The sequence below is a fragment of the Varanus komodoensis genome, unplaced genomic scaffold (genome assembly GCF_004798865.1).
Source record: "Varanus komodoensis strain SLA01 unplaced genomic scaffold, ASM479886v1 scaffold32, whole genome shotgun sequence".
NCBI classification, from domain to species: Eukaryota; Metazoa; Chordata; class Lepidosauria; order Squamata; family Varanidae; genus Varanus; species Varanus komodoensis.
In genome coordinates this window covers 480761-550852 of record NW_025335798.1, presented here as the reverse complement: position 1 = coordinate 550852, position 70092 = coordinate 480761, and the positions used below count along the sequence as shown (strand labels likewise).

The window sequence follows — 70092 nt, the reverse complement described above, 5'->3', positions numbered from 1 at the left end:
GGGTGGTCAGTAATAGACTTCAACCACTGTGTTCTTTCTATTCCCTGCTCCCTTTATATGAATCCAGATACTCTCAATGGGACTACTAAGCTCATCCTCCTGTATTTCTGTGCAGACATAGGTGTCCTTAACTACAGTGTGACTCTGTCTCCTTTTCTGTTCCTTCTGTTCTTCTTGAAAAGGTTATATCCTTCAATTGTTGAATTCCAGTCACAGGAGTCATCCTGTCGTGTTCCAGTTATACCTCTTAGGTTGTATTCAGCATCCAAGTACATGCTGTTTGTTTCCTGTACTTTGGGCATTAGTATATAGATGCTGAAGACAATGTGCTTTATAGTATCACCTTTGTCGCCAAGCATTCAGCAGGAGTGTTTTTCTTTCCCTGTCTCTTCCTCTTTCAAGAAGAGAGAGGATTGAAAAGAAACTATCTGGAATCCAATATTCTTAACTTTCGTGCCTAAAGCTTCAAAGGCTGACATGATTTCCTCAAAGCTCCGCTTGGCAGTGTCATTTGCTCCCAATTGTATAAGAAGGAAAGGATATGGTTCTGTGGGCTGAGTGAACCTTGGCAATCTTTCAGTTTTATCTTTCATCTGTGCTCCAAGGAGACAGCATACCTGGCAAGTCCATGGGCCTTCCTGGCATACACGTGTTCCCATCCTGAACAGGGAGTCTCCCACAACTAACACTCCCATTTTCTTGTTCTTGCAGTGCTTGGTAGCATTGCCACTACTTGGTTGACCTTCAGCCTCTTGCTCAGTGTTGCATGGGGTAACTTGTGCTGCTTCCATTGCAGGCCGCCCTCCAGACTCATCCCTGAGTGACTGGGAAGGGTTCCATAGTTCCACTGCTGCAGAGAGTCTTCCAGTTCTTCTGCACCTCACTGCCACCCTTTTGCAGGGACTTTCTTCCTCTTTGTCCCTTAGCTCAGGATTCTCTTCCTCTGCTCAGCTTGCTGTTGTACTTCTAGTCTCGGTACTACTCTTAGGTCTTGCAGTTCCACCACTCTGTCCAAAGCCTCTTCATCTTCCTTTATTACCCTGAGGATGGCCACTCAGTGCTCTAGCGCTCCCACCTTTTCTTCTGACAGGACTACTAGCTTGCACTTACTGTTGCATGTACAGGCCATGTTGCCCTCAGGCAAGAAAACAAACATTGCACAGATGTTGCCGGTTACCACCACCGGGGAGTCTTCTTGGTCCATTCTTTTTGTTGCTTGTTTGATTCTACCTTGTTCGGCCTGTCATGACAACTGGTGCTTTCTCCTGACTCCACCAAAGGCGAGCAGTATAGTCCTACTAGTAAATGGGAGTGTATTACAAGGAAGAAAATGAAGGGGGGATGACATATGGCCAGACTGGTGCTAGGCAGGGCCCCACATCTTTACTTGCTCCTGGATGCAGCTCTGTTCAAGTTTGCCTTGGCACAGGCAGCTACTTCCAAACCTCGTGTCTTATACAGGCCAGACTTAATCCTGCTGGAGCACTAATGCTGCTTGGAAGATGAACAGGTGCAGGCTGAGAAAGGGATTAGCTGAGATGACATCCCAGTGGGTGCTCGGCAGCTTCCCTCCACATAATCTGACAAGGGGCTAAACCAGTTACTGCTTGCAAGGGCATTGATATTCATCCAGAGAGAGAGAGAGAGAGAGAGAGAGAGAGGGAGAATACCTGTGGCATCAGAAGTTTCTCCTGCTGGGTTACATTTTTCGGGGTGGACCAGGGGGAAATCCTACTTCTAAGAGGGAATCAATAATTCTACCACTAATCCAACTGTGTGTGACAATTTTGAGCATAAGAACTATAGACATAATTGCAATGGAAGATGTGATTAAACAGTCTTCCCCAACCCCAGTGCCCTCCAGGTACGTTGGACTGCAGCTCTCATCATTCCTAGCCATGGTGCCCATTGACTTTATGGATTAAGGATGATGAGGGTTTAGTCTAACACATTTGGAAGTTTGAATTAAATAACCTGTTCATAGAGCAAGATGGACTTCTCAGTCTTGGCTTCCGCAGCCAATTCTGCTGGAGGTAAATTCTTGGGTGCAATGCTTAGTATCCTGGTGCTGTCGGAAACTATGAATTTAATTGGCTGGATGTTGGGTAGCAGTTTAGCTGCAGTACAATGTGCGCTTTACCTGACAATGTGGACCATCTGTTACCATCAGGCACTATGGCTGGGCGCAGATAACGTAATAATGTACACTCAAGGGCTGAGTGTGGGTGACTGTTGAACTCCAGGTTGCTGTTGAAATGTGGATTATTGTGTTGTCTGAAACCAGCTGTGTTAACAGGCTGCGGTTTGTTCACTGTGCACAACCTCTGAAGAGCACCTAGTTGAGTTCATAGAATCATAGAATAGTAGAGTTGCAAGGGGCCAAGAAGGCCACCGGGTCCAACCCCCTGCTGGTGCAGGACACCAGTTTACACCATCCCGCTCAGATGGCTGTCCACTGTCTTTTTGCATGTCTCTAGTGTGGGAGAGGCCACCACCTCCCTAGGCAGCTGGTTCCACTGTTGTATTGCTCTGACAGTGAGGAACCTTTTCCTGATGTCCAGCCTGAATCTGGGTTGTCGCAACTTGAATTTATTATTCCGTGTCCTGCACCCGGGTATCAGCAAGAAGAGATCTTGACTTTCCTTTTTGTGACAGCCTTTGAGGTACTTATAAAAGGATGCCATGTCCCCCCTCAGTCTTCTCTTCTCAAGGCTGAACATGCCCAGTTCTCTCAGTCTCTCCTCATCGGGCAGTGTTTCCAAACTCCGGGTCATTTTTGTTGCCCTTCTCTGGACCCTTTCTAATTTTTCTGCCTCTTTCTTAAATCTTGGTGCCCAGAACTGGACACAGTATTCCAAATGAGGTCTGACTAATGAAGAGCGTAGAGGAACTACTACATCTTGTGATTTGGAAGTAATACCTCTCTTAATGCATCCCAAAATAGCATTTCCTCTTTTGAAGGCTGCATCACACTATTGGCTCATAGTTTTAGCCTGTTGTCCACAATTACTTCAAAATCTTTTTCTTTTTCAGTTCTGTTGAGCTATGTATTCCCCATCTTGTATTCATGCATTTAGTTTCTTTTTCCTAGGTGGAGAACTTGGCATTTGTCCTTATTGAATCTCATTCTGTTGCTTTCAGCCCAGTGTTCAAGTTTTTCAAGATCACCCTGGATCTTCATTTTGTCTTCCAGGGTGTTTGCTATTCCACTCAGTTTTGAATCCTCTGCAAATTTAATTATCTTTCCTTGTACTTCCCCATCTAAATCATTCATAAAGATGTTGAAGGGCACTGGGGCCAGGACTGAAGCCTGTGGCACCCCACTAGTTACCTCCATCCAAGTTGAGGAGGTGCCATCGATGAGCACTCTTTGCATCCGATTTAGCAGCCAACTTCGGATGCACCTAATAGGTTTTCCATCTAGTCCAGTTTTTGCTAATTTGCTTATCAGAATGTCGTGTGGCACTATGTCAATAGCTTTGCTAAAGTCTGGGTAGATTATGTCTGCAGTGTTCCCTTTGTCCATTTGAGAGGTTACCCAGTCAAGAGAGGGAGAGAGACTGGATTTATTTTTGATAAAATCATGTTGGCTTCTATTAATCAGTGCATTTTCTTCAAGATGCTTGCAGACTGATTTTTTAATAATTTGCTCTAAAGTTTTTTCAAGATTGTGACTGTTCACCATGATTTATTACCTTGGCTACATTAATACAACGCACCCATCCATGTTTCATCAATAACCTATGACTTAATGGCAACCCACACCCAACCCATACTTAAATGTGGGTAATTGTGTTGTCTGGCCCCAGTCAGAGAGATGGTGGGGGCGGGGGGGGGGGGGTGACTGAGTGTTCACACCTCCATACACAGCTTTTTCTCTGTGAGTAACACCATTTGCCAATTCAGTTGTTTTTCAGAATTGTTTTCATATTGCAGCATTCTTGTTTGACTTGTCATAGCATCTGGTGTGCTTTTCTCTGCATGGTTTGTTAACCATGCACAAGCCATTGTAAGAACCCATGCCAGTTTAACATGATGTGAGAACCAGGAAGAACGGCATGTGCACGGCTTGTTGGGAAGGACTATACAGCTACCTGGCAAGAGCCAGGAAAAACTTAGACATTCCTCACAAACTTGCTATGCTCTCTGTTATATCTTAAAATTAGACTAGTTTACTCCTCCGCTTTGTTGCCTCTTTAGACTACAACTTTTTTTTTCTCTCCCACACCCCTCCAGCTTTGGGAAGAGCTGCACAAATTCAGAGCAATCACTGCTTCTAAGGGAATTTCCATAAATTTCCCTAAAAAGCTTTTTTTTGAAGAAGCAGTAAAGTGTAAATCTCCCTGAAGGTGAAAAAAAGTTAAATGGATGCAAATCTTCCTGAATGTGGGGGAAAGTAGCACTGAATATGCACAAGTCTCTCAAAAGCTGAAAATGGAATTCTACAGATAAACTCTACTCCACTGCTGAGTGCATAGGCTGCTAAGGTTGCGCCACAAAGGCCCAGGTGAGATGTGCCAGGACCAGGTGGAAGAACTAAGGGATAACAAGTACCTGGTCTTCTTTTGGGAGTAATGTCGGCAAATGAACAACTAGTTCACAATGGCTCAGTTCAGGATGGCTTGTGATGTGAGAACCATCTCAAACACAGTAGGCATTCCTGGTTGTGGAAATTTGCAGCTGTCTTCCTGCTTTGTTCAGTTGCTGGTTTTATTGATTGTTGGACTTGGCGTTGCAATGGTGTACAATCATTTCAGGTCTAACCTGATGGGACGTCCTTGTGTCTCACCCGAGTTGGGGTGGATGGTTTGTGATATGGTTTGTCAGAGCAGGGGCACTGTTTCTTGCCATTACTTATTTAATTTTTATTTATCTAAAAAAAATGTAGGCCACCCTCAAGGGTAAAATCTTTTCAAGGTGGCATACAGGATAAAAAAGATACAAAAATACACAATGTGACCTTCCATTCATATCTGTACTACTGTGCTCTCCCATCAGCCATCAACTGGTTTGCAAACTTCCTACCTGTACTTTTAAAAGACTATGACTTTGTGCAAAGCAGCCAACATCCTTGGGGAATGCTGAGAGATGGTCTTTCTCCCCCTTAAAAGATGCATAGGATCATACACATAGGCTACAAATTTCTATCTACTTACCTGAGAATAAACCTCATTGAATTCAATGAACTTGCTTCTGAGTAAACCTGCCTAGTATTGCACCCTTAAAAAAAAATAGGCTTGTTATGTTGCACATTTTCCCCTGAAATAAAGTCCACTTCATCAAAGGGCAAATAAGCATTATTTGGCATTGAGGTGAATAATACTAATTCGGAGGGGAAGCCGGATCAAAGCGTTCTGGATCTGCAAGGCTGAGGAGCCTGTGTCCTGGTGATCTGCATTGCTGGCGCTTGCCTGTGCTGGTTGAGGACAGTGGGAGCCGTAGTCCAACCCAGCTTGAAGGCTGTGACATGCTTAGGGAAAGAGAGAGGTTCCCAGATCAGGAAGTGTTCTTGGCACCTCTTTTTCTACAAATGGAGCACTAACATCAAGACACTGCTACACTACAGACAATCACTGTCCCTTGCATGTTAAAGGCAGGGCTATGTGACCAAGTCTGGGGAGTTTTCCTCAGAGGCCTGGCCCTGCTGTGACCTTGTTCAGAACCACGTCTCCACATAGAAGGATGACTTCCTCTTTCCAGTGCCCGAGTCCCGCTTTCCTTTTGCTGACTTCTCCGTGAGATGCAAGGTCTTCCCGCGTGTGTCCGGCTTCTTCCTAACCTGCCGTTTTTTCTTGCCCTCAGAGGTGCTTTCCATCTCCTCCTCCTCCTCCTCCTTGCGAGGTGAGGGGGGTGGCTCAACTCTGATCTGGGGGATGTGGAAAGTATGAGTGTGGCTGTCATGATCCTTCTGGTCTGTTTTCATATCCTCCAGTTGCTGTGCGTCGAAGATGGCCTTTGCGCCAGAGAGTCGATGCTCTGGGTTGTACTGGAATTCCGGCCGAGCTGCACGCAGCTTTGCCAGCTGGACTCTGTATTCACGCTCCAAATCACGCTCTGAGATGGGCACTTCATGGACCTGCCAGATATGAAGAAAGGAGAAGGAGCATTTTCTAGCATCTGAGGCCAAAAGCTTGTGACTCAAGGGAATTAGGAGTATGGAGCCTAGGGCCAGAAGAAGGAGACCACCAGTAGAGCAGTGGGGATGCTGGGATCCTAATGCCCAGAGTCTATAAGTAGACAAGAGGTGAGGTAGGAGGGGAACAGAGGGTAGCACCTGCCAGTGGACTGGAACAGAGGCAAGCAGAAGCTATGGTAGGATCTATTTTAGATTTCCAGGATATTTGCAGTTTCCAGTTAAGGGTTTCCAATGGTTTAACAACAGAAACAACAAACGGACTTCCCCCACTTAAGTTAAAAAAGCAGGCTGGCTTGGTGGGAACACAACTGTCCATTGCATGTGAAAGGATGTTTAAACTAGCAGCAGCTTGGCTACTGAGGACAAATTCTGAGGCTTCGTATGTGCTCAGAGGTACCTATTTCCTTGTCATTATGACTGCCTTCCTGAGTGATCACACAGGGCTGCAGCTTACAGAGCCTGGTGTCTAAGGGAAAACAATGCCGTTCTCTCTGCTTTACAGAGCCTGTCAAGTCTGAGACTACAGAGGGAGGCAGTCAGTTTGATGGAGGTGGCAACTCTGTGTGTGTGTGTGCATGCGTGTAAGTTTGTGCAGATGCATGTCTGTGAGTGCTCAGAATGGGCTGACCCAATGCATTTGGCTAATGCACCGTGCTGACACGGGGGCTAAATAATTTGGCCAGTGGAAGAACTGTTCTCTGAAGATCCCTTCATACACAGGTTTGCATAACAGTGCTCACACAAAAGTGTCACATGCACAACACTTTTGCAGGCAAGCGTCCCATATAAGTAGTAGGCCTCAAGGTTTGGCTGGGACACTCTGTCCAGGTTATTCTTGGAGATGATCCAGGAACTGATGCCGCATCACACTGAAGTGACCCTTAATGGCTATTGTTCAGCATGTCTGAAGATAGCAAGGGTGTAGGCCTTGGGAAAGGCTCAGGGCCCACTGCAAGTGTGATGGCTGTTGCAACCAGAAGTGCTTTCCCAAGGATGAGACCGCACTATCAGAGACGAAAGAAGCCACAGCAAGTTCAGCTCTAGTGCAATCAGCCTCCCCCTGCTGCCCTCTAGAGCTTTCAGAGTGCAGCTCCTCTGATTCCCAGCCAGTGAGCTCACTGGCCACTCTGGCTGGGGACTCTGGAAGTTGCAACCTGACTCCTATGGAGGACGCCAGGTGAGGAAAATTGGAGTATAGGGTCCCTCTTATGAGAGGAATGTGTGTGTAAAGTGGTGGTGGAAGGGTGGGTCAGATGTGATGTTATCCGCATGTATGAGAGATGCAAGTCTGTACAGAGATCACGTCTGGCCTTTCCTTCCCACCCTGCCAGAACAGCGGACTACAGAGGACTGATGTGAGGGGCACAGCCTGAATGGGCATTTGCGGGTCAGAACTTCATGTGGCATTACATTTTCTCTTCCTGCTGCTTTCTCTACCTCTGGTTGAGTGCTAATCTATGCAGCACAGGAAGCTGCACCCTTTAAACACCACATCCTTATCTTATCCTATCTAGAAGAAAGTTGGAGGCAGAAAGCAGAACTCACCCAGAAAAGCAGAGGCATAATCCCATGGTTTTGGGGCTACCAGTCTCAGATTTAGCTGAAGCTTGAACAGCTCCCCATAGGAGTGCTGCTGCAGCCACACTAGGGTTGCCCGCTTTTTAATCACCTCCTGCTCCTGCTCCTTCAACAGCAGCTGAATTTGCAGGCATTTGCAAGTGAGAATGCTTTTCTGCAAGCTGTGAAAACCTTGCTCTGCTTAATTTTGTATAACAAGATGCAAAGAAGGAGTTGGTTAACTGGCAACCCTAACCTACACACCCATCAAGAAGGAATCCACTTCACATTACAGGCAGGCAAAAGCAAGGAAGGGACCTCCTACTGTCATTGTGAAACTTAGGGTCTTTCAGTGAAAGACTGAATTGCAATCTCAGAAAGGGAATGTGGGCAACACTCCCTCTGTGGGTGGGGCCAAAATGGGACTCTCATCAACATTAAGCCAATTTAAAGGAAGCAGAACTGGATCACTCTGCAGCCCTTGCAAATATCTACTGAGCAACAGCCAACAGTCGCATGCCTGCTCACAAGAACAAGCAGCAAGTCTCAGTGTCTGTTTGGAAGCAAGAAGAAATGACTCACTTAGCAGCTTTTTCCCAGCCGCCTCCCCTCTTGGAAATATGCTTGTCACTGTGAATATGGATTAAAGGTATGGATGGATTAAAGGTATGGATTAAAGATGAGAATTCCCCAGAGAAGTGAAAGGAGCTCCCCCCCCCACCCCTTAGTATATGGAATGGGCTTCCACGGGAGGTGGTTGAAGCCCCATTGGTGAGGGTGTTCAAGGATAGGCTGGGCATGCACATGGTAGGCATGTCGTGAGCAAAGCTGGCTGTAGCCTGGGGTCAGACTAGATGGCCCCTTATCACTTGTTCTATTTCTCTGTTTCTTTGTTAGTGCTCATCAGGGGAAAGCTTTTCTCTTCAATCAGCTGCTATGTGGAGAGAAGATCCTTTCTCTAGGGGAGGGACAGAGTTTGGGAAGGAAACTGGTGGGCTGGAAGCAGGACCCTGCAGGCTGGAGGTTCGTCGATTTACAGTTTATGGTTTATGGTGGTGTAGACAATTCAGCTTCTGCTTGCAGCCCCCATACAGTCTAGAGCATGGGTCCTCAAACTACGGCCCAGGGGCCAGATCTGGCCCGCCATGTCCATTTGGACCTGCCGTGCGCACGCCCGCACGCCACCGCCCACCTCGCCCTGCACGCAGGGAGGCAGTGGTTTGCTCGCTCGGAGAAAACGAACTCCAAGCAAGCAAGCCGCTGTCTCGTGCACCCGCCTCAAGGTGCCTGCCTGCCCCATCTCCCCTCCCCTCGCCGTGTGCGCCTGCTCGCACCTCGCCTCGCCTCACCTTGCCTGCCACATGCCCCACCCCTGCCCCCGCGCCGGCCTGCGAGCACCGCCAGCACCACCTTTCTGGCCCGGCAGCATTCAACTGGCCCCCTGGTGGAAAAGTTTGAGGACCCCTGCCCTAGAGAGAAGCCCCAGAGAGGAGGCACGATGGTGGTTTCTACCTCAGCCATGAATGTGTCCTCTTGTAGGAGGTGAGCAGGGATGCTGCGCAACTTTTCCAGGGTCTCCACTAGTCCTGCACAGTCTCGCAGTTTGTCTGAGGAGCCCAGTGCCAAGCGGACTAACAACAGCCCCACACGAAACAGCACCTTGACCCCTGCCGAAGACATGTCAGACACAGAGTTCGAAGCCGTCAGGAATTAGAGGAAGCTTTTTGGGAGGAGGTAACACTTGGGATAAACCTTGTAATGGAAAGTTCTTTAATTGTAGTATGTTCTGTTATGTAGAGATATATAATATGTAATTAGTGTTATTAATTTTTACACTGTCATCAAAAATTGTAATGTTTCAGTTTTGTTCTTTTTTAATGCTGTGTTTTTTTCTATCGCACAGTAAAGCATTAGTAATAATAAAAAACATAGGAAGGTCTCCTATACCAGATCAAACTCTTTGCCCCTGCAGCACAGCAGTATCTCTCCAGGGTCTCAGGCAGAGAACATCTCTCCCATCTCCTCCTACCCAACCCTTTTGACTAGACGTACCAGAAACTGAACTTGCATGCAAACAATGTCTCAGTATGATAACCCATACTCATAAGCTGAATGTGGATTATGCTAGAAACAGGATTCATCATGTTGTCTGAACCCAGCTGCACTATCAGGTCAACATAAACAACCTATGAAGAGGAGCTATGTTGGGGTGTGAACTGTGGGTCATGCACCAGGCTTTGTTATCTCAGCTGGGCTCCGCTGGCACAAGCATGGTTCAATGTCAACTCACACTTAGCCCTTACTCAATTACCTGCTGGATAGAAGTTGGCTAAACATCCTGCAGCCAAAGAAGACATTTGGTTTTTAATTATCAATAACATCTGCTGTTTTCTTCTGAATAAATATTGAATGGAGTCTGTTGACTTCAAGGCTGAAGAACCTTGTGGTGGTTGGGCTCAGATGCTTCCCAGATTCAGACAGCATGGCTAATAGACTCTGGAAGCTGTATGTGCCCTACTCTGAGGTACTTATTTCAAAGTGTACACGGTTTGGTCTCATGCTCAGAGTAGGTTTCTCACAACTTCAAAGCCAATATTATTCCTTCAGCCCTCCACCAGATTGTACCAGCCACCCTGTGCCTGTCACATAGCTATTGCCCTGTAATACTGTTGAGAACAGTCCTGCTGAAATGAATGGGACAAGTTGGACTAACACTGCATGCAACCCGGTGTTCGTCTTCAGGTTCTGCTCCCGCTCCTGCTGCCACTCACCCTCACTCAGGAAGACGTCCCAGACTCTCAACACGGTAGGGAAGGGCAGCGTGCGGGCAAAGAGGCACAGAAACCACTCCGGCATGTAGAGCAAAGGGCCCACCCCATGCTTCTGCAAGTGCTTCAGTGCCTTGGGGCACACTCTGCGGAGGAGGGCCACAAACACTTCACTGTCCAGCAGCAGTGCCTCCTGCAGGAGAAGGGAAGGTATTACACGGAGCCATGCAGCACCCTTGTGCTGACCTTCAGCCACTTGGGACCCACAGACACCATCGTTTGCACTTTTCCAAATGAATGGCTCCTCTCCGTTTACCAGCTCTCCAACATCTCCACTGCCATTTTTATCCATGTATGCCTTTAGTGACAATGTGGCAGAAAAGGGAAAGTTTCTCCTGTTGTCCAAACCAGTGAAAGCTACACCTGTTGAATTCATGTCTTTCATACAGTGTAAAGGCACAAGAGCCTTACCTGGAAAAAGGCAGCCGCTCTGGTGATACTTGAAGTGTGCGCCTCACACAGCATGCTTCCGGGGGTCGGTCTCACCCCAATATCCTACATTCCCTCCATTGTCATTTTCTGGCATCTCTTTCAGAAGATGGGGGCCTTGTCAGAAGATGGGAGCCTGACTTGTCCCTGCATTTCTTTCAGGCCAGTAATGGCTAACCCACCGCAGCTGCCCCACTCCCAAGGAGATTCTCCCTCCTTCCCCAAATTTCTCACCATCTTGGGGCTGTAATAGCTGGGCAGGTAGTGCTCACAGATCTGCACCAGGCACCAGAAGGCTTGCTGGAAAAGACAAGGAGGCCGAATCAGTCACCCTTGCAGGCACATGGTGGTGGTGGGCAGGGCCCAGCCACAGGGGAAATGGGGACCTGCACCACTGGCCCGAGGCAAGCTCGAGCGGAGGGGCACGTGAAGGACTGGAGGCAATGGGAGAGGTGGGGGACCCAGCAAAGGGCTTTGGGCAGGACTCACCTCTGGGGGCATGTGCATGAGCAGCAGGGCACCCAGCGGCCCTTGGGCCTGGCAGTAGCCCTCCTGCGGCCGGTACACCGTGTAGGCCTTCAGCACCTGCAGAAGCCCTTGTTGCCTGGAAGGGAAGGAAGGGAAGGTTAGAGAGTGGCTGGCAACCGGCACATTCTCAACTCACACAATTAGACTGGTGAAATTGAGACGTGGAATGGGAATGCGTTTAAATTTGTATTAAAAGAATGAGTTTTAATACAATAGGCCCCATCCAATTTGATGGTAACAGATGGAATTCCCACTTTGGTTTGTACTGTACTTTACAATAAAACTTACTCCCAACAATACTGTTGCGATTTTTATCACATCAAAACTGAGAGTGAATGAAAAATACAAATAATGGAATGCCTGTAAATATATCAGCACTGCTCTTGGAAGGCAAGTGGACTCAGGTTCATTGATAGAGAGATTGGGAGGCTATGTTTGGGTTGCGCAGAGAAAGGTAGGAAAGACCCTTAATGAAATCCATAGGCCCCCTTTCTGGCTCCCTCCTCCCCATCTATTGATGCATTTAAACCATTTCTATAGCACCCTTCATCAAGTCAGAGTCCAGGGTGGGATGCTACAATATAGATAATGTCTTGTTTAAAACTGGATCTAGTGCAATAAAACATGAAGACTAACTCACTGGAAGAAATAGGAAGAGACACTCCTCCAGGATGGGAATCACTAGCTATTTATTATAATGATGAGGGTTTCAAAGGTGAGTATAGCATCCTGAATTTGCCCAGATACAAATGAGCAAGCAGCCCTGCCAGCACCAGTGCACCTCCTCCCCGTGCTGTCAGAATGAGGTGGGAAGCCCCAAGCCCTGCCAGAACCGCCCGTGCCTCCTCCACACCCAAGGACTAACCCAGCTTTCCGGGGTTGACTACTGATGTGAGCTCTTCCCACTTGATCCTGGCTTTGTTAGCCCAGGGCCACCATCTTGCAAGGCCCCACGTGGGCATGGGGGAGAGCAGCTGTTTTACATGCATACAGTCCCCAGCTGGTCTCTTGTCTCTCCAGTTCAAAGGGTCAGGTTGCCAGGGCTGGGGGCACAATTCATGGCCTGAGGCACTGGAGAGCTGCTGCTACTTCAAAGTGGCCACAGGAGGCAGGAGGAGACAAGAGTTTGGCCTGGCTGAGGCAGGGATGGTCTTCAGGGTAGGCATGTTTGGGCCCCGTCCCCGGGTCCACAGCCCAACAGGGGCCCACTGAGAAGACTCTGCCGGGGCTTTCTCCTCCTCTTCATCATTGCATCCTGCTTGCTCATTGAGCTAGGCAATGATGGTGAAGGGGAGGGTGGGGGATGCCCACGTGTGTCCTGCTGGCCCGGCAAGCGGAGGAGCAGGGGGAGCCATGATGAGAAAGAGCAGGAGCAGCAAGAGCCATCAGGGAGCAGGCTAATGAGGTTGCCTTGCCCATGGGCTCTCAGGGCAGGTAGCTTCCCATGTTCCTATAGCACTAACGGGGCTTCAGAGCTCAGGGACCCAAAGAAAATATTGCAGGGCAGTTCAAAAGGCAGTCCAGAAGTGAACACACTCAAAACCTACCCAGCAAGAATAAAAAATATTTCAAAGAGGGATCAGAATAAAGACTCTTAAGCTCCCTCTTGGGGGCAAAACTCCTTGGAGGCATTCTCATCCCAGATTTATCTTTCACTTGCTTTCCTGATAAGCAGATGGAATTGCAAACTGTACTTTCACAGAAGTATCAATTTGCATCTATTTCAAAATCAGTTAAAATGCAGCCTTTGGGCCTTTCCATGTGTAATCTTTCCTGGCCTTTCTGCAAATGCCAATATATCCAAGGGGAAAAGGGTCATACCAACTTTATTATAGAGCTACAGCATAGAATTAGTACTCCAAGCCAGATAGAATTGGCTACAGGGTCACAAACTGTATGCAGTTTTTTAATTGCAAGTGACAGAATAATGCCAAAACGTGGGGTAAGAAAAAGAAAGCCCTAAAATAACAAATATAAAGCTTTCTACTCCATCCCTGGTTCTAAAGAAAGAGCATGCCAATTACATTGTTTACTCCACGTTATAAATCTAAAAAGTATGACATTTGTTTTTTCCATTATATGATGTCAAGTTTTCCGGGAGATGTCAGCTGTACTCTGTGTGATGTATCTATGTATGTATTTAAACTTGTGTATACCGTCCCATCACCGACATCTCAGGACAGTTCACAATAACAATAATAAAATAAGATAAAAAATAAAAGCAGCACAGCATCCAATAATAAATATAAAACCACAATTAAGACCATTAGCAATTAAAATAGTGGGGAAATAACAAGTGCTGTATGCACAGTGCTGAGTGCAGTGTAACTCCAGCTGCTGCCTATGCAGAATTCCCATTAAAGACATCGGGACTGCCTTGCTGCAAGATAAGTTCCACTCATTTATTTTCTTCCTGTCATTGTTTTCATACCCCACCTTTTTCCTGCAAGTCACCCAGTGAGCTTCATGGCCAGGTGGGGACTAGAACCCAGATCTCCTTGGTCCCATTCAGCACTCTAACCACTAGACCACACTGACCCTTTTTCCTGTCTCTTGACACTGGCCAGCCAGATGCCTCTAGAAGATCAGGCAGAGTATGATAGCTCCCTGTTTGCCTCTATTAATTTTAACTGAATATAGCTTCTATTTTTCTATCATGCTTGCAGAACCCAATTTGATGTAGGGGTTAGAGTAGAATTGGGAAAATTCAAATCCAAATTTCCGGACAGACATGAAATTCACTAGATGACTTTGGACTAGTTACCTAACTCACAGGGGACAAGATGGTGGGAGAACCATCAATGTTTCCCTTGCATTCCTTGGAGGAAATGTGGAATTCATTATTTGTTGTTTTTTCTCTGGAGAGATTTAGGCAACTTGGATTGGCGCAGCAGAGCTTTCAAGTTTGTTATCTAATGTATAAAGATCATGTTCTTGATAAATTATCTTTATAAATTAGATAATGAAGCATGTCATAGCCAAAACTTTGTTTTCATTTATGAGATCTAGAGATTTCCGTGAATTTAATTTTTGCTCACAAAACATGCACACGTGCCCTTTGGGAAGCACTGGACACAAATGAATGCACACTGGAAAATGCTTAAAGAGATGAACATGCACTTGTGTTCATCTCGTTTCTGATTCCTAGTTTGATGTGCACAAATGTTTTCCATAGATTGAGCCACGTTCATCTATGGAGCAAAGTTATGCAAATTTGGAAAAGATCGTGCAAAACTCCCATTCACCTGGAGCTCAGTTTGCTCGGATTTCTTGATTGCACAGAGCAAGAAGTGAATGGCGATCAGGCATGAAAGGAGTGGTGAGGCAATATTCTGGAAACCTCAGGGCTCCCAACCGCCATTCACTGCCCATCGCTAGAAGCCATGCTTGGAGATGTGTCCCTCTCACCTCTCTGTTACTAAAATGGGTTAATAAGAACATGGGGACTAGCTCAGACTGTTTGTTCATCCAGCTCAGCCTTCCCCAGCTCGGTGGCCTTCGGAGACGTTTTGGCCCACAGCTCCCAGAATTTCCATCCAGCAGGGCCATTGCCTGGGAATCCTGGGGTGCAGTCCAAATGTGTCTAGAAGGCATAAGTCTGGGGAAGGCTGATCAAGCTCGATATTGTCCTGTCTGTGTTGCAGGGACTCTTCCGGCTTTCAGGCAGAAATAGTCCTCCTTCTACCCCACCCTTTTAGCCAGAGGTGCCCAGTACTTTCTGCTGCGCTCAAAGCAGTGGATCTTTCCTCAGCACCAAGGTACATACATCTGTTCAACTGCAGGATGGGTAAGGGCCACCTTCCAAGAAGTCTATTTAAAAATAAAAGCAGAAATGGTTGCTGCAAAGAATGGAAGCTCCTCTACTTACATTCACCCCGGTTTCATTTTAAGCACTAACCAAGTTTTCCAGTTTTCCAATAGAATTCACTTGCCCTCTAAAGCAGAGATGGAGAATGTGTGGCCCTCTTAATATGGGGACTTCAGTTCCCATCAGCCCAAGTAGCCAATGGTGAGGGATGATGGGAGTTGCAGTCCTACAATACCTGGAGGGCCACATCAAGGAAAAAACACAAAAGAACAATCTGAAACATATGGGTAACAAAGAGGACGACTTTGAGAATAGATCTTTATCTTACCTTCCCCAAAACAAGCAGGTTTCCTCAAACAACACATGCATTATTTCAGAATCTAATTCAGATCTCCTCCTTTTCATCACCCCTCCCTTCACACTGTAGGTTGTTTGCCTTTTAAAATCAATTTTACCAATGCTGTCTTGCTCTTTTATCTGATTTTAATATTTGCTGGGTGTGTTAAACAAATAATCATTGGTTTCTTCAACTGTAAAAATTGGTTGGGGAAAACCTTTTAAAAGTGGAGTTAAAAGGAAAAGGCATTCTCACCTATGCGTGGCTGACTTCTAGTTGAGATGTGGGGGTGGGGTGAGAGAAAACCTGCAGCAGACCTTGTTTTGCATGTCTTCTGGATGCACCCAGGACCAAACCCCAGGTACAGTTCCATGCGCTAAATATAGCTGTTTGTAGACATCCTTTAATCAAGGCCAACAAATAAGGGAGTCTCTTTGACTATTTTAAGCGCAATATTATATTTTTAAGGTTTTTGGGGTAAAATTTCCATTAGTGGGTAGTATAGAAATGTGATACATGAATATTTTTTCACACTGCATTGCTCCAGTCCTGAAGGGCAGGGAGTTTTGTGTGTGGAAACACAGATGTTTCCCGTAAATGCAACAGCTGCAGCAAGAGCTGGTGGAGCATTTCATCTGGAGGTTTGTACCCAGTGTATAGCTATATAATAGTCTGGCCATTGCTACTGTTACCATAGAAGAAGCTTATTAGTGTCTGACAGGCCCCCTTTGCCAACTGGATTGCCTATGATGGGAATGGTGGCAAGCAACCCCTTCCCCTGCAGTACCATAATACCATTTGATTAACCCTTGTCTTGTCTTTTGAGTTTTTTAACTTCACCACACATGTTGGGGGCTCTAGAACCACCATAGCTCACAGTCTGTGTGTAATTTACACACAAGTAGACCTACAGCCTCGTTCTTCTAGGACAGTGTCACCATCTGCCTAGTCATAAACATGCCTGGGATTACAAAAGGTTCCCAAAATTGGTATAAGAAGAGTTTTGTGGGGTACTTTTGTAATCCCAAACAAAGAAATAATAGACAGTTACGTGCAGATCATTTTAGTCTCTTTTGAAAGCCAAGAGGTTGAACTCAAACCTGTAGCAAACAGAATTACAATCTATGGAGGAAAAGATTTTTATGCTGGTTTAAATTTGAAGGCCAAACTACTGCTGTGCAGAGCAAAAGTCAATAGGTTAAACATTGCTTTGCCGATTGTATTGCAATACATAGCTTCAGGGAAGCTTAAATGTTAATTACACATAGTTTCTGAATGCTGAAAGCCATTCTCATGCTGACCAAAACTTTCTGCACTTTCAGCAAAAACAAAGGCCTTTCATATGTAGCATTTTCCTTCCTTGCTTTTGTCTGGGGTAACAAAATGACCCCAAATGCAACTAATATATAGTTTCTTATTGATATGCAATGACCATTAAAATTTGTGTACTCTCCCTCTACAGTACTGGAGTGTACAAGCACCCTGATTCTGGTTTTTTAAATATAATGTGAGCACTATATTGTAATATAAACTACCATTCTAACATTATGTAGCCTGCCCAGCCTTCTCCTTTTGAAGGCAGCAGATACACAGTTAACATTTTATTAAGTGAACAAATGTGATCTGCTGGAAGGTCTTCTACTCAGCATCCACAGCTTCTAAACCCTGTGGAGATTGATTCAAAATGAAGCTAAATACTAGAGCCACGCTGGATCAGACCAAGAGGTCACCTAGTCCAGCATTCCAGTGATCTGTCTCTTGTCTTCGTGCTCCTAAGCCTCTCACTCACCCAGGCCCCTCTGGTGACAGGAACATCTCATGGAAGGGGAACTGGCGATGAATGTCCTTAGTGATGGTCTCTACCCATTGAGGGTCACCAGGTACTTCATGTAGTTCCTGCAACATCAGAAAATAAAGTCAGAGCAACCTGGATGGGAGAGCTACTGCTTTAGTACATATTTCTAAGAGGAAGAAGAAGAGAAAGGAAAGAGAAAGAGGCTGGCAGGCTGGCTGGCTGACTAGAGAGAGACAGGGCCTTTCTAGGTGGTAGCCTCATATTTCTAGAACTCTCTCTCAAAGGATGTACATAGGATCCCATTTTTGTCAGCTTTAAGCGGACCTTTGTTTCAGCCAGCATTTTACTAGAAGTACTATGTTAGGTTTTAACCTGCACTTGCTTTTTATTTTGTACCTCCATTTTTTATGTTTTATATTTTTTGATTATATTTGTAAGACACTTTGGGAGCAGCTCCACCTGAAAGGTAGCATACAGCTTCTTAAATAAATTACAACCAAGAGTCTTAGTAGTCCAATCCTATGTATGTTTTCTTGGAAGTAAGTCCTGCAGTGTGGTGTGGTGTGCAGAGTGTTGGACCGAGACTCAGGAGATCTGAGTATTCAGTGTAGCAAGTATAAATAAAAGTCACCCAGGAACAGCAGAGTAATAGATTGCAAACAAACAAAACAAAAGGGAGAATTAAATGAGGTTTTGCAGGAAGAGATGTGAATTAGGAAAAGGAGGCGAGAGCAGAACCTGTAGCAAGTAAGGATCAGAACTGGGTGAGGGCACAGTCAAATGAGGTGTGGCCCTACCTGGTATTTTCCACGGTTCTCCTCCATTTTGACCTGACCTCCGCACAACAGGGGCCAACAGCGGGCACGCACAGACGAAGGGATCCCTTTCCGGCACAGCAGCTTCACCTGAGCCAACAAACCTCGTCAACAAGCAGCGCCCCTGCACAGAGCCCGTCCACAAAGGCCCTCGATCTGGTGCCCTCACAGGGCCAGCAGCCAAGACCGGGACCATGAGGTCTTGGCCAGGTTCCATCTCATCTGGCCTTCCATGCTTTTTGATGCCTGCAGGAAGCCACTGACTGTCTGGAGATCTTAGAGTGAGGAGCCATCAGTATGTCGATGACACTCACCCTTTGCTCTCCTTCTCACCTAATTCAGTTGAGGTAGCAGAAAGGTTAATGCAGGTTTCCACACCCCAGTGTCCTCCCGATACTCCCATAATTTCCTGCCATTATTCCCACTAGGTGACTGGCAGGGAATGATGGGATGTGACATTCAGTATATCTGGAGGGCATCAGAGAGAGGGAGGGCTGCTAAACTGATACCTGGGAGAAGTAAAGCACTGGATGAGTGCCAATAAACTGAAGCTGAGTCCTGGCAAGGTGGAGATCTTGTTGGCGTGAGGATCGTGAATCCATGGAGGAGACATTTAATTTGTTTTGGGTGAGCTTGTCCCTGCAGTCAGTGGGGGCCAATGGCTCCACGGTCAGTGGGCAGTGTATCCACTCCGGGTTTTAGTCTGAACTTTTAAAGAGCTATCCATGGTCCTGACCCAATTTTTATACTACCAGCCTCTACTGCCATCATCCCCCAGTGTGGGCTATGCTGGCTATATTTTGCCACTGGATGCCCAAGTGGCATTGGTGGTGTGGGGAGCGCCTTCCACTAGCTGAAGCAGTAGCCAGCCATGCCCGCTGCCGTAACTGGGACAGTAGTCCGCTGCTCTGCTGACCTCCAGAGTGGATCACCTGAACTTGCTGTACTTGGGGTTGCCTTTGAAGACTTCATGGAAAGGGCAGTTACAGCAAAATACAGCTGCTATCAGGGACCAGGGAGGGGAGCATCTTCTGCAGGGCTTAAACAGCAGTGCCTGCTTCCCGTCCATTTCAGGGGACTGGTGCGCTGTTGCGTGCCCTTGAAGAACTATATAGCTTGGGACCTGGGTACCTGAAGTGACTGCCATTTGATGTTCAGCCCACCCTTCCACAGATTCCTGGTGGGCTTACAAATAGCTACAATTCATTTATTTATTTAAACTTTTCTAGACTATCCCATTACCAAAATCTTGGGATGGTTTAACAATACAAAATGTAAAATAAAACACAGCATCCTAAAAATTCAACTAACTACAAAAACCCCAATTAAAACCATCAGGTCTTAAAACTTTGGGAAAATAAAAAGGTTGGCAAATGACAAACTGAAACCAGTGCAGTACAAATGAGATTGCTGGGCCTCGCCACACACATACAGAGTGTATAAAAGCTGTCAGTGGGATGAAAAACACCAAGCAGCCCGAGAAGAGCAGTATCAGGCGTCTTTGGCTGGCACTGGAAAGGATTGCCAGCTCTCACACACTGCAGGGGTTGTGATAGCATCTTCTTGGTGCCCTCTCTCCCCATCTGAAGCAAGCTTGGCAGGACTTGGGGTGGGGGCTGTCTCGCTTTTGGCCCCCTGCCTCTGGAATGCTCTCTCCGGGGAAGCTGCTCTGGGGCCTTCTGTCAATTTGGCGGCAGACAAAGTCCATTTACATTTCTTCCCCTGGCTTTTTAATTTAATTTCAGGTCTTTTCATTCACCATTTAATTTAATCAATGTTATGTTGCAGTAGTGTCTGCTGGACTTTTCGGTTCTTATTTTTGTCATGTGTTCTCTTTCTTTGTTCTTGAGTGACTTTCTAGCGTGCTAGCATTTTACTGCATTTACGGTGGTTAGCTCTGGAAACAGTATTCCTGAAGGATGGGATAAAAATTCCAGGGAGAGTAAGGGAGAGAAGAAGAGAGCCAGGCTGATCTTAGCTGACTGTACCTCAGCAATCTGGCACTGCTCCATTTGGAGCCATTATCCAGGGCTGTCGCCCTGTTGGGAAGCCGTGCGTGCCTGTGTGTGTATGAGAGAGAGATCGCAAAGAGATAATTTAAGGCTCTGATTAAAGAATACAGCGGAATCACTTGCCTTTCTGTAGCGCCGAGCCATAGTCTTCTCCCAGTGAGCTGTCATGTCCAGCCACTTGGCCTCACGGTGCCGGATGAGCTCAACGGGGAGCTGACCTACGCTGTGCAGGTGAGAAAGAATAGCAAGGCTGAGAGCATCTCCCAGAACGACCTTGAGAAGCTGCAGTGCTCCCCTGTTCCCCTTCCCTCACTTCCCAGCATTTGCTTGCAACATTCCCTTCATGTCTCCAGAGAGGCACCTCACAGGCCATTCCAGGTGGGCTCTGTACCTGGATGGCTCCCATGCACTGCTTTCCTGACCCCCCGTTTTTCTTGCAGTACTAACCCCTGAGGGCACAGCTAGTTGACGGGGAGCTGGATTTTTATAATGAGCTCCAGTTCATTTTGGCAACTCAGCTCTGGCAAGGAGAAGCATTTTCCACAATGTGCTAGCCCATTTCTTTGAAAGCTGGTCTGGCTCATCCTAATTGCTTGATCATATTGTTTTGGGAACCTTGGTGAAAATAAACAAATATTTTGGATGAAACAGCGAGTAACAGAAACAAACAACAATGTCATAGTGAGATATGATCCCTACACAGGAGTGGGGCAGTCATTCCCTGTAGTGATCACTTATCATCTTTAAAAAGGGTGGGGGGTCTTCATCCTAAGACTCCTTTTGTCTGTCTTGAGATGACAGAGGAAGGTCCTCCACAGCCACCTCAGCATCTCTTCCCTTTTTGGTGCAAAGGCAACACCAAGCCGCATCAGACAAGGGCTGGTTTGCAGGATCACAGGCTCATCACAGGTGCTTACGGATGAGGCTTCTCTGGGGCAGGTGTGCCGTGCTTTGTTTATGGAATTTTACAGGGGTCCAGACAATGTTGTTTTCAGTTTGTATTCCTCTGTTTTCCTATTGCTTCTTCCATATCTTCTCTTACCAGAAGAAGAAATCAGCCAATGAAGACAAAATAGTTGCACAACGCCTTCTGACTGTTTGCATGAGGAACCCTCTACCTGCAAGCACCTGAAGTCTGATAAAAGGGATCAGAGCCTGCGGGGTGGGAAATGAGGCACCCGCTTTCTTTCCACTTTTACCATAAGGAGATCTGCCTTGCGGCAGGGTCCCCACAGAATGTCCATCTCGGAAAAGAGAAGGTGCCTTGTCCACCAGTGCTTGCTACGGTGTAGAAAAATGATTCTTCTGGGCAGTAGTGAGAGTGAGAAACATGCGTGGAAAGTGTTCACCTGTCAAAGGCCACAGCTCCTTGGGGGCAATGTGCTGGGGAATGGGCTGGCCCACAGCCAAGATTGCACAAGGTCATCTCTGTTCCCTCTTACTTCTCCTTCTTCTCCACCCAGCAGGGAATAAACGGTTCTCACCAGAGGTCTGAACTTACAGCTTGCAGTGGGCTCTGAAATTAGTCTGAGGGCTAAAACCACAGGCTAAAACCACAGGTTCTCCATCCCTGATGTAAAGCACAGGCTATGATCCAGACTAACCTGGGAGAAAGCTCTATTGAACTCAGTGAGAGTTTCTTATGAGAAGCCATTCAAAGATTGCACCGTGGATAAGCAAACCATGGCTACCTAAGGGTGCAAGCTCATGTATGTTTGGAGGGGGGGAAATCCCAACATTCCCCAGCCAGCCATGGTGTTTAAACCCTGTAAAGTACACAGTGGGAGAGTGCCATTGCACCATTGCACTCACGATCTGCTCTGGGTAGCCACTGTGCCAACAAAGTGCTGGACTAGATAGCCTTTGGTTCGATCCAGCACAGTTCTCTTAAGCTCTTATGCCACAAAGTCTCTCTTTTGGTTTTGCTACAACAAACCAACAGAGCCACCCCACTGGAAATGTTAATGGGTGCAATGCATGTGTCTCCTTTGCAAGCAATCCTGGGAATTGGCCTTCTCTGAGGAGTTGGGGAGGGGGGCTCTCCTGTGCACATAATCCATCAGGGGAAGCCGAGAAAGTGTGAACAGTGCAAAACTGAACCGGCACCGCAGTGCAGATGCAACGGTGATGTAGAATTGCAGGGCTCCTGAGTCCCCTCTGCAGTTCAATGCTTTGCAGATATGCAGAGCCAAGGAAACTTTGCCACTAACCACTGTAACCACCACCCTTGTTGCTATGGTGCGCAAGTTGCCATGGACACAGTGAGAGGATGTGGCTGTGTGGCATTTCTAAAACAGGAAGTGTTAGTTAATAGGTAGGCAAAGGTTTTTCCTATCAACTGCACCTTCTTCTTTACAGTAAATCATATCTCATGTGCGGGCTTATCCCAGCCTACACATACCTCCATTGGGAGTTGACCTGCAAGGTGACTATGGAAGCAATCTAGTATACATTTGTATATATGAGTAATGCTTTACAGAGCTGTCAGAACATATTGGACCAAAGAGAGCAAACGTGTAACCTGAGCTGCATCCAAGTGAGGAAGAAGAAAGGAGACAGCCATTTAACAGAGACAAACTATGTCTACCGGCAATCCAGATTCTAGTTCGCAGGCAGCAGTGGAAGGTTTTGCTGAGTTCTGTTATGCAAGAAGTTAGTCTGGATAGTGTTGAGGGTGATGATGATGAAATAGCCCTTCCTTCCTTTCTTGCTTGCTTGCTTGCGAGTCCACATGTGAAAAGGCTTTGCTAAGCAGTTTCATTTTCACATATCTGTTTTAGTAGCAGCATTTATCCTCCTCCCAATAACAGTCTTAATGCTATAGTGAAGAGCAATATGCTCCTCAAGAGATGCTTGCCAGCCACTCCAAGCTTGACTAAGGAAGCCTCAGAGGGCAGCATCTCCCCACTGCAAAGGGCTTTGAAGTTTCTTAAACCCAAGAACTTGCCCTCCACCCCACCCCACCCCACACCGAGTAGCAGTGAGAGAGAGTAAATGCAACGCAGGAGGGGTGATTTCCCCTGAAAATGTCCACATGCTGGAATCAGGCTTTGAACCCTCTCCACTGCCATGATAGGAATTCTTTAAAAGCTTCCCTTTTAACATGGGAGGGAGAAGGGTAAGGGTAACAGGGAAAGGCAGGGCAGATAGGGACTTGCTGCAGACAGACGGTTCCCCAGTCTCAATGTACACAAATCAGCTGGTGAAGGTTTTAGTGCAGCAACGAGCTGAACATGACCAGATGCTCGTTGCTTCAAATCAAACTGCTGCGGAAGGGACAGCAACAGGAGCTGGTTCAGAAGGTGCCCATCCCACTGGAATGAGGAATCTGGTAAAACACTTTGCTATCCCAGGTTCCAGTCTGAATGGTTGTCCCACCCTCCCTCTCTTGGTTGCAACTTGCAGGAGTTACAGTTTAAACCATCCAGAGGATACTAGTTTGCTTAACCGACAACTAACACCTTACCATTTCTCAGTAAAGTGGGGCATTTGAGATTCTAGACCGAGTGCTCAAAGTGCAGATTAAGTTGGCAGGTCTCTAACCTGCAACACCTGGTTTAGTTTCACCAAGAGAAGTAAAAGACACAAACGTCATACATAGCCCTATCTTAGTTGGGGTTTGGAGTGACACCAGGCCATATCTTAAATGATAGCTATTACCATTATCTGCCTCAGCACAGCCAGAGAAGTAGCTGAAATTGCATTGCACTGCAACAAGGGAAAGTCACAAATACATGAATGGATAATGAGATAAATCAGCACTGATTGCCCTACTGGCTGGTCTATTATCTGTGTAAATCTGACAGTCTGAAGGAGTATTTAGGGATACTGAACTCTGAATCAGAGTTAATTGCCTTTGCCCCAGAGAAAACAGTTTAGTTGCTGTCACCCTGATTTAACATGTCTGATTTACCTGATTTCTACAGGTAGAAACAATTTTCCATCCTTATGCAAGCAAATGAATATATCCACATGTTCGTCCACTGCTTGGTTCATCCAGACCTCACTGGAGCTGGGTGTTTTCCTCTGTCTGTCTGTCTGTCTGTCTGTCTATCTATCTATCAGGTGTGGATAATTTAAGCTGATGCTAGGGCTCTTATATAATAAAACTGGGACCAGGTTATATTTAATACTGTCTGATGTGAATCATTATCTGTAGGAAAAGGCAAAAGAGATCCAGTGTTTTGAGTAACAGGGATCTTAACCCTCTTTGCTTTTCTCCAAAAATAGTACCCTTTTGCATTCTCCCAAATAGCCGCTATTTGTTTAAATTCAACATGACAGAGTGCATGACATTTCTTGTTCCCTAACCCACAAATTTTCTCCTTCTACAATTACCAGTATGTCCTTGAGTTAAACTAAATGTGAAGACTCATTAGTCATTAGGTTTTTACTCACTCATCTTAAATTGAATTTTGTGCTACATTTATTTATTTATTTATTTATTTATTTATTTATTTATTTATTTATTTCTGGGAGAATGGCACTAGCAGAAACACTGAGTGGTGCTGTCAGGGCAGGACTTTCGGGCACATGTCTAGGGCCCTACTCAGCAAGAGAGTTCCCAGCATGAGCTAACAGGGTAGCCTACAACATTTTGAAGTAAAAGGGAGCCCTTCTTGGAAGCACATTGAGTCTAGAATGTAACAGGTTAGGAACAGGATAGGGCAGGGTACCGGATCCAAATTGGTGTCACCTAAGTTGGTTGAACTCCAACTCCTAGTATCCCCAAGTAAGTATGACTAGCTGGAGATGGTAGGAATTGGAGAGCACCTGCTGGGGAAGGCTAGGGCAGAGTATAGCAGTGCAACTGTTGACTTTTCCCCAGGATGCTTATCACTCCTGAAACACCTGAGTAGTTGATCTTCACTAATGACCTTCCATCTGTGCAGTTCACTGGAGAAAAGGTCAGGATTTAAATTAAAGCAGCCATGGGTGGGCTCACTGTCTCACAGTCCTTTTTCTCCATCTATTAAGTGTTTATGAAATTATCCCTTCCTTTGAGTTAAATCAACAGGATGTATGGATTATCGTGGAGATGTGTGGATATAGCTACCCAGGAAAGAATGAACGTATTCAAAGTACAGTGCTTGCTATATGCCGGAAACCTATGAATATTGCAAACTGGCCCTGCCAAAAATGCCTGGCCCTGCCAAGAGTCTAGAAATAAATATCTTGAAATGGTCTTTCCTAACTTGTTGGTCTCCAAATATTTTCAGATGACAATTCCTGGCTCTAATAACTATCTGCCTTGCTGGCTGAGGCTGACAGGAGTTCTAGTCCAAAACATCAGGAGGGAGAAGACTATCTTTGGGAGGAATAAAAGCTTTCTGAAATCTGGAGAACAGATTCCATGTGTCCCTCTCAAAAACCACACTCATGCACACTAAAGCATCCCCACCCAGCTCCCCTGGCGGGCTAGTTGTCCTTTCTTACCCATTCTGGAGGCTGCTGCCCCCAATAAATCCATAGCGATCAGTCTGGCGATATGGAGGCATCCCATTCAGCTCTGAGTCAGAGCCAAGGGAGCTGACATCATCCCGCAGGGAGAAATCAAAGGCATCTGGTAGATCAGCCACGGCTTGGCTTACGTCAAGGGTCTCTGCTGAGAGAGAGGGGTCTGACATCCTTCCCCAGTGGGAACTCCCAGACCGATCTGGCTTGTATATCCTGCTCACTTATCTCATGCTGGTTAGCGCTGGGCCCTGGGCTTTGCCTCTGAGCAGCGCAAGACACCTTGTGTCTATGGATGCGTCACTCGTCACTCTTGTTGTGACTGAAGTTCCGCACAAGCTATTTCCTCCCACAACCATTTCCTGATGCAACAGGCCACCCCAGTGTACTGCTGCAAAATGCCGAAAGAGCTTCAACTACCGGGCGGTATAGAAATTAAATGAATAAATATTGCAAGAGCACTGCAAAATGGGCACCGGGGAGGGGAGCAAGAAAGGGTGGCAGAGAGCAGTAAATACTGGAGGTCCTCCAGGCTGTTTCTGAGAGGAGCTTGGAAGGCAGCAGACACAACCCCAGCTGATGCCCTCACTTGGTCTTAGTGTCCCAGCCGCTGTAGGCCTGAGTATCTGCCTTGCCTAGGCGCATACCTTGCATTCTGCAACGCCCCCTGCTGGACACTTATGAGTGTAACTAATTTTTACCTTTATATTGTTCTCTCCCCCTTTATATCCTCACAACATATATATATATATATATATATATATATATATATATATATATAGAGAGAGAGAGAGAGAGAGAGAGAGAGAGAGAGAGAGAGAGAGAGAAGAAAGAGACTGACCCAGAGTCACAGAGGGAGCTTCAGTGGTACATGGGGATTTGAACCAGGGTCTCCTCAATCTCCGTCTGACACTGTGTGCGCAACATCACACGATCTCTGTCACAGCCTGGCTGCTGTTGGCTTGCAGGGCTCACATTCCAGGCATGGGCAAGGCCAAAGACAACAAGGGTGAGAACAAAATACCAGCCTAATTCAGCTTAAAGTTCTTGCTGCCACTAACTAAATTTCACAAGCCACATTTTAGAATGGGGGAAAACTTGCACAATGATCTCTGGTGGGAGAAAGCAGGTGAGGTCAGTGCAAAGAGGCATGGCCTCCGAGGGACTCTGCACCCATGCTGAATGACCACGGCCTGCATGCATAAGCCCCCTTACAGCACAGGACACCAGCTGGAAGATGCTGAAAAGAGAGTTGCTGCTGCAGACCCTTTATCCTAACCCTCTCTAGGAGAGACAGAACCTTGTGTCACCAAAGTGTCCCCAAAGATTTCATGAAAGGCTTCTGTACAGTCTTTGCCATAGCTGAAACGTTCCCTCAAGATGCTGTGATATGTCTTCTTAAGAAAATGTAGGTAGCTGTTGTGGGAATCATGATTTACTTCCCGTCAATTAAAAGAGTCAGGTTTTTTGTGTGCATTTCCAGCTGGGTTTGGAAAACCCCAGCTAAGGCAGTGCCACCTTCTTGTGCATATTTCCAAATGGAAGGCACGCACTTATCTGAAGACATTAGCATGCCACCCACATGGAGACAGGCCTATCAGGCATATCTTTTTTTCATTCTGCAGTCATTGTGGCTTCTGCATCATGTGTACCTAGAATGATGTGGCCACAGTTATAATATTCTGTAGAATTCTAGAGTTGTATCTCAAAAAGAATACTGTAGATAACCAAGGGGCAGAAGAAACTCCCCTGTGAGGAAAGACTACAACTTTCAGGATGGTTAACTTAAAAAACCAGTGAGCAAGGGAAAAGCTGACAGAAGAATACAAAATTATACAAGGTGTGGAGAGAGTGGAGAAGGAGAGATTTTTCTCCTAGTCTCATAATACTAAAATCCAAGGGGATCGTTCCATGAGCTGTTTGGTGAGAGATTCAGGACACATAAAAGGAAGGCCTTCTTTTACCTCCCCACTTTTTATTATTTTTTTGACAGAAAAAACCATACATACAAAACTTCACAACAATTATATCTGGTTATAATATAACATAACCAGAACACAATAATTAAGAAAAGAATAGATGATAGAGTGCACCCACCACCCCGGAGACCAGTACTACCACCATTCACATACTATATCAATTAATAATATACTTCAATTATACCCATATCCCCTCCAGAAATTCATATAATCTTGATTGGGTTTACAGCCTTTGCCTTCTATCAGTACTGCTTTTACAAAATCTTCCCAAATTTCTTTATATTTGCTTTCAGTAACCCTTTTAAAATTTTTATTCCTGTCGTCAGTTTTTCATTAATTACCATATTCCATATTTCTTTTATATATTTTATTAAAATTTTTAAACTAACACTAAAAAAATCAAACATCACAAACATTAACATTGGATTCACTGGGTCAGCCTTCTACTACATATTTTTTAACATTCTAATATCAAATTCCAGTTAGTTTATCATAGTTTGAAAAACATCTCTAAATTTACGCCAAGTCCCGTTTCTCCAGCCAATTATAAAAAGAGTCCCAAGTTCGATAGAAATCAGTATCCTCTTTCTCCTTCAACGATAAAGTCAGTCTATCCATTTCTGCACAGTCCAAGATCTTTCTTAGAATCAATCCATCGGTGGGCAGCTCCTCACTTTTCCAATACTGAGCAAATGCAATCCTCGCCGCTGTAATTAGATGCAACATCAAATAGATTTCCTGTCTGTTAACATCTTCCGGTATAATGCCTAACAAGAAAACTTCGGGTTTAAAAGCAAAGGGTTTTTGTAATATTTCCTCCATCCGTCTATGTATTTTAATCCAGTACTTTTTTGCGTTGTCACAAGTCCACCACATATGATAAAAAGTCCCCACTTTATGTTTATATCTCCAACATCTATTTGACATATTTGGAAACATCTTAGCTAGTTGACTTGGTGACAAATACCATCTATAGAACATCTTATAAAGAAAACTTATATAAAAAGTTGCTAAAGTTACATTAATATTTCTTTCCCATAGTTTTTGCCACTTTTCTAGTTCAACATTAAATCCAAAGTTTTGTGCCCATTTTATCATAGTTTCCTTAACCTGTTCTCCTTCCATTTTCCCGTCAAGTAAAAAATCATATAGTCTTTTAATAATTTTCTCATCTGTTTTAAGCATCACTTGATCAAATTGTTAGGTCTCTATAGAACCCCCATGTTTTACAATCCTTAGCATACCTTGATTGCATCTGCACCTTATACCACCAGGAAATATTAAGCCCCTGTTCTTGTATTTCTTGCTCCAGTTTCAGGCCACCATCCTTATCCAGAATATCGCCATATCTTATGATCTTTTCAAAGTTCAATACATTTGGATATACAAAAGCTTCCATAGGTGAAACCCATCTTGGTAACTTATTATACAGTTTTAGCTTTAGTTTTTCCCACACTGACATTAAAGATCTTCTAATAAAATGACTCAGACATGACCCATGTGACTTAGCTTTTTCATACCACATATAAGCATGTCATCCCATCTGCAAGTCATGACCTTCAAGATACAAAATTCTCTTATTTTGTGATGTTACCCATTCTTTTAGCCAAGTTGATAATACAACATCCAGATACAGACGCTTGTACAGACGCTTGATAATACAGCATCCAATCAGGAAGACCAAAACCTCCATTTCTTTTAGCTTCCTGAAGCATTTTTAATTTAATCCTTGTTTTTTTTCTCCAGATAAATCTCAAGATATGAAAGTTTAAGTCATCAAATAATTTTTTATCAATTTTTATGGGAATCATTTGAAACAAAAACAAAAGTTTAGGTAATATATTCATTTTAACAAGAGCTATTCTTCCCATCAAAGATAATTGTAAATTGGCCCATTTTTCCAAAAAGCCTTTAATATCCTTCAATAATTTATCATAATTGTCTTCTTTCAAGGTAGTACATTTAGCTGTAAGATAGATTCCCAAGTATTTAACCTTTTTAACAAACCATATTCCATAATTCATTATACCATTCATGCCTTCGCAAAACCCAATTCTGTTTCCAATATTTAACTATCACTAGCCTAACTGCCATTATCCTACTTACAATCCTTCCTTACCTTCATTTATATCTTGTTTTTCTATCAACAGTAATAGCACCATTCTCAGTGACATTTCTAAATCTGTATCTAAAATTCCTCCAATTTCCTTAAATACCATAATCCAAATCTTTTGTATATTTTCACAATCCGGTCTGGTCGAACTGTGGAATGGAGAGATGACCAGGGCTGCGGACATGATCGCTCCTAAGCGTCCTCTCCCACCGGGCAGAGTCCGCTCTTCCCCTTGGTATACACCTGAATTGTGGGCGATGAAGCAGGTTGGGAGACGGCTAGAGCGTAGGTGGAGGAAATCACGGGATGAATCTGACCGAACACACTTGAGAGCCCACTATCGGGCCTATGCTGTGGCGGTGAAGGCGGTGAAAAAGAAGTTTTTTTCCGCTTCCATTGCCTCCTCACAATGCCGTCCGGCGGAGCTTTTTCGAGTGGTGCAAGGCCTGGTTCGCCTGGGTCCTAAGGAAGATCCGATGCCACCCTCAAAGGCCCGCTGTGACGACTTTGCCAGGCATTTCAGGGAGAAAATCGCTCAGAATCGTCACAAGCTGGACTCCACTAATGAATCAGAGGTCTCTGAGGAGTTGCCAATGCTACCGTCTGGTCCAAAATTATTGGAGGAATTTCAATTATTGCGGCCCAATGATGTGGACAAGGTGCTTGGAAGAGTACGTCCCACCACTTGCCTATTGGATCCTTGCCCATCTTGGTTAATAAATAACTCCAAGCATGGGATTGGGACCTGGATCTTGGAAGTGGTTAACGCTTCTCTGAGGGAGGGGCGAGTGCCTGCCCCTTTAAAGGAGGCGGTAATACGACCGGTCCTGAAGAAAGCGTCACTGGATCCAGAGATGGCCACTAACTATAGACCTGTGGCCAACATCCCGTTTCTGGGCGAGGTGTTGGAGCGAGTGGTGGCGGGACAACTCCAAGCACTCTTGGATGAAACTGATTATCTGGATCCTTTTCAATCCGGCTTCAGACCCGGGTACAGTACTGAATCTGCCTTGGTCGCCCTGTACGACGACCTGTGCAGGGAGAAGGACAGGGGGAGTACATCCCTGTTGGTTCTTCTGGACCTCTCGGCGGCTTTCGATACCATCGACCATGGTATCCTTCTGGATAGACTTGCGGGATTGGGGGTTGGAGGCACTGCTTTGCAGTGGTTCCGCTCCTATCTCAACGGTCGATTCCAGAAGGTAGTGCTGGGGGACCATGTCTCTACGTCATGGCAGCTATGCCATGGAGTACCACAGGGCTCCATTCTATCCCCTCTGCTATTTAACATCTATATGAAACTGCTGGGAGAGGTCATCAGGAGGTGTGGGCTGCGGAATCATCAATACGCTGATGATACCCAGCTTTACCTCTCATTCTCCACTAATCCAGGTGAGGCAGTGGCTGTGCTGAACCGGTGCTTGGCCGAGGTAAGGGAATGGATGAGGGCCAATAAACTGAAACTCAACCCAGACAAGACGGAGGTCCTGTTGGTTGGTGGATTGGGTTTCGGAGAGGGTGGATTTGACCTGGTCCTGAATGGTGCAACACTCCCTCTTAGGGATAAGGTCCGCAGCCTAGGAGTACTCCTCAACCCGGAGCTTTCTTTGGAAGCTCAGGTGACAGCGGTGGCGAGGAACGCCTTCCTTCAGCTTCGGCTGATTAATCAGCTGTGCCCCTACCTGGAGTACGACTGCCTGGCGACGGTGACACACGCGCTGGTGACTTCCCGCCTAGACTTCTGTAACGCGCTTTACGTGGGGCTTCCCTGAAGACAGTCTGAACACTTCAATTGGTGCAAAATAGAGCTGCCAGGTTGCTGACGGGGATGGGGCGTTATGCTCACATGACTCCAGTCCTCCATCAGCTTCACTGGCTTCCCATTGAAGCCCGGGCCCAATTCAAGGTGTTGATTATGACCTATAAAGCCCTAAATGGCTTGGGTCCTGGCTACCTGAACAAGCGCTTATGTCCGTATATGCCCGACCGCCCTTTGAGATCTGCGGGAGAGTCCCTTCTCCGGGAACCCTCCATGAAAGAAATTAGGAGAGTAAGTACCCGGAGGAGGGCTTTCTCTGCGGTGGCACCCAACCTATGGAATTCACTCCCCAAAGAGGTCCGCCTGGCACCGTCGTTACTGGTTTTTCGGCGCCAGGTAAAGACCTTTTTATTTAAACATCATTTCAATTGTTAAAACATATGATCTGGCCAGGGCAACTTCTTCTTCCTTCTCTTTCTCCTCCTATATTTTTATTTTATACTGATAATTTTAATTTTATATTTGTAAATCAATGTATTTTTTGTATTTTTGTATTTAATGGTAATTTATTATGTACTATTGTATTTCAATGTATTTTATCATGTTGTAAGCCGCCCCGAGGTTTCGGCAAGGGGTGGCATAGAAATGTTATAATAATAATAATCCCACCACATGTTTATAAGTTCCAATCTCTTTACATCTCCAACATATATTAGAGTATTTATCATCAATTTGATTTAACTTAACTGGTGCTAAATACCATCTCCATATCACCTTGTATCAATGCTCTTTAATTCTAAAGGGAAGGCCTTCTTTATGCAGTATATTATAAAGTATGGAACTTGCTTTCAGTTTGGATGGCTTTAAAGGGGATTGGACAAATTCGTGGAGGGGCGAGTCAGGACATCATTGGTTAAGTTCTGATAGCTATTTGCTACCTCCAGGATGAGAAGCCGGGTGCCTTGCATTCATGCCCTGCTTGTGGGTTTCCTGTGGGCAGCTGGTTGGCCAGGGTGAATATAATGCTGAACCAGGTGGGCCCTTGCACAGCAGGACTTATGTTCTAATGAAAACTATACTTGCCACCCTTGATGCCACAGGTTCCATGTCAGTTCCTAAATGAACACATTCCTTCTATTTAGAAGCTTTGTAACATGTGATACAGCAGCCCTGAGAGAGTGGAGAGGAGAAAGCCTAATGAATAACTATGAGTGTCTCATCCCCACCCCACACCGTCCTGTCCCTTCCCCTCGGCAGTGTACATTGTTTCAGCTAGTTGTTATCCCTGGAATTGGGGAAAAGAACATGGGTAGTATTTTAGTATTAGAGTCCCATGAAAAGCGGCTTGGAGAAGCCAAATGCAAAAGCCCGATTTCTACTTTGGTGGGTTGATATCCTATTTTAGTGGTGTGCTGCATCAGTGTTTGGATTTGGAAAGAAGTATTGTCCCTTCATCCATAATTTTCACCAGATAAACATTGGGGATAAAGGCACTGGGCTTGCAGAATCGTCTTCAGGAAATGAAGCATTCTAAAACCTTTGGACCTGTTAGCATTATAAGTCTTGCCTATAGACTGCACCTGGGGAGGGGCAGCATTGGGGGCGTCTTGGATCGCTACTTCACCCCAAATTACAGCTCGTTCCTATGCATATTGAGGAAGGAAAAAAGTCCCACAACTGCCAGCATCCCCCGGTTTGGGGAATGTTCGGAGTTGCAAGCTTTTCCCGGTCTCATGCGCAGAGGAGCGCATGCTGAAGGAAGCGGGAGCGACCACAGCTCCCGGAGCCCTTCCGCGCTCTCCTCCCCCTTTGCTGGGAGAGGCCAAGGCTGGCTGGCGCAATCGCAGGAGATCTCGCGTTCCGCGGCCCGTGTTGATCCCTCCAGCCTGCAGGTGGTGGTGGCGGCTGCGGCCGAGGCCCTGCGCGCTCGTGGCTTCCTCTGCTGCTCGCTGTCTTTGGCGGAGGCGTCTCGGCAAGCAGGCGAAGGAAGAGAGCCGGCCCTGCCTCCGCCGCCCGCTTGTTAGGACCACCGAGCAGGCCGGGAGGAACCCAGGCGGCCGCAGCTTCCTCTCCCGAAGAGTGCCGCCATGTCGGACGGCGAGAAGCTCAATTTGGATTCCATTATCGGGCGCCTCCTGGAAGGTGAGCGGCTGGGGCTGGGCGTGGGACGGCAGCGCCTCTGCGTTGCCGGCGGGGATCGGGGCGCCGCTTTGGACTTCCCAGTGCTCCGGGGAAGGCGCGCTCGGGGGGCTGCCTGCCTGCCGGCCTTCCTGCCTGCCGCTCTCCCCTCCTCCCCTCCCCGCGCTGGAATGCGCCGCAGCGCCCCCGCTCGCTCCGCTGCTCCAGCTCCGGCGCAAAGCGCTCCTGGCGTGCGGGAGTTTTTCCGGTTGGCGGCATGGGCTTGACGCCCCCGCCTGGGACTGGAGGGCGAGATGATGAGCCGTGCGATGCGTGGGCTCCATGCTATGCATTTCCCACCCCCTTCTCTTGCTTACGGCATGTTCTGAAGCTACTGGACGCGGATTAAGTAGCCCTAGAAACTCTTCCCCCTCGAGTCGCCCTCTGCAGTCGAGGTGATTACAAGGGGTGAAGAGACACGAGAGAAGCAGCGCTTCGGCTCCTCTGTAGCACTGATCGTGTTAGGACGGTGGAGCCGCTGGAAAGATTGTAATTGAAGTCCGGTTTTAATGTCTGAGGCCTCCGCTCCACCCTATCTTGGCAGACTCGCCGGGGCTTAACGCTACGTTTTCCGCTGCCGCAAAATCAGCGTGCGTTTCCTAACATAGCTCTCTTGGGAAGTCCGGATGAGGGTCGGGATGATAGGACCCGAAGTGGGGGATCGCCAGGAAAGAGGTCGGAGACGGGGCAAAGAGGGGGAGACGGCTTCCTGAGAAGGGTGTGCCGGAGCCCGTAGGATTTCCGCCAGCAAGAGCTAATTAGCTTTGAGAAGAGCGTTGCTTGATCCGCAGCCTTCCCCAGTGTGGTGGCCTCCAAAAGGGTGGACTACCCCTCCCATCATCTGTAGCTGTGCTGGGGGGTTTAGCCCAACGCAGGAGGAGAGCGCCAGGTTGGCGAAGGCTAGGCCCGCCTAAGGATAATGACCGTCGCGCCTTGGAGGCCAATAGGCAGACCGTTTCTTCCCGAGACCAGAAACTGAGTTGCCCTGCCCGGGCGACCGAGGCGCCCGCCCGTCGTTTCTTGGCAGGAGGTCGCCCTCCTCGTGCTTTGGTTGGCCCCCTCGTGGCCTTGGAGCGCAGGTGCTGGCCCGCCCTCGGCGCTGCTGGACGAGCGGGCCGCGCCCAGCGAGCGGGGTCGGGGTCGGGCCGGGCGGCCCGCGTTCCTGGCCCCAGCAGCCGCGCTTGGCCACGGTCACGGGAGCAGAGCACCCCGCCGGGGCTTATTCGCAGGTGGCTGGCGTGCCTGCCTCCTCGGGATCCCCGCTCTTTCAGGAAGGCGGCTAGCCTGAATCGTGCCCTCCGCCTGGGAAACAATTTGCATTTGTAAACATGCGTTTTGTAATCCTTGCAGCCCAAGCTTAATAGAAGGTCGGAAGCGGACCGAGTCCAGCAGCTCGTTGTTTGTGTTTAACAAACCCAGAGAGGGGTGCTCTATCCTGTGTTTGCCTGGGCAGCTTGGGTGCACTTGAGCCCAGCTGAAGGGGTGTGTGTGTCTTGCCTAGATTATCCTCAGTACTTACCTTGTGACATAGTTCTCACTACCCAGATGTTTGTATGCATAGGGTGTCTGAGAGTGGCATAAGTGCAAAGGCTCCAGCTGTTGAGGCCAAGGTCCCTTGATCTGGGTCGGCAATATTTTCCCAGCTCTGCACAGACTTGTGCTTCTGATTTGCCCCAGATTTCTGCCTGATCAACTAATATCAGTCAGAACCAGTGACTCCAAGAAGACTAGCAGTATGTGGACAGCCAGGCATTTGGGATGTGCTTTGGGACAACCATGTAAACAGCTGGTTTCTAGTGATGTGGGTTTTCTGGGAGATTTTGAATTGGAACATTTTCCCTGTGCAAATTAGGGTAATTTGCATTGGGCAGTTTTCATCGGAAAATGTTCCAGTGCTCTAGAGGGTGATCTAACTTAGCATGTTTATTTTACTTGTTTAGTAAGCAAAGCAAAACAAAAGAGCCCATGTTAATGTTTTGTCTCAATGTACTAAAAGTGTTTGGTCTGAAATATTTGAAGGGGAAGGGAGAGCAATCCTCTACATATCTTTTCAGAAATCCATTTAGTTTAATGGGTTTATTCACAAGAAAGCATGTATAGGAAGGCAGCCTTAACATTTACATTTAGACACTCATGCAGACATTTTAACTCAAATACTCGTACACACCTTATTTAAAGACAGTAGTATATTCAGAGCAGCATATCTCCCTTACATCGTTTAAGTTTATGGAAAACCTAAAGGAACCGAAACTGTTGACTTTCATTAGTCTTAGGCCCTTGAAGAACTGTGCATAATATGCTGACACCCAGTTATATATTTTGGCTTTCTTCCACTGAGGTCTTTAGGTCATTTTCAGTTTTGCTGTCACCATTTATTAGGTCCATTTTATTTTGAGACATATCTGTATTTCAATGGCATAACTGTATTCTCTCATCCTTGTTAGACATAATTTACTTAGATTAAATTACAACTTTGAAACTGTCACGCTTGCCCAGTATTGCATTTGCTGTTGGCATGCATTCATTGCCACTAATGAACTTACAAAATGGGCAATTTTCTGTGGGAATATAAAGCCCTGGAACCATTTCCATCCTGCACTGCTGCCTGTTCCAGATTTTTGGAAGATGGCGGTGGGATCTTAGTGATGGCATTACTATCAGTCCTAAGCATTCAAGTCTCCTGTACCAGTGATTTTCAACCTTTCCACGGCTGTGGCCTGACGAAAACAGGAAAACCACCTTGGGGACCGCTGAGGCAGAAACAAAAAGCACCATACACATAATATAATATTCTGTGTATTGGTTTCCAAACACAATACTGAAAAAAAAATTCTCCAAAACAACCAGGAACCAAGCAACAAAAAATGACAACAAAAGAACAAAATACCAAAATTGGTGTAGCATGGCTCCCAGCCAGCTCCCACCCAGCCGTCTCTCTCCTCCCTGGCCCCCTTGGCAGTACTGGCGATGCCTACCAAGGAGGAGGTGGTGGAGCACAGCCAGACCCTGTGCCGGTCCATGTGAGCAGGATGCAGCCCCCCATGAACTGGCAGGAAATCTCCCACAGACTGGCGGATGAAAAGCACTGTTCTATACTACCTCTGTCTGTTGATTCAGCTTGCTTCTCTGTGCTGCTTTTACCCCTATGAGCGTGGACAGAGGTGGTGAATATTATAGCAGATGAGATCATATGCTGTGTGTGTGTGTGTGTGTGTGTGTCGGTGTGGCATTGCCTATAGAGAGGGCTTCCACTCTTAAACCTGTAGTACTGGATATGATAAGGTAAACATTCGAACCAGTCCATGGAGGTTGATGGGTCAGAGAATGGCAGGGGAGGACAACCTGTGGTTCTCCAGATGTTGTTCAACTCTTTTCAGGCAGCCAGCATTGCAAATGTCAGAAATGATGTGGGTTAGCTATACATTGAGGTGGCCACAGGATGGTCACCCATTAGATGAACTAGTCTCACCTTCCCCAGCCTGACATCCTGCTATCATCCCCAGCCAGGAGCCATGATGTTGTCCCATAGAGTCCCATGACATTTGCAGGGTGACAGGTTGTCTGGGTTAAACTTTTTTCTGGCTTGCACACAGGTGCCTTGGGAGACTCCGACTTTGCTGTGCACAGACTCTCAGTGGGTTGCTGGCCTTGTGTGTGGTGATGAGTTACACGGGTGCTGTGTAGATGTTGCACTAAAGCGAGTAATGTGAAAGTGCGGTGCAGCACTGAAGCTTTCCATGTGTCACCTGAGTGCTGCCTAGGACTTTACCCCTTGAGGTCTGCAGGGCCTGGGGACCTCTGTGGAGCTGGCCTTGCATGCCCTGGAGGCTGCCTTGGCCGTTTCCAGTCCTGGAGCAGTGGCTTTCCTCTGAGGATGGAAAGGAGGACATGACTTTGGAGAGAGCGCTAAGACTCAAAGGGGAATGTGTCGGGGGAGGTGAGGCTTGGTGGGAATTGACTTTAGGAAGGGCACAATGTTGGAATCATCAGACGGCACCCTTTGGTTTTCCAGTGCAAGGTTCACGCCCAGGCAAGAATGTGCAGCTGACCGAAAATGAGATTCGGGGCCTATGCCTGAAGTCACGAGAAATCTTCCTGAGCCAGCCCATCTTGCTGGAGCTGGAAGCCCCACTCAAAATTTGTGGTAAGTCAGTGCTGTTGTTGCCACCCGTTGCCCCTACCCTGGATGCATGTGTGTACTCCGTAGTCTAGGGTAGGGAATGGAAGGGGCACCTTGGCTGCATTTCACTTAGAAATAAAGGAAGACTGTATTCCGGTGCATTCAAAACTTCTTACACTTCCACTGGCACCTCTTTTCCATTTCCACCCTCCCTTCCCACCCCAGGAGACATCCACGGGCAGTACTATGACTTACTCCGACTCTTTGAGTATGGGGGCTTCCCCCCAGAAAGCAACTACCTCTTCCTGGGTGACTATGTGGACCGGGGGAAGCAGTCGCTGGAGACAATCTGCCTGCTGTTGGCCTATAAGATTAAATACCCTGAGAACTTCTTTCTTCTGCGTGGGAACCATGAGTGTGCAAGCATCAACCGCATCTATGGCTTTTATGACGAATGTGAGTGCAAGACCTAATCTGAGCATGCGAGCAGGACAGAGGGAGGCTTTCAGCATGGGGGAACAGGGCAGTGCTCAGAAAAGGTCAGTGTCTTTTCTGACTGTGCTCGTTCAGCCACTTTCCTACTTCTCTGCCTTGCAGGAATGTGGCTACTTAAACAGTCCTTTCTCCTCCTTCACTTCTCCCTTTCACTCGCTTCTCCCTTTCTCACAGGTAAAAGGCGCTACAACATTAAACTGTGGAAGACCTTCACAGACTGCTTCAACTGCCTGCCTATTGCTGCCATAGTCGACGAGAAGATCTTTTGCTGCCATGGAGGTGGGCAAGCCGCTCCCCCCAAAATAAGACAGGAGGATTGGAGAGAAAGGAGAGCAAGGCTGCTCTTGTTGCTGTGTAAACACACCAAAGCGGTGCTGAGCCTTTCTGATAGGTGACAGTCTGTGTGGGTAACAGGAAAGCTGTAGGCAGTGTCAGCTGCATGCTGGGAAATTGAGTGCCTTCTGCATCTTGAGCTGGTGTGCTTTCTTGGGAGCAGGGTAAAATCTTGGAAAAAAGAATGCAAGTGATTGGGAAGGCCATGCAGAATTCCTTTTGCAAGGATTTGCTCTTTATTGTGGAGTTTTAGGGGAAAGCTCTTCTTGAGCTTTTGTCTTCCAAAGAATATGCTACAAGTCAGTGCTCTTAGGTAGGGGAAGGCAGGGAATGGCCTACTTTGTTTTTTATTAGAATCACAAAGTCCACAAACTTTATCTGAGTTACTACAGATAAGGAATTCTAACATACTCTGCACAGCTAGCCAGCCAATGCAGCTGCATAAAGACTAGGTCCCTGGCAGTCAGTTAATACTCACATTTTTACTGGTGAAGAGCACAGAATCGGAGTGAGAAGTAGAAGGCCAAGCATGGCAGATTTTTTTTTTTTTTTAAAGAACTTGTGATTTTGAAGTCCTGTTTTATAAATGAGAACTATTGTGACTTAGAGAGTTTCAACTTCACCCTGGAGCAGGCAAGTCAGTTCGCATAGGAATACAAATTTGTGGCTGCTGTTAAAATAATTAAGGGCAGAGACACATTACTGATCCTTATACATGATGAAAAGTGTACACCAAGTGAACCAGTGGGGCAGAACTGCAAGCTGGACCCAGGGAGTTGCTGGAAAACATGGAGTGCCAGGGGTGTAAGAGGGGGAACGCATGGACCCCACAGGTATGGGCTACTTGAGAGAAAAGCACATGCAGTGCCTTCCCCGTGGCAATCTAACAATTTCCTCCTGTCTTCCAGGACTCTCTCCTGACCTTCAGTCCATGGAACAGATTCGGCGGATCATGAGGCCCACAGATGTGCCCGATCAGGGACTTCTCTGTGACTTGCTCTGGTCTGATCCTGACAAAGATGTCCAGGGCTGGGGCGAGAATGACCGTGGTGTCTCCTTCACCTTTGGCTCAGAAGTTGTCGCCAAGTTTCTGCACAAACACGATCTGGACTTGATCTGCCGGGCGCATCAGGTTGGGGCACTGAGGAAAGGAAGAGAGTATCCTTGGCAGGGCTAGGAGGGAGGGCTCTTGTGCTGTGGGGGGCAGGGAAGTGGCGGGTTCGGGATGGAGAATCATTCTTCCCACCTAAACGATCCATTTGCCCCACCTGACGCTGGGGTTGGCTGGGAGGAAAACAGTCGCACTGGCCAGCCGTGCAGCGTAGGGGCCTGGAGAAGTGGGAATGCGGTGGGGCATCAGCCTGCTCTGGAGATGTGCATATTGCTCCTATAGTGTCGATCATCTTCCCCATTTCCCTCCCCCCAACAGGTAGTAGAGGACGGATACGAGTTCTTTGCCAAACGGCAGCTGGTTACGCTCTTTTCCGCTCCAAACTACTGCGGCGAGTTTGATAATGCAGGTGCAATGATGAGCGTTGATGAGACCCTCATGTGCTCCTTCCAGGTAAAATCTGTGGGACGCGATAGCCTGTTCCGCTGCCTCTCCTTCTGAATTAGAACTTATATTTTGTCTTTTAATGGTGTGGATGCGGGGAGGCGGTATGAGCCACAGGAGGCAGGCCTCCTTTCTGAAAAGAAAGAGGAGGTCTCTGTCATCCAGTGTCCTATGATAGTCACCAAATGGATGTGCAGGAGCTCGGAAAATGCAAACTCCTTAAAATGGTTTGAAGAAGAGGCTTAAAATCATTCATCCATTAAAATGGTTTTATGTATGTTGAATCACTGTGATTGCAACTTGTGTTCTTGGACATAATTAACTTACGTACCAAAGTAGCCAAGCTTTTGGGTAACAATAACTAATCTCTGAATGTGAAATTTGCTTATACTCTTGCACTGGGAGCTGCCTCCTTTTAATTTTCCAAGTAGTTTTTGCCTAGTGTTCACCTAGATTACTGTCCCATTGCAGTTGAGGCAGGAGCAGTGGGAAAAGCCCACAGAATGGTAGTATCTTTGATCTATGCACATCCCTGCCCTAAATATACTGAAAGGAGAGATGAGGATGGCAAGTACAATTATTCGTGGCTAAGCCTGATTGTGACTGCAAGTGTGCAATGGAATTGCAGTTTTCCCCATGAGATAATTTTAGAGAACTGTAAACTTGACAATGGGTTTGGTTTCTAGCTGAAAGTGCTGCTGACTTGCTGCATGCGTGGAACAATGGGCATTGTAATTGGGGTGAGATGAAGGGGAAGGAGAGAGAATTCCTGGAAGATGTGTGGCCCACTGATATGAGTGCACCTCTATTCCGTGAGGTAGGGCCAGCTGCAGCATTCCCTCCTGCTCGTATTTCTCAGGGAAGCACCGCTGTGCGTGTGCTTTTCATATCCATTGCTGTGCTCACAGGAGAAGACAGGTACATGGCCTTTAGGCATGAGGACAGGTCCCTCTACCTGCCTGTGTTGGCCACTCCAGCTTGGGCAGGAGAAGGAACCCCACTCCAGTTTCCAAACCAACATAGTCATCAAAGCACTAAGAGGAGAGAGGGCGAGAAGTGCTCGGTTTCTTTCTCCCAGCCCAATACCCTCAGCAGTGCGCCATCCTGGCTCTCAGCTTGCAAGGGAGGGAAGGGAGGTTGCCCAGCTGGGCCTTCCTGACAGGGCAGCAGCCCCTCTTGCCTATTCATGTGAGGACAATGGGAGCCTCACTGTTTTTGGGACATGGGTGGGAAATTCAGAGGTGGCCAGTTAGCTTGGGAGAACCTAGTCATACATCCGCCAGGTAATTTCCACAGTACTCCTTTGTGGAAGCTGCATTCCACCAGAGGTGAGGCTGGAGAGGCTGCCCGGCATGCGCAGAAACGTAAATCAGGGTGCCTGAGTTGGCCATGTGCTTTGGCCAAGGTTGTGGGGGGAGAAATTTGGTTCCTCAAAGCATCTAATTCTTTCCTTTCCTTCCTCAAACTGTGCAGATCTTGAAGCCGGCTGACAAGAACAAAGGCAAATACGGCCAGTTCAGTGGCCTGAACCCCGGTGGGCGCCCGGTCACTCCCCCACGCAACTCGGCCAAAGCCAAGAAGTAGCTAGCCCTGCCTGTTCCCCGAGCCTGTAGATGTGGGGCCCAGGCTGTCTTGTGTAGCGGTTACACTGTACAGCGGCTGCCTACCTCCCCAGGGCCCAGCCATGTAATTTTTTAAAAATGTCTGATTAAGAATACCAAAAATTCTGCTCCCCTGCGGTGGGGGATGTCTTTATTTTTGGGGGTATTTTTGACTGACTTTTTTGCCAACTTTGTCCTGATGTATGCTCCCCTTTCCCCCATGGGGGTACTGCATCATTTTGAATAAACATGTAAGATTCTTATCTAGCTGCTTCAGTTTATTGTTCTGGGAAAATAAAAGGGGAAGGGGCAGGTTGCTGAGATTTTTTTTTTTTTAATTACACTTTTCATTGAGGCAATGCATTGGTTCTCTCCCTCCTTTTCTTCAAAGTTTGAGTTTGTGAGGGAGCAAACTGAAGACTTAATTCTTCCCAGTCCTAGGGTGTGTATAAATGCCCTAATTTTGGGTAAAACAAGTGAGATGGCCCAGGGAAGATGCTTCTGTTCTTGCAACTTGATCACTTGTGGGAAACAAGTCTCCCTTGAGAGGTGCAGGTGGTGGGAATGGACCAGTTCCGGGTTAGTATCGTCCCTGCATTTGCTTTGATCAGGCCCTGCAGTGGGAACTCATGCTGAAACGGCGATCCACATCCTGCTTACACTGCCAGTAGACGCAATCCTTTGTTTTTGTCTTATGCCTCAGCAGTCTCTTCCCCAAGGATGGAGAAGTAATTTTTATGGGTTGGCTTTGAAATGGGCTTTCTCTGTAGCAGCAGCGATCATGTGACGGCACTTTGATATGGCTAGCTCTGGCCCCACTGGAGGAGCTGTGCAAAGAATGTAGAACTCCTAATGGGGCAGAAAGCCAGGCTTGTCAACTTACAGGCCATAAACATAATTTTGCACATAAGTACCTGCTCTAATGGGACCAGCAGTGTAACCAGTAAAAAGCATCTCGAAAGAATGTCTTACTACTTCACCTGTGCCTCCGTGTACTATCTTGGTCCATCTTGCCTCTTAAAACCTCTTCACAAGCTCCACCTGGGAACTAGTTCTGTCCTCCCACTTTGACTTCCTTTCCATCCGAGTTCCCTTTTGTTGATGCTACCAGTTACTTGTAAGGTTCTTGCAGGCTGGAACAGCTGCCCTCTCCCATCCTCAGTATAATGCCAAATCCTTTTCTCCAGTGGTTATCATGTATATCTTGAACATCATTTGGCTGCCAGTTTTAATTAAAGAACCAGGTATTAAGACATGCAGTAGCAGCCAGTGGTAAGGTGGGGATATAACTTCCTAGCTGGCATGAGAAATAGGGCTGTATTACATCCCTTAAAGGTCCTTTTAGAAAACACAGCTCTCGGTGGCTGATATTCCTTAAGCCACTGAGATCAACAGTCCTAATTCAGCCTTCGGCCATCTCCCATCAACCATAGCCATCAAGGCCATTAGCTGAGAAAACTGGGAGTTATGCCTTCCAAATGTTTTGGAATACCAGATCGGGGAAAGCTGCTATATGCTATCTCCTTTCATTACAGGGTCATTCTGGAGTTGAGGTGAAAGCTACCCATTTATCTTACTGCAGAGTACTCCTGGCAAGGTTCCTTTAAGGTATCCACCCCAACCCCATGTCGTAAGCCATTTAATGAATCCTAGGCTCCTGCCTCCCCATGTGAATCAATCTGTTGTTGCTTAAGCTCTAGTTAAATCCCAAGGTATGGCACAGTATCGGCAGCTAATAGCTTGTAGGAATTAGCCTTGGTACTGAGCCAAGGCACGCTTGCACAGCTGAACCAAAATGGAAGGCAAAGCACTGGGACCTGTGCACACGGGCTGTAGGCTAAAACTAAGTGCTACCCAAGGACAGATGTTTGGTTACAGGTAGGTGATAGATGCCATGAGATGGCCTTGGATAGCTGCTTGCATTTTCAGGCAGAATGACAGAGTGATGCCCTTAAATGACTTGGTGTGTTCTCTTGACTCAATCTAAAACTGGACATCTGACCTATACTTCTCCACGTAGTGGACAGGCATAACTGTAGGTGGGCAGTCTTCTGGAAGCTGCAGGCCAGGCCACACTTTTCTTAATGATTCCTGTCATGCTCAGGGCTGCATTGCAAACAGCTGACCTAGAAGTAGTTGTGCTCTTTGTTAAATCCTTTGCCAGCTCCTGTGCTTTACTTGCCATGCTACCTTACGGTTTTCTTTCCTCTTTCAGTTCAGTGCCTCTCTGCTTTAGAACTGATGCCAGATCCAGAAAAGAAACCGGTTAAGAGGAGGGGAGAGCTAGCTTAAATGTGTGGGACATAGTAAACAAAGCTGCTCTTACCTACAGCACCAATTCACACCACTGTCAAATATCTAAAAACAGATTTATTAGGACATTGGCACTTCAGGTCTCCCTCTTTGCCAGAAACCTGCTGCAAGAGTGTTCCACCCTCAGCCTTATCTTTGGGAAGAGACGACAAGTGAAATGTCTCGGTCCGGAAGGTCTTAGGTCCTTTCTGCAAAGTGTCTCCAGAATGTTTTTTTCTCCATGATACAAAAGCTGCTTAGTTTACTTAAATGAGTGCTGATAAAGAAAAGTCTTTGCCTGAGTAGGAAATAAGAAGAGACCATACTGGAGCAGGGTGGGAGAGAGCCTATCCGAATAAAATGAAACTGGCTGAAATCTCTCCTTGCCCGTGGTAGGAGCAGAGATGCGCCACGTGCTGATACAGGCGGGTGCACGTCATGAATCTCCCTCGCTGTCTTCTGCCAGCACTTCCTGGCTGCAACAAACTAGGGACTGTGACTGGCTTAGAACTGATCCAAAGAATAAAGAACGGAACTGCAAAAGAACATCAGGGAAAGAAATGTCTTAGAGAATAGCTTACAAAAGATGCTGAAAACTTGCAAAGATGTGACAATTTTGGAAAGTTGCCTCTACAACTTTCCATAGAAATGCCTGAAAAGATGCAGATGGTATTCAAGGTGAGGCATACCACTGTTTGGCTAGTCTCCGTTCCACCCAACCACTCCAAAACTAACACCGTCTCCCCAGTGTACAGTTTCTGCCACACCCTACCCCACACACCCTGCCCACATCCAGCAGGATTTTGCAAGAGTATGATTAACAAAAAGCCTCCCTGCTGCTCTTGGAACATTAGGAAGTAACTAATGGTGTCACTCCAGCTCAAATTAGTCATGGTGTAAGGACCAGTAAAAACCAGGGAATAGGCTAGCTGCAAGGAGCCAAGTCCCGTCCCTTTCACTGAAATTGAGTCACAACCAAATGGGACCAGATTGCAACAATTAAGGGATGCTTCATGCATCACAGTACTAGTAGGTACATATGAAATGTTCAACATGCGCCATCTTGTATGTGACAGCATCAGGGTGCATGCATTTATTTCAATGCAAAAGCATTTTGTCCACTGCACCAGGTTGCAGCCTTGTGCCCGCTGTTTAGTCAGTCTGCTCAGAAATTGTAGCAAACCACCCAGAGAACTCCAGCTATTGGACAGTATGGATGTTAAATACATTAAAATATAAAATAAATGCCCTATCTTCACTCCTTGCACTGTATGTACCTCCCAAGTCACTAAAACTGCAGGGTGGCTGCAAGATAACTGGGGCTGCAACGCCATCATGCAAATTGAGTGTAACGGACTTTCGGCATCAAGGCCATCAGTACGCACCCTTTTTTGTGGCGGTGTGCCAGAGACAGAACCCTGGTGGCCGCTGTCCAACTCCCTTGCGTCCAAGTTGCTGCACCTGGGGAAGGTGGGGCTGGGAGGCCTGTCCGGGCCATCGCACGTGGTTTCCATCGCGATCATGTAAGCATCAATGTCGTCGCTGGTAAAGTCACAGGCAGGAGCCGGGGGCTTGGGGCTGCTGGCATGAGAGAAACAGGAGCAGTTCTGTTGGAGAGCCCCAGAATCCAGCTCTTTGGAAGACACCCCTTTAATTCCAGGAAAAGCCTTTGCTTTGGGGACACAGAATTCAGCCGCTCTAAGGAAGCCTGGGTCTCAAACATCAGAAGTTTCTACACACACACACACACACACACACACACACAACTTTACATTCATAAGGCATTAAAAATGGAACTAATGGCAGAAAATACATAATGTAAAGATGAGGCACTGAGCTGCTGTAAGAGTAACCAAGGTAACTGTAGACCTGCTCAAATGGCAACTCAGCTGAGGGCTAGGGATGAACAAGCAGGGCTGGCCAATGAGAGACAAAATGCCTCATTGGAAATGTTGCCAACAAGAGGGTTAAGCTGCTGTAATGCCAAGCAGAGGTGAGAGTTCCGACCTAATGGCGTTGTCTTTTGGACTCCTCCCCACCCCTTTCTGGCTTCTGTGAGTGCAGAGGCAGAGGCGGGCAGAGCCTGGCTTACCAGTTGTTCATTTGGGAACTGCTGTTTTCCGGCTCTGATAGTGTGGCCAGGACCAGCTGGACTTCCAGCACAGGATCTTCCACAGTGAAGACGGCTGGCCTGCAGCGGAGGAAATCGGTGAAAGCAAAATTCTCAGGAACAAGTCTGGGGGCTAGCAGGGAAACCAAAGAACTATCAGCTCGGGGAAAAAACTTTACTGGCTAGATATCCTACCTTCGCAGTGAAGCATTATAGGAATTCTGGCCACTGGTCATTCACATGCTAGAAAACGAATGAAGGCTGCTCTCAGCAGGAACCCAAAGCAGCTGCGCTGGTTCAGACCAAAGGGCCGTCTAGTCCAGCATCCTATTTGCAGCTGCAGCCAAGCAGAGGACCCTGAGATGGCCATGGAGAGGCCTTGCAGGGAAGGCCCTGCCATCTACTAGCATTTGTGGTGCCTGTCACTCCCCCGTGAAGGCCTACCTGCCTGGGATGTCAAAGTGGATATTAAGGGGAAGATTTGAGGACTCAGCAAAGCTCAGAAGACCCTGGAAAAGAGAGAGATGCTACAGTTCAGGAGGAGCAGAAACCACCCCATCCCTCGTTGCAGCATGGCTGGGGAACACACTCACCCGGAATTCCTTGAGGCAGAATGTGACTTGCGTCTCTTCCTTGACCTGGAAGGCCTGGAATTCATCCTCGCTCAGACACAGCTCTGTCACCATCATCCGGCTAGGCTCTGACATAGAGAGGGGTCAGAAAATACCGCTTCAGACTAGTGCCCACAGTGAGGCACAATTAAAAGGAGAGTAACGGGGACTGCCAAAGAACATTAAAGTCCATAACCTGCTAACCTTCATGCCAGAAATATGCTAGCCACTCCCTGGGCTAAGGGAGTCTGCTTCCTTGACAGGCTTTGGGGAGAGGGTCCCTGTGTACAGCTCACCTGTCTCCTCTTCCAGGTAGCTGCGGAAGCTCACCTTCCCATTGGGGCTAACAGCCAGGGTCACTTCTGCCAGTGTCGCTGGGAAATGCACTACAGCATCTGCTAAGAGCCTGTATTAGACGAAGGAGGGGCAAGGAAAGGAATGAGCGGGAAGCAGATCTCACAGCTGAGCACCCTCAGTTCCCATGGGTATTTACTACTTGTTCCAGTTAAATTACAAAGTTAATTTCTAAGCTTTTAAAAATTAAAATTGTTTTAAATAATATACAAAACATGAACTGCGGACATCAGTATGTCCACATGTCTGCTTTCCATGTTCACCATTTAGTTCTAAACCAGTAGTTCAGGATGGGGTGGGAAGGTGTAACTCTTCTAGTGACACATGCACCAATGCCTGTAAATTACATCGTATCACCTGTTACAACAATCTCTGCAGATGAGCAAGGGAAGCCTCTGGACTGCAACAGATCCTGCTGGGCTGGCATGGCTGCAGCTGCAGCATGGCCTGGCCAGCCTATACATCTCAACCACAGCAGCCTCCATCTGTCCAGCTCCTCCCACCTGTCTTGCAATCCCACCTGACTGAACTGAGGCCTCACCTGGGAGGGGCACGCAGAGCGTGGGCATACTCTTCTGTGTCAAAAACAGCCTGCAATGATTCGCACTCCTGGAATGACAACTCATGGGTCTTGACAACACCTGGAGGAAGAGAAAAAGTCTCAGTGGGAGATCCCTTGGGCATCTGATGCTGAGCCTCACAAAAGACAAAACCAGGGGCCATCTCGTGAACTATAAAGGAGTAGGGGAAAAAAAGATAGCAATGCTTTTCCCAATCTCGAAGCCTGAAATGGGGAAAACTGACATGGGGAAATGAACTTCTCTCATGAGATATTTTATCATTAAAAAGATGTGCAAGATATTTTTCAAAGCACTGTTTGAAAACAGAATCTTTACAATCAGTTCATGCTGCCGCAAATCTTACATCAAATATTGATAAACAGTAACATTAGTGATGGCCCTCACCTGCCTTTGACTGGTTTACTAAACGGGCAACACTCATAGGGCTCTGTGTTGAGAAAGAACGTTCAAATGCTGCAGCATAAAGGCTGCTTTCAAGCGAAGTGGCCTGTCTGGGAGTCTGCCAAACATGCTGCACCTGTTGCGTGTAAGCTTGATTCACACCTTGCTTCTCCTATCTCAGATGCCTCCATCTTTATGTATCCAAGCGAAATAAACTGGTGAACGTTTGAAAACACACATATGACCCAAAGTTAACATGTGGAAATGTTGAAAAACTTGCTCCATTCATTCCAACCTTCCATTTCCTGAAGTCCATGAAGTTTAAAGTGAGCGCTCAAAACCAGCTGCTGTAAGTCTTTCATGCTGATTCATATGAGAGAGAAAAATGTAATACTGGTGTTTTCAAGGGAAGTCGGGCTCCCCTGGATGAAGCACATGTGTGATACAAAGAAATATGTGCTGACATCTGGATTGGTTTGATTTGTGGGAAACTCACAGCAGTTGTGAAGGAGATGCATAAACAGCGCAATGGTTATTCAGATTTTTCCACACGTGTAACATCATGTGGAGAGAGAGCCGGAGATCGCACCTCTATGCTCCATGAGGTCTGAATGCCTGCAGGCTCACTGCTAGGTGGGGGCTTAAAGCAGGTCATGGAGACAGGAGATCTGCAGCATCCAGGTGGCTTTTCCCCCTCAAACCTTCCCCCAGTGCAATGCCAGCATGTAGAGGGGGCTTGCAGGGGACATGATCCCACTGGTGAGCATGAAGTGGGGAGGTAGGCGGAGGTGTAGAACTCTGAGTTGGAGAGAGACCGGCCAACTTTGGTCCTACCTGCCGCCCCAGTCTTTGACCAGTGAGCAGGATTCTGATTTCCTACCAGGAGCTGACTCTTTGTGCTGCAGCCCTCTCTAGCTCAGGACGAATGCCGAGGCAGAGGGGCCCAGGTCTCTCCCACCTGATCTTCACTGGACACTCCCTTCTCCGACTGTATCCTTTCCCTCCAAATGCCTTATTTGGGCCCCACACTCCTAGCTTAGGAATAGCTGCCTGCAGGTTTCCCAAACAGCCAAGAAATCATTGCCCAGGCTGCCTATGACAGACCAAAATCCTGCTCTCAGCGATGCCTTCCAGCACCTCTCCTGACCCCGCAGTGTCTTGCAGCATGCCACCACCCCCTGCCCCCTTCAGGCAGGGCTGCTCCTCGCCCCCAGCACTCACCATACTTGCAGTGCAGCTGAACACGGAAGCGGCAAGCACGGGAACTCAGAGAGATGAGACATTTCTCCACAGTCTTCTCTAGGGAGGGCAGTGAGCGGAACACAGCCAGAAAAGACTGGAGGGCACAAGGAAGAAAAACCATTAGGATTGTGGCCTTCCCCCACCAAAGCAAGGGAACACACTGTGACATAACGGTTAGAGCAGGGGGATTCATCTCTCAGCCTGAGAGCTAAGTACCATTTTGAAGTCAAAAAGCCATCAAATGAATGGGGAAAAGGGGGTGAGGTTAGAGAGTTGAACTGTGCCTGGGGAGACTAAGTGAGAATCCCCATTCAGCCATGAAGGACACTGGGAAATGGTAAGCTGGTCACTGTTTCTCCACCTCATCCAGCTTGCAGGATTGGTGGGATAGAAGGAGAGAACTATGTGTAACACATCCAGGCAGGACACAAATGCAGGGAATAAAAATAATAAATGTGGCCAGAAACACCTGCTCTTCTCTTAAAGAACTGAGCTGAGCTGCCCTGATTCTGGCAGAATTACTTCCAGGAACAGCTGAAACAATGCAGTCTTGAAAGTCAGAATAAAGTTTGCTTTCTTGAACCTTAGCTGAGTAATAAAAGAGAAATGCAGCAATCTTGAATGTGAGTCATAGGTAACTTGGTGTGTGCTTGCTTCTTTCAACAGCGGGATGTGTTTGTCAATCAACAGAAGGCACACCAATTATGAAAAATCAGTTATTTACAAAAGCAACTTATTTCTTGAATGTTCTCCACCCTCCGCGTGTGCACACACTGGAAATCATCCAACAGCTCTTCCACTGCATCATGGGAGCAGTCTGAGTAGCTCGGACCAAATATCCATCTCCTGCAGCTTTCCATTTCCAGCACTGGCTATTCAAATGCAACCAAGAAGCTGGCAGGGAGGTGATAGTTTCTCCATCAATTCTGTCTCTGGCATTTAGTACTCAAGATAAATTGCTTCTGAACCTGAAAGTTTCCTTAGCTGCTGTGGCAAGAAGTTAAAGAAACAACCCATCCTGCACCACCCTAGCAGAACAGAACCTGGGGGTGGGTTGAGGATTTGGGCCCATGAAACCCAAATGTGCTGTTGGTCTCAAGTTGCATACAGGAATTAAGTCTGCCAGAATGTAACTGTATGGCAGAGTACACTGTAAACCCTCAGACCACTATCTGTCTGCTGCTTTACATCAGGAGCGGGCAGGAAATAGATAGGGATATACTAGAAACTAATGTGAAACATTAGATTGGCAGCATTTTCTGACTCTCAACAGTTTTAAGGTAGGTAGGTAAAAGTGAAAGTTCTGCCATAAGCAATGGGCACAAGGTCGGTTTTCTCCTGGACTCCATGTTGTGCAACTGTTTAAGACGGCAATCCTTCACTTGTTTACCTGGGCTCAATGGGCCTCATTTCATTAGCCATGTGTAGGATTGCACTGTGACTGATTGCCTTTGAATGAATCTTTGAACAGCTTCCTGGCCTCTTTGATTAGAATTCCTGACCTACAGTAACTCAAACACAGCCTGTATTTGAACATCCAGTGAATGGGTCTGGGGTGCAGCATATAATTGACTTCACCGCACCAGCCCTTCCCCACAGTCGTGCTCTAGTTTAAAAATCCACAAGGCCAAAGCCTGTCCATTCCAGGTTTATACTAATAGATGAGATGGTCACATTGTGGCTGGATTGTAGCTCTTGAGCTGCTGGTAGGAGAACCACATGCATGAATGTGCTTCCCAGTATTAAAAATATCAAAAGAAACAGCTTAACCTGTCCAAATTCTAACATGCCGATGTTTCCCATGTAGCTTTTTGCAGGTGGAATGGGTAAGGAAGCATTGACAAGTGTGATTGTCACTACCACCTCTATCTAAAAGAATACGATGTTATTTATATTTATATTTTATATTTATTTTATATTGTTAATTTTAAATTGTTATTTTTGTATTTTATTGTATTTTATTGTGTTGTAAGCCGCCCCGAGGCTTCAGCAAGGGGCGGCATAGAAATGTTCTAATAAATAAATAAATAAATAAATAAATAAATAAATTTATGTAGATGAGTTCCATTGTTTATAATTATTTCTACGAGATCCAAGCCAAGTGTGATTCACTTGATGGGAAGTCTTTCTACCGCCCACCTGCAACAGCATCTTACCTTCATGAGCACTTTGCATCGGAAAGCACTTGTGTCTGCATCAGCGCCTGCTTCTCCCGCTTGGTAGTGCTGGAAGAAGAGCGGGGCAAAAAGGAAGCAGGCATAGGCCGAACGCGACGCATTTATTGCACGCAAGGACAACTAGGGAAGCAAAGGACGGCAAAGGTTACCAACTCCATCATCAGCACCAAGCAAGGACATACACACGTGTGCGCTTCGATTTGGTCAAACCCTGCTTTCCAAACACAAAGCTTCACTGACACACAAATGCAGGACAGACCTGAATCATTGGAAAAGCTCCTGGTGCATGTAAAAGCTCGACAACTCAATTTGCTTTGGAACATATCCTGCATCCCAGCCCTGAAGAGCAATCACAGTACCAGGATTGTACCACTGCTCCAATAAAGGGGTCTCCCCTCACTTAGCCACACAGCTAAAGAATCGCTAACAAAGCATCTTCTTTGGAAATTATTATTCAGTGCATAGTGTATGTTCCTAGTTTAGCACATCGGTTCTATGCTGCACTTCTGCAAATGGCTAGAACTCTTTGACCTAGTTTCCCGCACAACCTTTCTTGCAAATTACAACTGTAACACTCTAATTTGATTCTGCTATGGAACATCCCCTTCCAGTCACACACTACATTCTGTTTCCAAAAGCTTTCCCTGCGTCTCGCCTTACCCCTTCCTGAAGTGGCTCAATGTAGATTTCATCCCCAATACGGGACAGCGTGTGCACCGCTTTCCCCAGGGCTACATGAGGGACAGAAGAACATAAAACAAAAAGCTTAAGCATCTTGCAGTGTCTGTTGTTGCACTTTGCACAGGCCAAGGCCGTCCCCCATAGTTCCTCGCTTCTCCTAACAATCACCTCAGTCTACTCTTTAGTCTTAAGCAGCTTTGAAGCCTTTAGTCTTAAGCAGCTTTGCCTTCACAGGCTAAAATGTTATTCCCATGTCACTCTCCAGTAGAGGTATCACAATATTCCTCTAACTACATGAATTCTATTCTCTCTCGCCATTCCAACTCCCTTTCCATCAAGACACCTCTTTTATTACAGAGGCAGAGAACCCCTTTGGCGGAGGTGGGAGGAGAGGGGGCAGAGCCAAATGTGGACTAGGCCATCTCTTCTCTTTCTTTCCGACACCTTTTTTTCCTCTCCCCACTCTGACATTTTCATAATTCTCTCTCTCTGCTCAGCATTTATCAAGAAGGTAGAATCAGCGGGTTTGAATTAGGTCAAGAGCCTCGTGTTGCCCACCCCTGCTTTACAAGATAGGAAGCACCTTTTAGGATACAGCCAGCTCTGCCCATTTATGACTTGCACCCAAATAGTTACTTGTGTCTCACCTTTCACATTGCCCCCAGTAACTATGCACTTCATGCCAAGGGAGAGAAGCCACAAGTTTTCTCCCACACTGGGCAAGGGAATGAAAATTCAGCGATAGTACTCTTCCCCTAGTACTCTGTAGTCAACTCCATTTTGTGATGAAAATAACTCTCTAGGACTTCAGAGTGGATGCTGGAAAGATATAAACATACACAAATATGAAAAATTCAATATTGTTACACGATACCCATTTTTAAGGGTGCCTTTATAGACTGATGATGAACTGTGCTAGTGTTGCCATCACCAGAATGATAGGATGGCAGTCCAGTTAACTAGAAGTTTTGGATCTGTTCCATGCTCTTTCTCCAATGCCAGTTCCTGACTTAGCAGTAGCAAGCAGATCAAAAGGCAGACAATCGCTTTCTGATGTAGAAGTATCGTGAACTCCATAATACATGGAGTTCACAATCCTATTCAATCCTATTCAAGGAGCAGTCCTATTCAAGTTTAGACAGAAAAAAGGACTATAACTCCCAGCATTCCTAAATGTGCACAGGTTTGTGGCGTAAGGGTTCCCCCCCTACATATCCATTTTTAATGGTTACTTGTGTGATAGGGGGCTTTAGATTGTGCTGCTGCTGAACTGTGTGTGTGTGTGGGATGACTCAGTACCATGTTGCAAATGAAATGGTCTCATCTCTAAAGTCACCATTTGCTGCATGGGACGTGTGCTGGTAAAAGCTGCATATATTCTTTGATTTTTAAATACATGGTCCAAATTATATTTTCTCAGAAGTAAGATGAGACCTATAGGCTACTAAATGAATCCAGCACTGCATTCATTGTATATAGACAGACTTTAAAATGCTTATTAATACAGTTACAAATCTGTTAATTGTTAATTATTAATTTTATGCACAATTTGCTATTGTTAGCTGCTCTGGGAATTTCTTTGGCACCTAAAATAAAATGAAATTCATAAGTTTAGAAATTTAAAGATGACTAGGGAAATAATTTGACTGAAATTAATAGCTTACTTCTGAGTAATGTACATAACATTTGGGGGACAGAATTATTCTTTCAAATGTGGGGGACAGAATTATTCTTTCAAATGTGGATGTATCATTGTTTGCTGCTACCTATCACTAATTTATATCCTGCCTCTCAGCTACAAGTCATTCATATTTTTTCAGGCAAGTGGATGGAGGGATGTGAAATCAATGTTTTTTACAAGTATAGGAGTTAAATGTAAAACTTGATTTTGGTGCCAAAAACTTGACAGAAAAATACTGAACAGTAGTTTCCGAAGCCACTTGCTTAGTAAACTTGTTTACAAAGCTTTACTTTTAATTTATTGTATTTTAAATCTGCTCAAAGCAAATGTTTTGTAGGCCCATTACAACAGTTAAAATAAGAAGATACAACACAAGTAGATAAAATATTACAATGCAAAAGCATCTTGCCTCTGAGATGGCAACTACAGGGGAAAAGGAGCAGCTGGACTCCTTAGGTGGCCACATCTGACCATGAAGCCTCCAGTTGTTGACCCTACTCTAACTAGAAAAGCGACCTGTTCCCTGTGCCCTATCAGCAAAGAGACCTTGGTAGCAAATACCGCAGCTATGTGAAATCCTACACGTATCTATTCAGAAATAAACCCCATCAAATCCAATGGAGATTACTCCCAGGTAAATAATTATACTAGAACTGCAGTCAGAGGGAGTGTTTCAATCGAGAAGCTGAACTTGCTACACAGCACACTTACGGGCACAGGAGCCTTTTACAAGGCCAGGCACTGGCAACACGCATCCCTTCCACAAGGCTCCGCTGCCACTCGCCAGGACACTGGTCAACACGCGTCCCAGTAGCGGATTCCATAAATCGGACTGTGGTCGTGGGGGTCCACTCTGAGACGAGCCTCTCCTCCACTTCAGCCCCAGGCAGAAGGCTAGTAAATCCCCCCATTAATAAGACCCGGGTTAAAGGCTCCCACAAAAAGCGAGAGCACCCCATCGCTCCCCGACCCCCCGGGAATATTCCGCTTTCTCTTACCTTCCTCCGAAGTCAAACGCGTGCGCCAAACCCCCATTCTTAGAAGACCCGCCTTCGCCCCAGACGACATTCTCATTGGACAAGGCGCCTATCACTAGCAGGGAATGCAGGTGAGGAAGGATAGACTCAGACTTCATTCGAGGACTTCCGTCTACGTAATCCAATCAGGGTGGAGAAGGGCTATTTATTTGCCTATACAAGCACCACCCCTTCGCTGTTTGGCGTGAGGGATGGCCTGGTTGAGAATCTTCGGATGGCCCCCGCCTCCACCGATTTTCCAGGGGGCGCGTGAGCCGGTCTGGGCCTGCGCGTGCTGAAGCGAGAGTCGATGTTAAGATAGCGGTGCGGCTCCACGGATATTAAGGCTGGGCGGAAGAATTTCTCTTAGAAGGCTGGTTACATACGGGACTTTCTATGGGATTTCCCTCCGTTCTGGCTCAGTGGGATCCTTTTGCCTTCCCACTCCTTGTAACCTGCTTTGCTTAAGTTGAGTAAGGGACGTGGTGCTTCCTCCAGCAATAGCTAGCAGGGCATTCCTGACTGCTGAGATCCCACAGGATAACGTCCTGTGTTAGGCCTGTATAGCGATTGTTGTATGCTGTCTGTTCCTCTCTGATTTTTGGCGATGCTTTGAAAGCCTTCCAAGCCTATTTAGAATGGGCTCATTGAAATGAATGGGTCTTAATGATTGACTTTTAATGGGTCTGCTCTAAGTAGGGCTAAAATTTGTTGCTTTGCATCATAGCTGGGGATATGGTGTTTCTCCCAAGTATTTGAGTTACTGCATTCTTGACTAGGTGTTTTTTTTTCTGGTTGGGGCTGAGTCCAAAACATCTGAAGGGCTAAACTTTTGTGCAAGTATATTGAACTTGATCCAGTCCATTATTCCATTCTAACACTGGTTCAGAACATCAACTGATACTTCAGTTGGTTCAGAACAGGGCTGCATGACTACTAATAAAGACTGGACCATGGGACCATATTAGGCAAGTCCTCTATCAGCTGTAATGGTTACACATTGAAACATAGAAAACAGAGCGAGTCAGAAAGGGCCTCCCGGGCCATCTAGTCTGACCTCCAGCACCAGCTGGCTCCGCTCACGACATGCCCACCATGTGGACGTCCAGCCTATCCTTGAACACCCGCACCGATGGGGCCTCAACGACCTCTCGTGGAATCCCATTCCACACCCTCGGGGTCCTGACTGTCAGGAAGTGCTTCCCGGCATCCAAACGAAACCTTGGCTCCCTGAGCTTTGCTCCGTTGGAGCGCATCCTGCCCTCCTCTGCAGGGGAGAACAGGTCTCTTCCCATCTCCATGTGACACCCCCTTACATACCTGTATGTCGCCAACAGATCCCCTCTGAGTCTCCTCCAGGCTGAAGAGACCCAGTTCCCTCAGACTCGCCTCATACGGCATCCCCTGGAAACCGGCCACCAACCTTGTGGCCCTACGCTGCACTGACTTGAAGTCACTACCTCTCTTTTGCACCTTTGTCCAGGTGAAGCAGTGGCTGTCCTTAACTGCTGTCTGGCTGAGGTAATAGGTGGGATGAGGGCCAATAAATTTAGGCTTAATCCAGATAAGACGGAGGCCCTGTTGGTGGGTAGTGCAGCCTTCCAGGTCAGTGGAATCTGCCCTGTTCTGGATGGGGTTGCACTCCCCCTAAAGGACAGGGTGTGCAGTTTGGGAGTGCTCCTTGATCTACAGCTGGTCTACCAACTGCACCCTTACCTGGATGAGCATTGTCTTGCAACAGTGACCCATACTATGGTAACTTCCCAGCTGGATTATTAGTAACGCACCCTCTGCCGGGCTGCCCCTAAAGACGGTCTGGATACTTCAGTTGGTTCAGAAGAGAGCTGTCTGGATACTAACGGGAACTGGCAGGTATTCACATATAACGCGGGTCCTCTATTGCTTACACTGGCTACCAATTGAAGTCCGGGCCCAATTTAAGGTGCTGGTGATAACCTATAAAGCCCTAAATGGCTTGGATCCTGGATATCTGAAGGAGCACCTTCTTCCCTATATGCCCTCCTGCCTCTTGAGGCGGAGGTCCTTCTTTGGGAGCCCTCCTTGAAAGAGATTAGAAGGGTGGTTACCCAGAGGAGGGCCTTGTCTGCAGTGGCACCCAACTGTGGAATACACTCCCCAGAGAGGTTCACCTGATGCCAATGCTTTTTTTCTTTCCAACGCTAGACAAACCCCTTTTTATTTTCCCATTATTTTAATTGTTGATTGGTTTTAATATTTAATCACTGGATGCTGTGCCATTATTTATGCTTGTTGTAAACCGTCTTGAGACACCACTAATGGGATGGTCTATAAAAGCTTTTAATAAGTCTAGGCCCAATTCAATGTGCTGTTGCTGACATATGAAGCCCTAAATGGCTTGAGGCCAGGGTATCTGTTTCAATAGATTTTAATATTTTTACTTGTAGTGTTTTATGTATTTTTTCATCAACATCTAGAGTTGTCAATTTTTGTATATTTGGTTTTAACTGATTTTATTTGTGGTCTTTTATTATTACTGTACACTTTTATTCTGTAAACTGCCCAGAGAGCCTTGTGGGCTATGGGATGGTATGCAAATGTAAGAAATAAAACTGCCTCACCTGAATTAGATGAATAAAGATAGGTAGGGAGTTGTTCACATATTCGTGACATCCTCACCCACTCTGCATGAGCACTTTGAATTGGGTCTGGGCAGTTACAGGCCGCCAGTGCAGCTGGTGGAGGACTGACAGGATGTGCTCTCTGGGACTGGTCCTTGTTAGTAGCTGTGCTGCCCTGTATTGGATTAATTGAAATGCCTGGACCCTCTTCTAAGGAAGCCCCACGTAGGGTGCATTGCAGTAATCCAGACAAGAGGGTACCAATGTATGGGCAACTGTAGCACTGCTCTGCTCATTCACATAGGAACATAGCTGAAAAATTGCCTCAGCTAATAGAAGGTGCCCTGAGTCACCTGTGAAACAAGTGACAACTTGGGGTCCAGGAGCACCCCCAAGCTATGAACCTCATTCTTTAGAGGGAACACAATCCTGTCCGGAATAGGTTGAAAATTTCCCAGTTGGATGGATGGACTGCCCACCAACAGCATGGTCAATAGTATGAAAAACCGCTAAGAGGTCCAAGAGAATCAACAAGTTAAAATGCCTTGCCATTTAAATGAAATAAGTAACTTTAGGACCACTTTGTTCTAGGAGGAAAAGCAGATGATCACCTGAAATTTTTGACATCACAACAATCTTGTGGACTGTTGAAGTTGAGTGAACAAATGTATTTGAAATTAAGTTCTACTGAAATCAATGGGACTTATTTCTGAGTAGGCATACCTAATAGGATTGTGCCGTGTTTTCTTTGTTGGCTCAATATTTGACATTATTTTACTGCCATTTACATGCCACCTCTCTTCGGGTAAAAGCTATAATTCTTTTGTGTATTCTGAATTGTTTTGCCAGTCTGAATATGACCAGCACTTGCTCTTCATGTTTCAGATGAACATTTGATTTGCTTGGAAGGTTTCCTTTGTTAACTTTATAATTAACAGAATCTATAAACATGGAGAGAAAAGAAGCCTAAAACAAATACAATTTTACTAGAATCAGTTTCAAAAGCAGCACCTTGAAGTTTGCTCAAAACTGTCCCCTCTCTGCCCCCTTCCTTTTTTATTTTTCCCCTAGAAACATGAAATAGGACCCCTGAGACCTGTACCTAAGAATCTAATAGATTTGTTCTCTGGAAACAAAATTTCACTCTTGCCTGTAAAAAAAACCCCAGTGCCTGAAGTGGTTAATATTTGCCTGTTTTAAGTGAGCACCTGGGGTTAAACTTGGCACCTGGATGCTACAAAACATAATTGCATGGTAAACCTATGACTTCATCACATCCATGCATAACTTAATCAACTGCAGGATATATATATATATATCAGCAATACTAAAGCTCTCAATAAACACAGTTGCAAAAATTCTAATCTCCAATTCTTTTCAACTAGTATAGTAGTGATCTATGAAGCAGTCATCATGCCCAGGAATCTCTTTAAAGCATTCGAAACTTAACAGCCCACTCATACTAATGGTAGGTATCCCCATCCACAACTCAGCTAAACTGTTACTTGGATTTAACCAAATTCAGTCCCAGTTGCCCAACGGGATTATGAAATTCAAGTATTTTGTCTTATGTGTAGCATGGATCCAGCAGTTAAAGGGAGTTGGCAATAGTCCAGGGAACCAGGTGAATATATCTGACTGACCAGTGGGGTGTTGGTCCCCTTTCTCCAGCACCACATCTCAGTACTGCATAGCAAATAATTTTTAAAACTCAAGGAAGTTTTAAAAGCTGTTTGGGGTATAGAAGGATGATTTTTTTTCTCCTAGAAATAATTCAGAAGTCCTGCTGAGAATGCCCAATGTAATCATCTGGGGGGCCACAACAAATGTGCCAGGGAGATGCATGTTTGACTCCTTTGTGACTTATTAAAAACGTAAAAGTAGCCGCTCAAGAGGGGCTGGATGCAGGCATGGCACAAGGGGAGGGATGTGTTTAACCTCCCCACCTTCCATTATTTCCTGAGAAAAATGGTTTCCCCTGAAGCTGCTACTTCAACCACAAGTTTTCATTGGATTCTTTGATGAGGTACAATCAGTTTACTTTGGCTAGCTGGTATGCAATTTAAGAAAGGCCACCAATTGGATCCAGAGTTGATACTTTGTGAAGTCTTCATTATTGGAGGAAACCAGGATTGAGCATGGGGTGATTTTTGCTGGTTCTTCCTTCTCTCTGCAGTTTCCAGTGTGGCTGTACGTGCTATTCCAAAGTGTCCCCCCAACCCTTCAAGCGGATTTTTGGGAGCCTGGGTGCAGGGACTGGGGGTTGGAATCACCCCCCACACTTTTGTCCAGGGAGCAGCACCTTGCACAGCTCTGCACAAGTTTGGATCCATCCCAATATTTATATATAAAGAAATACATGTTGTTGAATGTTGGGATCTTTCTTGTTCTTTGTTCATACTCAAGTAATTCTATCTTCTGTCTTTTTGTAACTGTTAATTAAACTATATAACTTTTTTCAAACTGTCAAACTCGAGCGCACAGATTTTAATTTTACCTAGCTACTTTCAGGCTGTTGTTCAAAGGTTCTGGGATTATTTATTTATTGCCCAAGTATCTATTGACTAAATTGTTTTTTAGAACTACCGGGAAGAACAAGCATATGAGAACGAACGAGTACAACAGTCTCTGGTATTGTTTCTGTAAACAGATATGGACAGTCCTTCTGAATCTTACTGCTTTGCGTAAGCTCGTTTATTTCAAAGCATTTTCTAAAGCATTTATTTATACATAGTTTACCAAAGAAGATACATTGTTATGCTTAGAGTTAATCCATTCTAGAAAGAGAATCTTAAACTCTGAACTACCACAGCAGTTCGTAGGCTATGTTTGGTACCATGGAGTAGGCCATGGCTCAACTCTATGTATTTTAATGTTTATATGCTACTCCCATAGACTCTGGGTGGTTTCTTTTGACTTTCCTTTGACATGTGACTGGGGTATTTCAAGGATTGTTTATTCCCATATTGAGCTGCACCCTCAGAGACCATGGTCAAGGTGCATAAAATATCTGTTCAGTTCAAGGACAGGGCATTTTCTGTGGCAGTGGCATAGCCTTGAAATGCTCAGCTACTTGTGATCTCTTAGACCTTCTAAGTTCCCTCTAACTGAAATTGGAATCAGCACTGTTTCATCAGGCTTTTAATGTTTAATTATAAACAGCTGCCTTATATTTATCTTCATTTAAAAAAACCCATTTTGGTTTTTAATTTCTGCTTTTTGTTCTTAGTGGTGTTATTTCTAACTTCATATGTTAAAAACAAAGCGAGTCAGAAGGGGCCTTCCAGGCCATCTAGTCTGACCTCCGGCTCCGCTCATGTAATACTCAGCATGTGGTTGTCCAGTCTATCCTTGAACACCCTTCCTGATGGGCCTTCCCCACTATTATGATACAATATGTTATGGTAATGGCATGTACTATATGTTATGTCTTTTTAATTGCCAAAGAATGGAATATAAATACAAGACCTATAGTTCCTGGATGACTTGTTTGCCACTTCTTAACTGACAGGGTTTGTGAAGGACACAAAATAAAATATGCCCTGGCCAGCAGGGGAATTTGAAGCTTGGTGTTTCCGTGAGTGCAGAAACAACTTGTATAGGCAAAGAGAAGCCCAGGGAGGTGTGGCATGAGTGGAGAAAAGGGAATGGGAGGACAGAGGGGTATTGGAAGTATGTCTTCTCTGTGCTTCTGCTGCCTTTATGTAATAATTCCATAAAGCGTGAAGTATTAATTCAGGTCGAGTATACAGATGCATGCCAGAAAGAAGCAGGCACATGTATCTTTTTTATATACAGTTCAGTCAGAGCCTTTACTGATTACTTCTAATTCCACTATTGATTGAACATCCTAGTTTCATGGGTTTCTAATTCAAGAGCAAAGCAGACTATAAGGCTACCACTTTATGGTAATCCAGACTAATACAATAAATCCACAAGCATAATACAAGGGCTCGATGATGTCATACCTAGATAACACAGCAACCCTAAAGCATATCTTGCAAGCACGTAAGCCACTGTGCAGGAATTAAAAATTTCTAAAATGGCTCCAGTTTTCTGTCTTTACTCATTTTACAGACGGGCAAAGCATACTTTCAACATTTAATTCTCTAAATCTGCCACTGGTTTCCATCAACCAAGCACAAGTAAAAAGTTAGATGCCAAGAATCAAAGGTAATCCTGACTAGGTGGATTGAGCTTTATTATTTAAAGCAAAGGTGGAGAATATATTGCTGTGCAGACACTGGTGGAGTACAATTCCCGTGCTTAGCTGTTCCAGTGGTTAGGGAAGCTGGGTGTTGCACTCCATCCTCAGCAGGGGGGTTGCTTGTTTCCAACCTGCTTTAAAGCAATTGAGTGGGCCACTCCCCGCCCCCCTGTGCAACTTCCCTTCTGTTTATGACAGCAGAACAACCACACTGCTGCTTTTTCTTTGTGTATTTAGGCAGGCATCCCATGACTATACAGTTACTGGGATGCCTGCCTAAATAATGTAAAAAAGTAAATGCTACATGTTAGCATTTAAAAAAAAGGTGTGGATGATGAGTAATGCAACAACAGTGTTTTTAAAAAATCAATAATATATGAATCTGTTCAGAGGCTGAACCCTTTGTGTTTATTAGTTAACTAATTAATGAATGCTATAGCATAGGTCACTGATTTAAACACTTCCTGATGCATTTATTGCCCCCTTACAACCACCCTTAGGATGAGGGCCTCTTGCCTAAGGCCACAGGGCTTTGTGGCAAAGCAAAGCAAAGGTATGAATAAGGATGTTTCACCTCCAGAAGCTTCACTTCCAGCCCTTGTACTTTTGCCATTTGCTTTGCAACTTCTGATAATAAAATACCAAGAGTAAAATAATAGTTGCTGAAAATTATTCAGGAAAGTTAAGAAGTGGCAAATTTGAGAGAGACAGTCTAATGTATGTGTGTCATAAGCACACACGTTTTCCAAGATTTCAGGATCATGAATATAGTAAGCACAGAAATAAGTGGCATTCATTTTGCAATTTTTTTTTAAAGGGAGGTCATTTGACAATTTTTATTGGTGAGTTGCCTAAGTAAAATTTTGGGAAACCACAGCATCAGAAATGTCAACTTGGCTTTCATTCAAACTGATACTGGCAATGACGTTGGTTGTGGTCTCATAACTTTCCATTATAAGACCATTTCCAGTCGCTCCTACTTTGGCCCAATTAAAACTGTTAGTGCATGCCCTTTGCAAACACCAGCGTTTCTCTCAAGCTGGGTTGTCCGTGTGGTTTTTTAAAGTAACACTTGTGGGAACGATGGGCCTGAGGCATGAAATTCATGTTTTGTATTAAAAATAAACCCAGCTCTTTCAGTGCTTTCATTGAGAAATTCCAGCGCCTCTGAGCTCTGGAGCAAGGACTTCCAATTTGGCCACAAACAGGTTTCTCTTTGGTGTTAGGCAAGAGCCTTGGTTTTGTCAGCCTTGGGAAAATCTGCCCACATTTGGCCGGATTGGAACCCTCCAAAACACTGCAGCTTATGCATGCTTAGCAGAGACTTTTAAGACCTTGGCAAGAGAAGTTGCCAAGTTGTCTGCACTGTGAGTATGCCAGCAAACGGATGGGAAATTCGAAGGGAAGCTACGGAGCTGTGCTTCGTGGCCACCAGGGGGTGCTGCGAGGCTGAGAAGCAGAAAGCATCACAGCATTCCTTCTGACTGCAGAAGGGCAGAAATATAAACTTAACTGGGCTGAAGGGGGCAGCAGAGAGTCAGCCTTACGTAACTTTGGTTTAAAAGTTCAGATGCACCATCTAAATATCACGAAGCGAGCTTTCATCAAAATAACTCGTGTTTTTCCTTTATATTTGGTACGATTTCTGCTGGGTGCTTACAAGGCTGTATTTCAGCCTGCAGTCTTACTTCAGCCTGGGAATGGCTAGTTGGCCTTCAGCAAGCCACCATCTCAGTGGTATGAGGATGATCTTTACCAACCTTATGGCACTGTTGTCCAAGTTACTGATACCCAAAGTGCTTTATAATATATTATATACATCCCAGGAAATTGGGGTGATATTAAATTCTATCCCAGAGAATGTCAATGCACAATAAACATTTAAGTAGCAGCCAAAAGAGTTTGTATAAATTGATCACATCACCATGCAAACAATGTACAACTGCTACACCAACGGGTGACAGAATGTAGTTCAGCCCATCCAGAGGACAGCAGGCTGGGGAAGGCTGCATTACACCCTAGCTGAGTTGTTTTTATTTGTCTACTGGCCTGCTTCAGCTCAATGTCCTTATGGCTTCAACTGCTTTGAGAAAATAGTTCTGGGCATTGGTTACCAGGTGGTGTACATGTCTGAAGATGATTCCTAGTGTGGCCATGGGATCTCTGACAATTATAATCACCAGATTAAAAAATGAGCTAGCTCCAAGAAGAGTTCACATGTGCAGGAGAAATTCAACTAATAGATCACACAGAGAGCTGGTACGGTGGTAACGTGTTGGACTGGGACATGCAAGATCTGGAGGTGAGTCTCATAAGAGATGTTCAGTGTCCCACGCCAGTTTTTCTCATTTCAGGCTTTGAGATTGGAAAAAACATTGCTGTCTTCTTTTTCCCTACTCCTTTATAGTTCAAGGAATGGCAAATCGGCCAGGGGAAGGCCGTCTCTGGCCTCTATCCCAACTCCACTTTCCTCTCCTTCTACAGGGCTATTCCTGCCGACTCTCCTCATGGGAGCAATGCAAGGGCAGGCAGGTAAGGGCCATGTATTCAATGTTGTAAGCCGCCCCGAGGCCTTGGCAAGGGGCGGCATAGAAATGTTTTAATAAATAAATAAATAAAATGTTGGGGCCCTGCTCCAACTGAACTGTCTGTCCCTCCCTTTCCCCACAGGACTGTCTCCTACCAATGGTTCTGCGGGTTATTATTTTAGAATGTATTACTGTATCTTTCCCTTATTGCTTAAGAATGTATTATTGTTGAGTGTATTAATCTACTTATCTCTTTCATGCAAACTGCTTTGGAAAGCTTTCTATTCTGAAAGGCAGCATATGAATCAATTTAATGAATAAATGCTGGCTCACTGGTTCAGCTTGGGCGCTCTCACTGCTGATGCTCCCCAGTGACTTGGAGGGGTCTTTCAAAGGCTGGCTACTTGGGATCCTTTTAAACAAAAATGCCAGGAGCTGACCTGAGACCTTTGGCTTGTGTTCTTTCACTGAACTATGACCTCTCCCCAAGAATGAACTTGCCTACCAAGAGCTGTATTAAAACGCATGTTTTTCCAAAAAGACTGAAATACTGTTTCAGGTTCAGCCAAAGACAGTTGTGAGCAGTTGGTATGAATCCACAGTGTGTCTTTTTAAAATAACAAAACGTTATTTGACATGGTTTTGCTGACGGACACCTCCAGTGCATTGACAGCGCCAGAATCCTGGTGGAAGGCCAGCATTGCATCCTTGTCAGTGTATACTAAGATGACACAAGGAACATGGAGATGGGGCTGAAAACAGGAGCGAGACTGCTAAGGAAGGCATATGCGGCACTCTGGGAGTGGAGCTAGGGCAAGGAAGAAATGCTCTTACTTAACCACCTGAATGTACTTCCAACCCTTAATTCCCTGCATCCCATTCTGCAGATCACCATACATTGCTCTGCATGCAGATACAGATGGCTGGGCGTGAAAACCTCTGCATGTTTTTTGAATAGATGCTGATGCTGCCTTGTTTGGAAAGTGGTGACAGAGGTTTAAGAGAAGCTAAAATTTCATTCAAGATGATTGAGGAACACTACCTTGCCCAGCTAGATAATCCAGAAAATGACTAGTATTTCATACCAACTTTGTTCCAAAGGCAGAGCCAACATTCATTTCTCTTGTGAGTTTTTAGCGACTTACATTACTATTAACATCTTTTTTACTTTTTCTGTCTCCTATTTGCAGCTCATGGCAGCACATGGCTTCTGTCACTGCAATAAACCAGATTTGTTGCAGTGACTAAACCAGATTGTTCCGGTGAAATATCAGTATGGAAGACACGGAATGTGGCAGGCTTCCTGTTGAAAAAAACTAGCATGGAATTACATGCAGTCATACCTCAGATAGGAGTCACTGTGTGTGTTGTCCTATCGCATTTATTTCTATCTTTGCAATGCCACCCAGAGAGTCCTGCTTGGGACTATTGGGTACAGCTTTATATCTTTTTTTTTAAATGCAAATGACAGAAATTTGCTTCCTTTTCTTATAAATGATACTTATCCAAGTTTTCCTCCATGCTTCAGGTGGTCTTATCCACCTTTTAGACCATTTGAAATACTGATTGAGGAAACTGTTGTATCCCAAGTCTGGCTTAGGATATAGTGAGCAAACAATGCCGGCCTGGTAGGAATGGATACCAGGTAAAGGAATAACACAGGATTCTTCTCCCTTTTTGGATCAAGGGCACACTGGGGAATTCAGGAAACGGCTGGGGATGTTACTACAAAATGCCTGATCAATGGATCCCTGCCCTGGCATCTGCCTGCTGCATCTATTGAACTTACATAGAAGCACAGAACCAGAGTGAGTAGGAAGGGGCCTCCCGGGCCATCTAGTCTGGCCCCCGGCTCCAGATGGCTCCGCTCATGACATGCCTGCCATGTGCATGTCCAGCCTATCTTTGAACACCCTCACTGATGGGGCCTCAACGACCTCCTGTGGAAGCCCATTCCACACCCTCGGGGTCCTGACTGTCAGGAAGTGCTTCCTGGCATCCAAACGGAACCTTGGCTCCCTGAGCTTTGCTCCATTGGAGCGTGTTCTGCCTTCCCCTGCAGGGGAGAACAGGTCTCTACCCACCTCCATGTGACATCCCCTCCCATACCTGTATGTCGCCAACAGATCCCCTCTCAGTCTCCTCTTCTTATGCTCCACCTTACTCAACCAAAACTTTTGCTTTGTGCCTAATAGATATTGCAACATGTCTTTAAATGAGAGATTCCTGAATTCAGCTAATTACTGGTAATACAGCTAATGCTTCTTTTCTTTACGTGTTTTATCAATGTTCAGTAGTGGCCTCTTTTATTTCACAGTTACATTATTAAAGGTAAACTCTGCACTGGAACTGTGTTTAATAGTCACTGATGTACACATTCATTTAAATTATCAGCTTCATGGCAGTTAATACATTGAAGTGGAAATAAATTCTCCACATTCCTTTCACAGCTAAAAGACTGATATCACAGGACTGGAAGGATAAACGCTTTGCTATAATGCAATGATCTGAGGACCTTCCAGCACTTTCAATATGCAAACAGGTGGCTTACAGACATCTACCTCAAAAAGATACTGGTTTGGCTATTTGGCTTGTTTTTGGTGAAGACTATATACAATTGCTAGAAGATTGAATTATTTCATTAAAATCCACGCTTCTTAAATGGAAAAAAAAATCAGGTTCCTGTAGGCACCATATTGGGGATCTCTTGAGTGTCCGCAGAGGTGCCTGGAGTGCTGCACTGGGGCCCGCTGACACAGCAACATCCGCTCTCCGAGAGGGTCTGAAATTCAAAGGTCTGCTCCACAATCTGAAAACCTAGGCTGTGGGCAACCTGTGTCTGCTGGCACACTTTCAGCGGGCCCCAGCTTTCATAGGCGCAATCTGTCCCTCCCCTGGCAGCCTGCTGGGAGTGGGGTGGTGGGGAGAAGGGCTGGTCTTGCCCATCGCCAGCATGCATCCCACATCAGATTTCCCTGGAGGAGCAAGCAGGTTCCACACCCACAGCCAAGGGAATTCCCAGCTGTGAATGCAGACCATGCTGTGCAAGACTGACTGCTCATTAAACGATGACTCTTACAGAGGGCACCCCCAAATTAAATGGGGACTTTCATAATTATAAAGTGAAGTATACCTAATCAAGATGTTGTGAAGATAAAAGACATGTGTTGATAAAGAGGCTACAAGGAGGAGTGATGTGGGACACCCTGCGGGAAAATGAGTAATTTTCTAGTCAGTGCACTGTTTAATGGTTGCAGTAAACAAAGCCCAGGGCTACAAAATGAATGATGAGAATGACACAAAAGAGGGAAGTTACCAGGGTGGAATGAAATACTTCAGACAAAACCCCTTTCCCCTCAAATAGCCTTTGGTTAAAAAATAAAACAAATCTGTTTGCTTCAGGTAGACCAATAGATGGGTGAGGGACTTGAACACTGAGGCATGAAGCATTCACCTATCCAGTGCCATTCAACCAATGTCTTCCCCACTTTTATCTTTTACTGGACTCTTTTCACCTTGGCTTTTTAGCTTCTTTAAATAACCAAAATCTACCTACCTACCTACCTACCTACCTATCTATCTATCTATCTATCTATCTAAAACATTTTTATGCCGCCCCCATCGCAACAAAGCCTCGGGGCGGCTGTTCACAAAAAGAAGCAACAATGAGTACCTCCTTAATTTTGCTACTGTTGCCGGAGATGTTTTCGCTCTTTCTAAGACAGGGAAAAGCCCACAGAAAGCAGGCTCTGAATTCCCTGCCTTAGCCACCCACCCCACCCCAACCAGCGCAACAAACACTATATAGCAGGGATGGGCAGAAGGTGTATCTCCAGATGCTTTAAACTTCCACACCCTGAAGCCCCTCCAACATGACTAGTGGTCAGGAATGGTGGAAATTGAAGCCCCAAATATCTGGAGAGCTACTTTTTGCCCACCCTTTTATTGACTGAGCCAGAGCCCTTGTTGGGGTGCATTGGGACCCCAATTGGGAAGGGGAACGGCGACTTGAGGCCATTCATGATGTACAGCCCCCAGAGTTTTGGCCATAAATGCCCAGGTCACATAACTAGGCCGAAATATTTTTCTGAGCCACGCACCTGTGCCCTATTATCTAAGATCAGTGCAAGGAAGAGACTATGTAGATGCACCCTTTAAAAAAGAATCAGTTCTCACTGTCATGTACTGTAATGACCCTCCTGTTAGTCCACACTACATAATTTCAAATTGCTGTCGCTTATGTTACTACTCCATACCTTATGGGGTGGTGGAAAATGGTGGGTGGAGAACATGAACTTATTTGCATGATAGCCCCAAGTGTCCCTCACTCCTGCAATTTTATTCTGGCCATTTTTTATTTTTAGATACAGACAGGTTGCTTGGAATTTAAATGGCAGAAAACCTTTACTTCCAGCAATGGTGGATTAAAAATTATACAGTAATACACCCCAGAAAAGGGCTCAAGAAAAATTCTATTTTTGGCCACAGAACATGCTGACTTTCTCTATCAAAGAATTAGCACAATGCTCCCAGTTGAGGAGAAATTAAGGATGCTGCTAGTGAGGCCAGAACTGGGAGCAAGTATGCCACGCGGGCTGAAGAAATGCAGATGAAGCTGCCACAGGGGATACCACAGAAGTAAAATCAGATGTACAGCAGGGAGAAAGCATACACATAAATGTATCTTGTGGTTTTCTTTCAGCATTCACACGGTGCAATTTTACTTCCTGTGGCTACGGAGCAAGATGTCTGGAATGCCACAAGGGTGACCAGTACAGTGTGTGACGTTTGCCCTGGAACTGACAGGAGAGCCCGAAACAACGTAGCCAATTATACAGGGCGCCCAACCCCATCCATCACGCTGGAAGGCCAGCTTTAAAAATCCAATGACATCATTTCCCCGTCATGGAGTTAGTTTGCCAATCCTCTTAGCAGACAGACAGGAAACAGGTAAGAGGGGAACCTCCAGCATGAGGGTTATGAACTTGGAAAGAGAAGCTGTGGAAACGGAGATAGAAGCAGCACAGGCATGTGGCAGGGCGAGAGGCAAGAGGGAAGCTCCGAGAGGGCAGAGAGGACGGCCTTTCTGGGCCTGCAGGACAAAGTTAAAGCACGGAGAAGAGAGCATCGGCACTGCGCTGGCTTTCAGTGACAGATGGCTGGGGTTTTGGCCTGATGCCTGTGGGAGCTTCCTGGTGATATTACTGCAGACTAGTGGAAGGGCCAGAACTGTGTAAGATTCTCGTGTCCTACTGCCCTTATTTAAACCTCTGCCAGGCGCTAAAGAGAGCTCCACAGAGTTGTAATGCTGGGGGAGGTGGCCGAGGCTGGGCCAGAGCCCAGAGGTCATCTGTGGGAGGCTCAGCTGGAGCTGGTGCCACTGGAGGGTGAGGGAGCAGCTCACCCATCTCTGGTGAGCTCAGCCACCCACAGGACTTCCTGTGAGCACAGGCTGGAGTGGGGAGAGGAAGGGAGAGAGGCAAAGCTGCAGATGGCAGAGCTGGGCAGCCTGCCAAGGCAATGCAAGCCAGGTGGTATCCTAAGCACCCATGTAGGAAATGGCTGCTGCCCTCTGCCAGGGATGCCACTGGGCTGAGGGTCAAGCAAGGGTGCTACTTGCACAGCCCTACCTCTCTGTCCCCCAGAAAAAGCTCTGGAATGCTATTGAAGAATCTCCTACCTGCCAGAAGTGATCAGAAGATCAGCTGATGGGCATGCTGGTGGCACTGTTCTGAAATGACATCTCAAAGACCGGAGCAGCTGCTTTTGACATCTGAAACATGCGAGTTCTAATCTTCA

The 70092-nt window shown here is 46.1% G+C and overlaps 3 protein-coding genes across 5 annotated transcripts; 1 reads left to right on the top strand and 2 right to left on the bottom strand.

Annotated features, from left to right (window-relative positions):
- Positions 1-4840: 4840 nt before the first annotated feature.
- TBC1D10C (TBC1 domain family member 10C) lies at positions 4841-25941 on the bottom strand. The gene is made up of 9 exons (XM_044438431.1): positions 25682-25941; positions 20369-20468; positions 18216-18323; positions 17413-17519; positions 11440-11554; positions 11185-11250; positions 10465-10654; positions 9206-9360; positions 4841-6076 (listed from the first exon to the last, which is right to left on the bottom strand). Exons 1-9 carry the CDS (start codon positions 25870-25872, stop codon positions 5657-5659), a joined length of 1452 nt encoding a protein of 483 aa, XP_044294366.1. The 5' UTR covers positions 25873-25941; the 3' UTR covers positions 4841-5656.
- A 7498-nt stretch (positions 25942-33439) lies between these two features.
- PPP1CA (protein phosphatase 1 catalytic subunit alpha) lies at positions 33440-42095 on the top strand. Its single transcript, XM_044438408.1, has 7 exons — positions 33440-33692; positions 37741-37872; positions 38074-38304; positions 38518-38622; positions 39585-39808; positions 40106-40240; positions 41705-42095. Exons 1-7 carry the CDS (start codon positions 33638-33640, stop codon positions 41813-41815), a joined length of 993 nt encoding a protein of 330 aa, XP_044294343.1. The 5' UTR covers positions 33440-33637; the 3' UTR covers positions 41816-42095.
- Positions 42096-44182: 2087 nt separating this feature from the next.
- Positions 44183-55036, bottom strand: RAD9A (RAD9 checkpoint clamp component A). 3 transcript variants are annotated; one of them, XM_044438438.1, is made up of 12 exons: positions 54941-55036; positions 52909-53080; positions 52241-52311; positions 51560-51700; positions 49383-49497; positions 47741-47840; positions 47142-47251; positions 46828-46934; positions 46679-46743; positions 46217-46315; positions 45510-45705; positions 44183-44659 (listed from the first exon to the last, which is right to left on the bottom strand). In XM_044438438.1, exons 2-12 carry the CDS (start codon positions 52940-52942, stop codon positions 44561-44563), a joined length of 1137 nt encoding a protein of 378 aa, XP_044294373.1. In that variant the 5' UTR covers positions 52943-53080; positions 54941-55036; the 3' UTR covers positions 44183-44560. The 3 variants fall into 3 exon arrangements, with proteins under 3 accessions (XP_044294373.1, XP_044294374.1, XP_044294372.1); XM_044438439.1 differs by lacking the exon at positions 54941-55036 and adding an exon at positions 54654-54868 and having other exon boundaries at positions 45510-45702; XM_044438437.1 differs by lacking the exon at positions 54941-55036 and adding an exon at positions 54654-54862.
- Positions 55037-70092: the final 15056 nt, after the last annotated feature.

What these genes read in the sequence shown, in the direction of transcription:
- TBC1D10C (XM_044438431.1), bottom strand. Translation starts at nt 25,872, where the DNA reads ATGTCAGACCCCTCTCTCTCAGCAGAGACCCTTGACGTAAGCCAAGCC. An exon ending in TGGCTCGGCGCTACAGAAAG is followed by an intron (nt 18,324 to 20,368) that starts GCAAGTGATTCC and finishes TTGTTGGCTCAG; the next exon opens with GTGAAGCTGCTGTGCCGGAA. An exon ending in AGAACCGTGGAAAATACCAG is followed by an intron (nt 17,520 to 18,215) that starts GTAGGGCCACAC and finishes CTGATGTTGCAG; the next exon opens with GAACTACATGAAGTACCTGG.
- RAD9A (XM_044438438.1), bottom strand. Translation starts at nt 52,942, where the DNA reads ATGAAGTGCATAGTTACTGGGGGCAATGTGAAAG. An exon ending in TCTGCCTCAAGGAATTCCGG is followed by an intron (nt 46,744 to 46,827) that starts GTGAGTGTGTTC and finishes TCTCTTTTCCAG; the next exon opens with GGTCTTCTGAGCTTTGCTGA. An exon ending in GCACACCGCCACAAAAAAGG is followed by an intron (nt 44,660 to 45,509) that starts GTGCGTACTGAT and finishes GTTCTTTTGCAG; the next exon opens with TTCCGTTCTTTATTCTTTGG.
- PPP1CA (XM_044438408.1), top strand. Translation starts at nt 33,638, where the DNA reads ATGTCGGACGGCGAGAAGCTCAATTTGGATTCCATTATCGGGCGCCTC. An exon ending in GATCTTTTGCTGCCATGGAG is followed by an intron (nt 38,623 to 39,584) that starts GTGGGCAAGCCG and finishes CCTGTCTTCCAG; the next exon opens with GACTCTCTCCTGACCTTCAG. An exon ending in CCCTCATGTGCTCCTTCCAG is followed by an intron (nt 40,241 to 41,704) that starts GTAAAATCTGTG and finishes CAAACTGTGCAG; the next exon opens with ATCTTGAAGCCGGCTGACAA.